This window comes from Haliotis rubra, unplaced genomic scaffold, assembly GCF_003918875.1.
Source record: "Haliotis rubra isolate DU_JTF1 unplaced genomic scaffold, ASM391887v1 Scf662, whole genome shotgun sequence".
Taxonomy (NCBI): Eukaryota; Metazoa; Mollusca; class Gastropoda; order Lepetellida; family Haliotidae; genus Haliotis; species Haliotis rubra.
Genome location: NW_025767371.1, coordinates 7879 through 79967, shown reverse-complemented (window position 1 = coordinate 79967; position 72089 = coordinate 7879). Strand labels below are relative to the sequence as shown.

General features: G+C 40.9%; 2 protein-coding genes across 2 annotated transcripts; both read left to right on the top strand.

The window, feature by feature from the left end:
* The first annotated feature begins 17769 nt into the window (after positions 1-17769).
* On the top strand, positions 17770-22635 carry LOC124257485. The gene is made up of 4 exons (XM_046691551.1): positions 17770-17839; positions 20174-20226; positions 20740-20781; positions 21533-22635. The coding sequence occupies exons 2-4, from the start codon at positions 20208-20210 to the stop codon at positions 22633-22635; spliced, it is 1164 nt and encodes a 387-aa protein (XP_046547507.1). The 5' UTR covers positions 17770-17839; positions 20174-20207.
* A 261-nt stretch (positions 22636-22896) lies between these two features.
* Positions 22897-56428, top strand: LOC124257508 (serine/threonine-protein phosphatase 6 regulatory ankyrin repeat subunit A-like; the record flags this gene model as incomplete). The annotated part of the gene is made up of 10 exons (XM_046691589.1): positions 22897-23265; positions 31360-31455; positions 38672-38715; positions 44586-44784; positions 47223-47312; positions 50901-51394; positions 51596-52474; positions 53000-53092; positions 53996-54316; positions 54437-56428. Coding segments are annotated over exons 1-10 (4356 nt in total), but the record flags the coding sequence as incomplete, so codon positions are not given.
* Positions 56429-72089: the final 15661 nt, after the last annotated feature.

Here is a 72089-nt window from a genome sequence, read left to right as displayed (position 1 = left end):
AGTGAAAAATTATCGACTAATATATATAAAGAGAGATATGGACCCGCTTGCACAAACCCGCAATTTGTTAAAGGTTCACCTAACAGTTACGAAAATATACGCTGCAAGTGCGTTAACGGGTTCTCAACAAAATTTTGGGCTTGCGAGATGACACTTACCCCAGCTGCACAGGCAGTGCGCTGTATGTACTTAGCAACTGCATACTTGGGTCACCCCGTCATGTTCATCAAGAAATCATAGACTTTGTAAATTATAGACTTTCATTTTCTCTCACTTTGTCAATCAGCAGTAATCTGACGTCACTGACCGCCTCCGTGTTGTAGTGGTTAGAGCGTCCGCCCGGAGAGGGGAAGGTCGCGGGTACCAAAATACGTTCAAATATGGTACTTGTTGGTCCCTGTCTGACGCTCGGCATTAATGGGTACCGCAAGGACTGGTCGGCTCGGAGTCAGTATAATGTGTCTGAGTGGGATATTCATGTTTCACTGCAGCATGGTATCTCAGTGGGCTAGCACTATAAAACCAGCTTAAGTCTGGGGTAGTACAAGCAGCCACACATACAACTACACACGCATGCACGACGTCATATGAGCGAAATATTCTCAAGCACGACGTTAAACCCAGGGTGCGTTGCAAGGCATGAATCGCTTAGAGTTAGCAAATTAATCGCTCATCCGGGGTTTACAACAGCTTTCAAAATGGCGGCGCGTATACCGCTTGGGGTACTCGCCCTAATGAAAAATGTCATCGAAGAGGTCATCGACGACGAACCAGTGAATTTAATGACGATGGAGGAATACTTTGATGATGCAGAGCAGGCTGAGCATAGTATGACCTTAGCAGCCTTTGCCCACTTCCCAGAGAAGCAGCACGCTCGCATGAGAGAGTATGTACAATCGACTGTCAGCAGGTACAGTCCAGACGACTTCCATATGCATTTCCGGATGTCACGTACAACGGTAGAGGTAACACAATCAGATTCGTAATTGACAACAAGATATTCACGGAAACATAACTTATTTCTATGCTATTAGTGGTCGATCGCTCCGGTACCAGTCAAATTGCCCCAGCTGCAAAATGCCCCAAACTGAAGCTGCCAAAAACATGTCCATGACACCAGGGAGTCGTGATGATTCCGAAATGTTTATGCCTAGGTCCAACACAGATTACATTATCTGCCTGCCTGTTTGTCATTACATAATAGCATTGAATGTCAATTGGTTTCTACAGCCAGTTCTTTTCCTCACCTTTGAACAAGATTAATAAAAGCTCTAGATTGTTTTGATAAGTATTATACCATACTTGTGTGTTAGTGTGATTGCACACAATTCTATTTCATTATTGTACTTCTTTGAAAAAGCATTAATACCATGCATAATATGTGGTGTTACAGTGTCTGTACAGGAATATTCCTTTTGCTCTTATGAGGTAACCAATGGAACCTTTATCAGAAATATTATGTCCTAATAACTTTTATGTAAAGAATATAACATCAAGTTTACAAAAGCGATGCATTCCTGGCATACGGTATATGTCATCATTTTAAATACATTGGGGCATTTTGACTACCCCCTGGGGCAATTTGACCCAAAATCCAGGGCATTTTGACCAAATTTGCTGGGGCATTTTGTAGCTGGGGCAATTTGATTGGTATCCTGGAATATATTTCACCTCACCTCACCTCACCTCTGACGTCACTAATGCACGTGCATCTCGCTTTTCGCGCTGTTCCTTTAGTTGCCAGTGCGCCCTTGTAACAAACTTGGAAATAGCACAAATAAATGATGACAGTTTCTTCAACAACTTATTTATTTTTGTGACAAAAATTAAGCAATTGTTTTCTACAGTACGAGTTGGTCTGTTGTTTTTATTGCATTCCGCGTTGGTTTGATTCTATTATCTCTTTTTGTGTTTGTGTTAGATTGCAATTCGTCGGTATCATTTTGTCTCAAACGGAGATATTACAGACGTTATATTTCAGAAAGAAGCGAATGTAAATCGTTGTCACTGAATTAATCTCCTGCATGAAACGTAAAACGACCACAATTTGCAATTGTGAATTGGAAATGTATTATTGTTTTATATTATATTTTATATGCAACATATACAACTTCAAGAACTACTGAAGTGAAAAAGAAGAAGCAAGACTACCGGTATGATTTAGTGTACTAAGTCCTTATGTTTCATTCAATCAATCTATTTAGCTAGATTATTATCTCAAAATAATCTTCAACATGATAAATTGCTTGTAATGAAAGAGTACATTTAAGACATTAAATCAGCAAAAAGTTTTGAGAAATCGGGTGAAGATGAGAGAAAAGTTAGAAAACCTGTCCCTCAGTCCGAACTTTAAGAGGAGTTTTTTTTAATACTGCCCTAGCCTGCCAGATTGTAACTGATGCATAGACGGGGAAACATCAAGCTCCAAACCTTACTCCTTACTTTACAACTCCCCAGAGACGGGTATATTTGAAGTTACCCAAGCAGATCCTTCGAACCTGTGAGATATCAACAAAACATTATGAAAATAGCTCACACCAAAGCCTTCACCGAGTATTCACCAGACAGCCCGCTTCCAAGTTGCGCGAACGTATTTCACTGCGCACGTGATATGAGCGCAGCCCAGCTGTTGAAACCCGTATTCCCCAGAAAAGTCTGGGGAAAATCAGTGAAACGTTTGAACTCCGATTTCGCGCGTTTTTTTTCATCGCGTTATTTTTCAACTTTATAAGTTAAATTTGCCTTTTTGACGCTTTGTTTCGGTAAGTCCACACCGAAAGGTATCAGAATCTGCAAAGTTGTGTTTTACGTTGCATGTGACCTTTAACAAATATCTATTGAACACAAATGTGATAACTGTTTAGCTCATTCATCATGGTTGTAGTTCTGATGCTCTCATGCAGCATCGGTTGGAATGAATTATGAATTCAAACAATAGACACTAATAACAAGAAGACAGAGTCATCAATATACCCCGCAATGGTAAAATACTCTTCATGAATGTGTCTACTAGTTATGACTATATCAAATGATACGTTGTTCTTCACATTGATCTACCGAAAACATTCATATGTTAACTATTCATATACAAGCATGCGTGTATCAACAACAGACTGCCTGAGTGCTTCTAAGGTTGGATATACCTCAGTAATACTGTTACTGGAAATAGTGAGGTTCTGTTCATACATTTCATTAGGTTCATTAATACCCACAATGTGGAAGGGGAATATTGAAATGTTTCAATGTTCTGCTCCGGAAAGGAGCACTACCACCAATTTCAGTCGAAGTCAAAGTTGTTGCCATTGAAAGGCAAAATATATTATATACGTATGGAAACAAATAAGGGAACACATGAAAGTACAAGTGTTGCTTTATTTATTTCCAGAATTTCACCCACAAGTGCAATACATACCTTGTAAAGAAACATGTAAAAGAATAAAGAACACTTGTACTACCATGTGTTCCCTTATTTGTTTCCATACGTATATATTCAGAAATACAAATCTAACAAAAGGCACCAGTTCCCCACCAGACATATCTATGTGCAAAGTTTAAATATTTAACGGTTTTTATGTCATGCTCCGACAAAGACGAATTTGCACGGGCACATGGACGGGTGGACGGAGTGCAAGATAATATGCCCCTCAAAACACGTTCTGGGGGATAATAATAAAAAGGTTTAGGACTTTCTTCTGAAAAAGGCGTTAACTTGCTACCTGTATGCAATTGGAAACATTCCTGGAGTTGCGCCCCTTTGGCCGCTTGGATCGCAGCGGTAGCTGCATGTTAATACCTGAGGGAATAAAGGCATGTCGGTCTAGCCTAAACTTCAGTCGACAGCAAACCTACTAGCTTTATAAATACTTATATCTTGAATTGCGGAAGCTGGAAGTTGCCCTACCTGGAGACTGCGCTCAGAGCACTAGGTACTCGCGTGTCTGGAAAGAAAACTGTATCCAACAAAACGACATTTCTTACTGAGCAATAGCTTTGTAAATTTGGCGAAGTAATTATTCTTCGTTAATATCATATTACACAGAGCAGGATGAGTGTCATCTTTGATTTAGTTTAAATTCTTATTTTGTGGCAGCGGTATTCATTGTGTAACAATGTTCTGTGAATAATATTTTGTTCCTGCTATATTCCGTGTGGTGGCTTTGTTCAAACGTATACTAGTTAAACAGAGTTCTGGAATGCACTACAACCCCTTAAGCATATTCAAATACACAGAAAAGGTTATAGACAGATGTGAAATCTTATTCTTAGGTATATAAGTGGAGTTGCTCAACCTCCATATCTCACATTGCATTTCAGGATCAGCAGGTGTGTGGAGACCATTCTTAGCCTGGGTAATCCTCTAGGTCTACTTTTTAAAACTTGACAGTTGTTGTAGTAAGGTGAATGTTACCATACCTGCTAAAAATAATGCTGTAATCAACTCTTTGGTATTATACCGCCTTTGAATTTGCACTGTTACTGTATTATTACATGTTCGGTGATTTGAATTTTACTTTCTTGCAAACTTAGTTTAGTTCAGAATACAATTGATAACATCTTTGTCCAATTTTGGAGTAAAACATTTAGACAGGAAGTACCACCAATGGTGCTCCTCTGATCGCGGATCTGTTTCTTTGTGCATATGAATCAGAATGTCTACATCCAGATGAAACTGCTAGATAAGCGAGACTGATACGTTAATGGCGTTGACGGTTTGCAAAATCAAAGCAAGGTAATTTGGCCAAGAAATTTGACTTGGGCTTCCGGTATATCAAATATCGTTTAATAGCCATCAAATAGCCAATTGCCTTCCATTGTTTAACCCACCTGAACTTGAAATTAAGGCGTGAAACCATCTCAACTGTTTCAAAGGAGTCCCCACATGGCTGCATTGTTTCAACTTACCAATAGTCAACTTTTCTGTCATGTCGAGCAATATTCCAACCGCTCCAGCCTTTGGTGTTTACATTTCACGGCTTTGTAGGTTTTTAGGTCATGCCCTTTTACCAAGATTTCAAATGTATCGCCTTTTATGACTTTGTTTAGACAGACATGTATTAATTTAGATATTCAATCTTGGTATGGGAAAGTGGAGTCATCTTCATTTCTCAAAGCGTATTCTTCTTATACAACTGTTTTTGAACAAGAAAAGTATTTAAGTGCTGATATTGATAAGGATTTGGCTAAAGCACTTGCAAAGTTTAGATGTCTGTCACATAGTCTGAAAATTCGAAAGGTGCGTTTTAATAAATACACTGCTCATTCTGATTCAGTATGTGAGCGGTGTAATTTAGGAGCTATTGTGGTATCACCACTATTTCATAGTGATTCATAAACTCAAGCTCCGTCATCGTATCGCATGGTGACAATCACTGGATTGTTTTGGTCCAGACGCGATTTGTTTACAAACAACATCGTATTGCTGTAATACAAGTACTTATACCTTACCTCACACATAATTGTCGTTTTCTCATTGGCTCATCCAATCAATGTACCCCGCTTACAAGCGAGTAACATTTTATATGTTACCCGCTCGGAATCTCGAACTGTAGGAATTTGGTACTTAGTGTTAGCAGTGTTTTGATTGTTGTCGGTAATTGTCTACTCCTTATTGTGATCCGATATCCGTGCTTCAAACAGTTCAAAATTAACATAGAGGTGTTCGGTAAGATAAATACGTTGTTCACTGGTCCCTTCCGGCCATGGCTTGATGTACCCTCTTCAGGCTCAGGGAACATACACAAACATAGAGGGTACATCAACCCATTTCTCCCTCGTGACCAGTGAACAACGTATTTATCTTACCGAACACCTCAATGTTAATTTTGAACTGTTTGAAGCACGAGTATCGGATCGTGCACTTCACCCAACCTGTGTGAATCAAACGATTCGAATCTTGCACCTTGCTGGGGTTTTTTTTCCCTCAGGTATTGTCTTGGTAATGTCGCCGCGGTGTAATTCCCCTTCTTAGTATTCACAGGGACTACATTTGAACGTTTTGTCAAAATTTCTTCATTGGAATGAAAGGCAAATCTTTTCGTAACCATCGCTAGATCTTGTAGACGTCACAAGAAAAATAGATTTAGAGTTATCTCTCTTCGGCGTGACGAGCCAACGCTTTAACCATTAGGCTACCCCACCGCCCCACCAACATCCAAGCATACACGTAGTTGTTCCAACTTCCAATCTACGAATAATGCAACATGTTTATGTGAATCCTAACGTTCTTGAATAAAGCAACTGATATTAAATTTCAATGAAAGTATCTATTACCTTTTTATTATTTCAAACAGCATGTGAAGGCAACGTAAGTGTCACTGTGACCAAGTTCTACGCGATCAATAATGTGATTAATATTCACGAGCTGGGCCGGTGATACCTTATTACGCCTGTAAATGCTGTAATATGTCCGGGAAAAGAAACCAATCAAGGTACTTCTCTCATTTCATTTGGTTTTAAGTTTGACTGCGCTTTCAAGATTATCTAATATTAATATGTCGTTGCAGTTATGACATATTAGCAACTTTTAAACATTCACATAGACGATAAGTCACATAATCAATTAACCTTAATCACGGTTAAAATGCGGCAAAACACGTGCCCTAGCTGGAGATACATAGACATAGCATTCATTGATCGACTTTAGAACTTAAAGAATATGTAAAACAGCATTGATGTTTATTTGAGACTTCTTATAGTGAAAACGGTTTGGTTTCAAACTAAAGACTAAACATTTATTGAGTAACACTACACTGTATTTCTTCTTCCGAAACTCTGCTGAACGGAGATCACGTCAATGGTATTTAGTGTGATAAAACTTTCACTATTAAGGATATAGGTCTCCAAGTGTGAATGGTATTTGAATGCGTATGTATGTTTTGATTGTTGAATATATGACACTGAGATACGCTGGATAAGAACGACTGTAGAAAACAAGTTGAACATAGGTAGTGGGCAGTGACAGTTATACAGCCGTGAGTGGCTACGCTTGTCCACGCGTCCGTAGTTAGGGCAACGGCAGGTACTGTTTTGAGTACTGATATTTTGTTCTACTTGCAAACTTCATACGACTTTGTGAGGTAGTTGTGAATTGTCGTGGTACATGGGACATGGTTATTTGGGTTCAATGGTTCACGGAAATGCCCCAACCCCCCACCCCCACCTTTAGCAAGACTTAATGGTCGTATATCCTTAACGCACATAAGCATTGCTTTTTGCGTAATACCTTCATACCATTTCCTGTCAACAGGCTTGCGACTTTTGCTATCAAAATTACCAAACTGCTCCAGCGTTGCGTGCTGAGCTGCTTTTCTGTCTACAGTGCTTATTTGCGGGTGCTTGCAGGACAAATGCTTGCTCATGGAACTTGTACTACCTGCGTAACTAATAAGGGAAACACCACAAAGACGGCATTCCGTATTTTGGCCACTAAATCAAGATCAAAATGCGTCCAGACATTGGATCTTTTTCTCACGATCATCCATCTTGATTGCGTGAGACGTTTAGAGTTATCTCCCCTGCAAGTCCTCGAGTCCCTTCAATTGGTCTCGAGTCCTGCTTTACCCGACTCGGCCCCGAGTACCCGAGTACTCGTGAGAGCCCTATTCATATTTGTTCAACATAATCTTATTTTGTGGTAGACAAGTGGAGGACCTTGACGCATTTCTTTGACGCATTTCTTACAAAAATGATGTCTGATGCAATGCCTTATTTTGACTTACCTTCCTGTAGTATATCAGATGAACAATTGACAAGCCTTTGCATTTGTGGATGATGGGTGCCACCGATTGGGGAATATGCGCTCATCGATTAATGGTCAATTACGGTCGTCACTATTTGATATACATAAGTGTAAACTCAATCTTATTTATGTTGAAATGGTTTTATTGCCTTTTACCACTTTGATCGTTTGGTAGTCTCTATGAAGTACTTACATGTGTGAATATGATGCTTTTGTGTACATGTCTGGAAATCTGTAAGGAGCGCAGTATTTAACCATTTATATTTCTTATTTTTCATAACACAATACTGAACTGAAAAGAAGGCGGGCCATAGATACTAGCTTGATATGAGTAGAATATATACTCTCCCCAAAAAGAAACGCATATAGAAATTTCAACTGTATTTATATGTTTATTTTGAAACATCTTGTAGGCTTTATGAGTCAATGAAATATAGCGAAATTGCACACTGGGAATGCAGACTTATGTGTCTTTTGCACCAACTCGAGGAAAGTCAGTTTGAGTGTCACATGGAGACGTGTGGTGGCGCTGAAGTCAATACCTCGTGTGACCATCCAGAACTGCACGGGATCGCCTCGGCATCGAACGAATAAGTCTCAGAATCTCGTGTTGCCCAATCGCAGCCCACTCTCCCTGTTGTGCCTGTGCGAGTTGTTGAAGTGTCTGGGGCTGAGGGTTACAGCGTCACACCCGTCTGTCAAGGGCATCCCACAGATATTCGATCGGGTTTAAGTCCGGTGATCTTGAGGCCAGTGGAGAACATTGATGTTGTGGTTCTGGGGGAAGTCTCTAGTGTGACGTGCTGGGTGGGGCCTGGCATTGTCCTGTTGAAACAGCTCCCTCTGGCGATCAATGATTCGAAGGAGGTGTGGGCGTAGGAATTCGTCACAGTACCGTTGCGCTGTCAGGTTGCCCTGGATCATCACCAAATCATTTCTCCTACGGCAGGTGATCGCTCCCCACATCATAACACTGTCCCGGACGAATGTGTCCACCTGGGGAACGCAAGCGTCGGCGAAACGTTCACGTTGACGTCTGTACACCCGCATTCTTCCATGGCGTCGTTCCAATAGAAATCGTGATTCATCACTGAACGAGATTCCACGCCAGTTCGGTAGGTTCCAGGCCTGAACGTTGATGCACCATTGAACTTGATGTCGACGATGTTGTTGTCGAAGCACAGGGCCAAAATAAGGTCTTCTGGCACGTAAACCAGCCTCTCTCAACCTGTTCCTGACAGTCTGTGCAGAAAGCCACCTCAATCCGGGTATTTGTCGAGCGGTTCTGGTCGCCGTAGCTGTTCGATGACGCAGGTGATATACCCGGATGTAGCGATCCTGCGCCGCAGTGGTCGCTCAAGGTCGCCCACTACGAGGGGCATCTGCTTCCGAATTCTGCCGGCGATATCTCTCCCAGAGCCGTGAAATGGTGCTTTGGTGAACATTCATGCGTCGGGCAACTGCACGTTGAGACTGGCCAGCTTCAAGCAAACCAATGGCGATATGACGGTTGGCTTCACTTAGACGTGGCATTTGGTGATCGTCAACAATATTCCAAATACAGTGATATAATCGACAGACAGCGATCAACCTTTTATACCCCTCATTTAGACTATCTGATCCCCAACTTTCACGTGCATTGCATGTGAATTGTGTATTCTGTGACACTTCACGCCGAAATTGAAACTCTTGCTGTTAAATACGGGTATTTTACGGATGGTGCGTTTTGTTGTGATGTTTCAAAACATAAACGCCATAGGACTCATAAACAGAGCGGAACCTTTTGTAAAATGAATCACGTTTTAATTCATTGCTACATGAAATTGCTATTTTCAAGATGCGTTTCTTGTTTGGGAGAGTATATTATGTTATCCTCTGCTCAAAACAAACGCGCGGGTGGTATGCTGCTAAAAGAGTAGTTCATCGACATAAAATATCATCGCTTGGATGATTGTTATTGTAATGGTTATGTTTTTTAGGCCTTGTCAGTGGGAACTTTTGCATGCCGGGTATCCAGACTTTGGCGGGGACAGAATGGGTTTATTCCAATTGTTTCCTGTTTTTCAGTTTGTGCATTCTACCAAGACAACATCCCGCACTGACGTAACCCACTCTGATGGACATTCTACAGGTTTAAGTTGGATGACAAAATTGGAAATAATGTTCCCAATGAATAAAGCATAACAACTACAGAAATCGCTAAAATCTTTATTGTCGTCTTCGTCGTATGAAATAGGTGTTATTTTGCTGACGTGACCCCTCAAGGCTGCACCCTGATGTGATAACAAATGTGTAGTGGATGGTGAGGTCTGATAATTACTAGTTAGACAGTGATGGACACATAATGTTTCCCGCGACGAGTTTGATTCAGTGATTATTATTAAGTCCCATATTGTCCAATCTGTATTCAGGTACTGGAAGCACATTACTGCTCTTAATAAATTCAGACAGGATATGTGATGATTCGTGTCAACTGACAAGTTTTCCTAAGGTTTTCATATGGCTTCCCGTCTCGATTACGATTTGTGAAACTTAAATCGGAATCTTTCATGTGCTATTCAGATTGGTTGTTTTGTTTTCTATCTTCAGAAACTGTTTTAAAATGGGAGTAATAAAACTATGTTTTTCGAAGAAAATAGAATTCTGAATGAAAGCATGTATTGAATGATCTCTGTTTACGCGTGGTTTAGAAGTGATGGTTTAGAAATGAAGGTAGTGTGTGTGCCCCTGTGTGCCCCTGTGATAGTGCTGGAATATTGATAAACGTGGCGTAAAACCATACTCACTCACTTGTTGATCACAGAGTAATAGTATGCTACGAGATTCCTCCTTATCGTTTAATCATGTATGTAAAGACAATTAGATGAGATCAGCTTTTACTGACAGTATTATAACATGCAATGTGTGTGTGTCTCTATACGGCAAAATAGTCAGGGCTGCATGAAATACATGAACAGTATGAGTTATAATGGCTGAACGTCTGTCTAGTTTAATTTATCAATACTACTATGTGCATGGCATTGTATGGGCTTAACTTATATACTCATAGAAATGAACGTCTCTCGGTATGCTTTCAGAATGCAGGTGGTCTGATCTGCGTTCTTACTGTTATAAGCATATAGTAGATTGGAGAGATTATTCGTATAGGTCAAACCATTTCTATAGTATTTAAAAAGTCATTAGTGCCACATTTACACTAGTCTTTATTGTTAGAGATAGCTGTCTTTGAAACACAAAATGTATTCCGAGCTGATTTGCTTTTCAGTCACATCGTGTCCCACGCCCAGCGATGACACTAACGTTATGTCTGCTGACAACAGAAAACTATTGGAAGTTCTTGTTCTTTTTCACTCTTTGAAATTTAACGTCTCTATAACTTAACACACGCCAAATGATAAATAATAGCGGATATAAAAGAATCTTTTCATTATTGAATTCAGCCAGTTGGCTGTTATTGCAACCGAACACTCACTGTTTACATGTTGTAACAACCAGTTCAAACACTGTCGTCGTATATCTTATAAAGCGACAGTGTTTGGTGAACGTCTGTGTTTGTGCATGCTGGTCTTTCCTTTATGGTTATATTTGAACATGACGGGAACATTTATTCGAATGAATGTCTTGTATCATGTTTATGTATGAAGTAATGTTGAGTCACTCGCCCTACTACGCCGGGAGTGTAAAACATTCTTGTTACCTTTGATCGTACTGTACATTAGGGAGATATTTAGCCAATTCATAACGCAATTCGTGTTGAGCATGTAACGTGTGTTAACTTAACACCTCACTAACGCACACTTACACGCACCACCGCCTTTACAAACCTGACAAGCACGCTCTCTATAAACGGCTCTATGTTCATGATAACTGTCTATTATCTTCCAGTAATACGTAGAGTTTCAAGTTAAGGTTTCATACTAATTTGCGTCAGATACGAACTATTCCAGCCATGAATTGTGCTGTGGAGCTAGTAGATCAATATTGCCGAGGCTGTATGTCACTGGATATATGAGATGGTTTTGTCTTGTTGAATCTTTCTTTCTGGCCCCTGTGTTGGCAGAATGCAGTAAATTGAAGCCATAAACTAGCGCGCATACCGAGTTGGTTGCGCTATATGGCACCCTAACCGACGTTTGACAATCATGGCGGAGGAAGGGAAACATCAGTCGTTTTGATTACAAAATGCCATTTAGAAAGTTGTCAAATGTAACATATGTTATAATTGGGATTAGACTTTCTTAGTAAAGTACAAATTCTAGTACTTTTTGAGTTGAGACAGACAGACAGACATATACTGCATATTTCCAACGGAGATACATTCTGAGAAACACGTTTATTGCCTCCAGTATTAACCCAACTGACTTAAATTGGCCTAAATTTGGCTTAAATCGATTGATTGACATATTCATTGATTGACTGATTTTTAACGCCGCACTCAGCAATATCCCAGCAAATCGAGTCTGGACCAGACAATCCCGTGATCAACAGCATGAGCTTGGTTCTACGCAGTTGAGATACGACGACATGTGTCAACCAAGTCAACCGAGCTTGACCACCCGATCCCGCATGGGTTACTGAAGACCAATTCTAAGCCGTATCTTCATGGGACTGGCTTAAATATAAGGGTAGTTATTATGATACTGGTTTGATTCTTTGGAAAAAAAGCTTCTATTTCTCAATAACAGGAAAAGGTTGAATTTCCCATACATATATAAATGGGTGTTTTCCAGCTTTTCCGTTTTTTGCCTAATCAATCAAAGTCCCTCTCTGTTTGAATATACACAATCTTGCAGCTCGAATATTGTGAAAACCATATCCCCCGGTGGATGTTTCTTTGTATCTGTTAACGATGTTAATCCACTGTGTACACATGTATACACAATCATCATAGAGGCTTCATGGTGGCGACCAAAGCTGTAGAAAAAGAATATCTGCTAAAAGCAGAGTTCATCTACAATTCTCTATATGCCATGAGCCTGTGTATGTGAATCCCGATCAAACAGTGGTGATACTAGATATTCCCGTCGTATACAAATAAAAATGCTAGTCAGTTGGTAACCTAGAACAACAGGAGTGAGTGAGCATGATTTTACGCCGCTTTTAGCAATTTTCCAGCAATATCACGGCGGGGGACACAAGAAAAAACAACAGGACGTACGGTAGAAGTCAAAATAGGGAATTGCATCAGACATGGGGTTTGTCACCGATACGTCAAAAAGTCTGCACACGCCTACCATAAAACGTTTACTGAGGCCTTGAATGTTGTAACCTAAATGGTCGTTTTTAGCTACGCTGTCTTCTTTTGAGATCGTTATACCGTGTTGATACACGATTAATTAATCATTAACTTCATAATTTAACAAAATGTAATATCAATGCGACTAAGTAAATCAAAGTAACACTGATTCAATGGATAAAACCCTCATTCATAATAGTATTTTCTCATTATCCATGTGTCCAGGTAGCGTGTATGGTGTGTCGTCCATGTGGCATGTATTCATGGCTTTAGCTGTAGACGCCTTGGGGAAAACATTTCGCTGCTCTTTGTAATCTACATAATAAACCCTCGATACCATACAAACACTGAATGACTTCTACATTGATCCGGTTTCAATGTTTAATCTTTCGATGAACATTTTCATGACCAAAACATTCTTGAATCATATATCCAGTCAATACGACCATGCAATCGAACGCAGTTTTCAACTATCAAGCCCAAAAAATCCCCAACCCACTCTCTCAAGATCTCATAGATCAACTGTCTCATTATTTTATTGTAGTGAGAAAGCTAAACCGGTGTTATAGGTTTAGATTTCCTGAATTTTGTGATAATCTAGTTTTTGCTTGTTTGTTTGCCACACTCAGCAAATGTCGCCACCATCAGTTCATCCATCGATCTCAAGACGGACAGGATGGACACACCAGGTATTTTGGCACATCGATGCATGATGCTTGTTGCATCTCACCAGTAAAAGTGCCAATTTGGTATGTTCAAAGGGAATCACGCCCTTTGCCACTAACAGCCATATTCAGATAATTCTTACACCATAATCCTTAATGCTATCAAGGTAGGGCTTTCTGATATTCACAGAAAGTATTCGAGACATGCGGAAGTTTTGGTTGGATGGTTTGGTTCTCGCTTTCCGCCATAAAACAGCTACAAGGCGGTGGTCTGTAAATAAGAGTCTGAGCCAGACAATCCGGTGATCAACAGCATGAGCATCGATCTACGCAATAACAAAATTAATCAAGTCAGCAAGCCTGACCACCCGATCCTGTCAATCGCCTCTTACTACAAGCACCTTCACAGGTGGATAATCTAGTACTCACAGCTGCTACCATTGCTGCTAGTTCTACTGAACTGTTCCATGAGCTCATTTATATACACTGTGGGTTTAATTAATCATAGAAATACAACACCTTGAACGTATCAGTCTCGATTATCTGGGGAAGCAGTTTTCACTGGATGTAAATGGCAGAATGGATCTCTGAAAGTCAGTGACGACACCAAGTGGACAAATAGGTCCAACATGTCGTGCTCTATCGGTGCGCATAAACTGGCGGCATTGGTACTACTTGAACATGATAATATAGATTTGACAGTGATATCTTAAAAAAAACTGACACAAGAGAAGTAATTACCTTTCATAATTATCCCGTTGGAGCAGACTCCACTGGACATAAAAAACGAAATATCTGTGAATTTGAAGCTAAACAGTGATGACATCGAATGTTCAAACGAAACGTCCTCTGGTATTATGAACATGTGTTGTCATGATTGTTTTACTTACTAATCGAGAACGAAATTCAATTCGTTATTTCAAGAATTTTATATGTTTCGGTTTCCATTTTACAGGATCACCTTCGTTAATAGATTGCCTGTCCGGAGTTACTTGTCGTTATACAAGTGATGTAATGTCAAGATGAATTATAACATGAAGTAAACCACGTTGTTATCCATAAAGCTTGTCATTCCCAGCTAAAATGCCACGACGTTAACATAAATTTCACCCTGGGTGTGTCATAAACCTGGTGCAAGCGCAGAGGGTTTCAACCTAATTGCCACAATTGCTGGCGGAACATAGACGTTTTACCAGGTGTAACTGTTAACAGTGGACAACATACTAGGGGCGTTAAATAAGTTTTGCAACTTGGGTATTTGTTTACACAAACAATGTCAACTTGTGGCATGTGTGACACTAGTCACAACATCAGGTTGACACGTGTCACAACATCAGGTTAACACGTGTCATAACATCAGGTTGACACGTGTCATAACATCAGGCTGACACGTGTCATAACATCAGGTTAACACGTGTCATAACATCAGGCTGACACGTGTCATAACATCAGGTTGACTCGTGTCACAACATCAGGTTAACACGTGTCATAACATCAGGTTGACACGTGTCATAACATCAGGTTGACACGTGTCACAACATCAGGTTAACACGTGTCATAACATCAGGCTGACACGTGTCATAACATCAGGTTGACTCGTGTCAGGACAAGTTCAAGACACAATAAGTTAGATGCGATTGCTTCATTCACCTAAGGGTGGTCACGATCATGGATTATTTCAAACATGAACAACGCGCTGTAATAAAGTTTCTGACCAAGGAGGGATACAAAGCAAAAGAATTCCATGACCGCATGTGCAAGGATGCTCCTGACTATTCCACAGTTTGCTGTTGGTCTCTACAGTTTTAAAGGGGGCGGGAGTCTATAGACGATGACCCAAGGTCAGGCAGGCCTTCAGATGCCACCCAGCCGGACACATACCTCTAGCCGCTATAGAAAGAAGAATTTTGTCTGCCGACGAATAAAAGGATCTGAACTATCAAAGGAATTCCAAATATCAATTGGAACTGTTGAAACCATTATTTATCTTGGTATGTCCAAGGTATCTGTAAAATGAGTACCTAGAAACCTCAGAGCTCCAGATCGCCATCAGAGAACTGAAAGTTGTCGAGTGCTTTATTATACTGCCTTTGAATTTGTACTGTCACTGTAATACCTTAAAAGCTTTGTAGTGATTTGTAGTGATTTGTGAACTGTGAATCAAATCACATGGCTCTGTTTTTGTTGGGATCACACCAAGTCCTTTCATGGTCTGATTCGCGGTGAACTAATATATTTGTCTCAACATTAAATTCGAACCCCTCACAGCTGTCTCTGGCATATTCAGTGAGTACCAAACAAGCTGCTTATAACTCGTACGTAAGGATAGGAGATATTTCACCGGAAAGATCTTAGTTGTGCTTTCATTCAAACGATCCAACACTTATTCTTGTGAGCCTTCCAACATGTCTTACCGAATGCATTTCGAGCAGGTCACCTCGACACAACACACCCTGGAGACATGAAAAGCTTCTTTATCATAATCGTCAAAGATATTGTCGACATGATTCATTGCATTCACAACATTGAACAAAACAGGTGTATAGCATACAGAAGTCAGGCATATTCACAGCCAGGTTTATATTTTATAACTTCAAAATGACGCTTAGATCTGGGACTGAAGGATCATGTAGATATCAGACACTCCCCAAAAGCGGCTATTGTCTTAGGAATTTAAATTTGACACACACACACACACACACACACACACACTTTTCTACTCCGTCGTATATCTGTCTAGTGATACCTCTGGAAAAGGTACTATATGAATTTATATATTTTTACTTTTTCTATACGGCTACAGCAAAACATGAAATTTTGATCACATTTTGACCTCCGACGAGTCCTTATTACATGTATTCTTTAATCAACATGATAGTTATTATCATTAATATCTACTTCGTCTGACTGTACAGACTTGTACAGACATATACTACTTGTTTGATGTGACATTATATCACATTGCCGCGTGTTCATCTCATTACAACATATCTTGTTACAAAATACAGAAAGTGTTTCTTTTATATGTAATGTTTGCTGGCGATATTGTATTCTAATACGCTCTAATGCTCATAGAGAAACATTGTTTTGCATCCTCGACTTTCACGTTAGAAACGAGTGGAAACATTTGAGAAATGAGAAACTGCACATATTTATGTTTCCAATAGCTTAAATATGCAACGTCTGCAGGTGATATTGTATTAATAATATTGTAACACGCTCGCATGGCAAAAAGGAAACATTTTATATGTGTTTGGGACTTACAATTTTGGTTACAATATTGACTTCAGGAATGCGTGAAAATCTATCTCTCAAGACCAAAAAAAACATTTGGGAAATAAGAAACTGTAGATATTTTTGTCTCAAATAGCTTTCGAAACAGATAACAAAACATATGATTAAACTAAAAGGATTTTTTATTTAATCTATGTATATGATATATGTCTGTAAATAATCTAGTCTGGACTAAACATGTCAGTTATCGCCATCCCTAAAATCTATCTACGAAATTATGCTGCAATAACACACATCAACCAACTCAGCATCCAAGTAATAATTAGTATAGTGATGCCACTGTGCGCTCACAGAATCTGTAACCATGTTCTGCCCTCCCAGTATACGTAATACACAGCCTTATGTATAATGTGTCAATGAAAACCTTCCATGGTGATGTGAGTGTGGAACAATACCTGTACAAGCTTTCACAGATTTCAGGTAATCCCCTTAATTCAATAAAATTCCCTATCAAGCCTTCGGTACATATACAAGAACTGAACAAAACGGTGTTTCTTTTTCATTTAGTGAGTGGATGATATTCACTTAAGTGTAATCATAAATTTGGGACTTACTGGAGAGAAAACGTACAGCGTGTGATACATAAAGAGGTATACTTTAGACAGTTGGAATTCTGCTACAGTGTTGTCACAGCCAACTGCATGCAGGATAGCAGGTGCACATAAAACTGCGAGAGCAACACATAGAAACAGCTCAAGAACCTATTCAAAAGGTTCAGTATAAACATTTATGAATGCAGTTATGGTCTTCTATTGTTGTTGACGATAGTCAGCACAGAGCTTACACAACTTTGCATTGAAAAAGAACCTGTAAAACTGCCTTAGCTCAGTTGTGGAATGAGGTGCGGCGTGGAACGGTGTGTTTGCGCTTTGGCTGTGTCAGAGTAGTTTCCTTTGCACGAGAAATGTAAGTATAACCCTTATGTTCAAACTTACACTGACCGATAAACTCCCCTTACCTCTCATGGGAAATACGATTGCTTCAATTACTGTAATGATCGTATCAATTATGCCAGCGTAAAGATAACATTACAGAAAACTTGAATAAACTAAACTTGCCGTATTGTTATGTATCTGAGAGAACGGGTGCATTCAAATGTGGCCAAACAAGTAATAATCATCATAATGTTTTCTCTGTCACTGGATTGTCTGGCTCAGATTCAACGCCAAAGACAGCCGACGTTTACCATGAGTATGGTCATGTCCTGCAGCAGGACGACGCCCCTTTTCCACTTTTCACCAATGACCTGGAAAACTGGGGTTAACGTTTCCGCTCACACAATCGTGTCGATGGGGTTCATAATCGATGTTCGTACTGTTTATCACTGGATTGTCTGGTCCAGACTCGATCATTTACAGACCGCCGCCACATAGCTGGGATATTGCTGAGTGCTGCGTAAAACTAAACTCACTCACTCACCCATAATCCAATCGAGCGCACGTATTCACATCTCACTAAGCAGGCAGGCACGTTTTGATTGGGTTGTGAGAGACCAGGAAAGGGCTCCAGTATTGTTCACTGATGAGTCGAGATTCCGTCTAGACTTCGCAAATACTTGTGCCAAAAAGATTTCATGATTCCCTGTGGAGGGGTCACTCCTGGTTTAGGGTGGGGGTCAGTAGATCTAGAAAACCGATCTCCATGCCCTACAGCGAGCCACAATGTTTGGTGTACCATTCTGAGATGTGTCGGTGAGACTGATGGCGGACCAGTTGGCTCATACGCCATGTTCATTGATAACGCCCTCCCTCATCGTGTTAGGGTTGTTGACAGCTTACTTAGAACTCGAGAACATTGTCCTCATGGATCAGATACCATAGGGCGGTGGGGTAGCCTAGTGGTTAAAGCGTTCGCTCGTCACGCCGAAGACCCGGGTTCGATTCCTCACATGGGTACAATGTGTGAAGCTCATTTCTGGTGTCCCCCGCCGTGATATAGCTGGAATATTGCTAAAAGCGGGGTAAAACTAAACTCACTCACTCACATACCATAGTCACTGTCAAAAACATTTGAAACTAGTTACAGTGGTGTGCCAACTCTATCAGTACTCGGCACTGCTCTTATTGGAGTAGGGAAAATTTACCTTTGGCAACATCCAGAATCTCTTGGGGGTACTCTGATAGTATCGCATAGATCACATACAAGCTGAAGATGCTTTTTCCATTCTTTTCTTCCAAATATTGCTTTTGTGTTATTTGCACGTTTCTGTTTCGGATGATGTGTCTGTGTCATGTGTATATTATCACTGTGTGTCAGTGGAAAACAACCCCTCTTTAGTGTCAGAAAACATGTATTCACATCGCCTTTGACTGTTTGAACAAACACACTTCCACAGTTTGCCAAGTCCCCATATGGCCCCTAGTATGGTTATCAATCTTCAGGGTTTTGTATATTATGTATTGTCCAAATCGTGCTATTAGTTTTTACTTTACATGCTAGTTTTATTCTAACCTTTGATGACAGGTTTTATATTATACACATATTCTTTATCAACGTCAAATTGTTCCTGACACGATATTTGAAATATTGCCGATGTGACGTTAAATATTGACTCACTCTCACTCACATTTTGACACAATGCATTATAAGTGGTGATCCTTAACATGTTCTGTGTTTAAACACACGGGATTGAATGTTTTCCAGCGCCATAGTCACTTACGTTCTATGTCAGCATATTGCCAATGTGACGTTAAATATTAACTCACTCACTCACTCCATGTCAGCATCGATCCAGGCTGACAGGCACGATGTCATGCAAGCAACAAATCAACAATCTTAGAAATACATACACATATTCTAAACCTTCAGGAGTATAGGGGTTACATGTATCCTTGGCAACATGTTTACTATTTTGCTTCCATTACCAGTAATTAAACATTGGGGGAGTGTGTGGGTTTCGTTTTACGCCGTTTTTTTAGCAATATTCCAGCAACATCACGGCGGGGGATACATTGTATGTGTTTGGGGAAGCGAACCCGGGTCTTTCGCGTGTCGAGCATACGTTTCAACCACTAGGCTACCCACTGCTCTGTTAAGAATTGAGGTATAGCATATCAATATAATTGTCAATATTTTCTAATGAATCATTTTACAATTATGCTTATCAGTATATGGCTGAATATAACCACAACAACATGTGAAATTGAGGTCTTGTTGACTTGTTGATTCCAACTTAATTTGTGTAATATCAAGTGATGTAACATGTGTCCCGTGATGTGAATGCATGAATTACATTTTCAGGATGTCGTGAGGTAAAACACCACAATGCACCAGCATGAACAGGGCGGACCAGGGTGAGTCTTAGTATTTTAGATTGGTTGGATGGTTGTTGTTTAATGCCAAACTCAGCAATATTCCAACTATATGGCCGCGGTCTGTAAATAATCGAGTCTGGACCACACAATCCAGTGATCAACAGCATGAGCATCAATCTACTCAATTGGGATTCGATGACATGTGTCAACAAAGACAGCGAGCCTGACCACCTGATCCCGTTAGACGCCTCTTACGACAAGCAGCTCATAATTAATCTCTTAGACACCGAAACACGTAAATACGTGTGTCAATGCAAGAGAATAACTCCTCATGATTACCAGACTAATTTGTCCATTCTAACTTCTTCACATCCTATGTCTTACTCAGTAGAATACTGCTGGTGAAGCATTCTATGACGGAAAGAGAAATGTTAGAAATTACGCACGGCACGCGTTTGAGCACTATGGTCGGCAGCCTGTTAATTTCGACTTCTACTCATGGAACACAACTAGAGCGTCATGACGATGTTAACATTTCTTCTTTGTTCACAGATGGCTCCTACAACGGTGAAAGTGAAACACAAGAGTGGACAGGTATGAACCCCCTACAAGCTTAGGACGTTACAGCGACGTTTGAACTGCTTCCTGATATAGCATAACCTGCCAAGCTATATTATGTGCTATATTATGTGCTAAATATGCTTCGTTGTTTATAGCTATAAAAATCTACAATAATATGAAATGATTAGTTTGAACAAATTATGGCAGCCTGAAACCAATCAAGTCTGGTTAGTTAGTTGGTTTGTTGTTTTACGCCGCACTTAGCAATATTCCAGCTATATGGCGGCGGTCTATAAACAATCGAGTCTGGACCAGACAATCCAGTGACCAACAGCATGCGCATCGATCAACGCAATTGGGATGTGTTGACATGTGTATCAACCAAGTCAGCCTGAAACCCCGATCCCGTTAGTCGCCTCTTACGACAAGCATGGGTTAAGACCCCAACTCTAACCCGGACCTTCACGGGTCAGTCAAGTCTGGATTTGAGATTAGGTTTGGAAACCATATTGTGTTAAGAAATCAATCGGGGTTGTGAGCTTTGATGAAAACAGCTGACGTTGCATTCACGACCTACTTTGAAAAGCAAACATAGAAAGAGTGAAATTGCTTGAGGTGGGCAGATTAGATGATCAGAATTCACTAATTAAGGTCAATTTGGTCATGGAACAGGCGTACGACTTCAGATCAGAAGTTCGGTGGTTCGAATTCCTGGGCTGCTACACTAAAACGATCATAGAACTTATCTTACATTGTCTATAATCATGCTTACATTCCGTTGCAGATGGATGCCCAGTGTGTAAGTTGATACGACACAGGTACGAAGAAGAATACAAGAAGGGTCCTCGAAATTCAACAATACAGCTACATGCAGAATACAACACCATCAGGGGAAAGAAAAGCAAAGAGAAGTCATCAGTCTTGGAGAAAGTAGCAAAAGCGGTGTCAGCGTTGCGTAACAGTGGTGGGGGAGTGTTGTTAGTTCACCTGAAGGGGACATCACCAGAAGATGGGTGTCTCGAGTACTTTGATGAATTTGTGGTTAGAACTTTCACAAACTTACTTGAATGTGGCGAACTGTATACTGATACATATGAAAGATATTTTCTTAGTGATCAACCGAAATTCGCGGACACGAGTGACATTCTTGTTGTTAAAGTTAACAAAACAGCAGGTGTAGCTACGGTTGATTTCAACACGAAGGCAAACAATGACAATGAGAACCTGGATATAAATTCATTGATCCTCTCAGAAGTACTGGGCAAAACTGAAATAACGGAAAAGAACCAAGCGTCTCTCAGGAATCTGCCCCCAAATGTGAACACTTTTCATGAGAATCGGCATATACAGTTGAAAGCATTCAAAGTCAAAACTGAAGAGATTAAGCGTAAACAAGCCCACGTTGAAAAACTGACTGACCATATCTGGCACAATCTTAAACTGAAAGATAACATAACGTCTATGTCAAAGCTGGTTCAAGGTGGGTCATACTACCTGGGAGTTAACGAAAAGGAAGTTGTCACACAGAGAGGTTATCAAACAAAAGTTGCAGAAATTGTTGGTTTCAAACTACATGTGAGACAGAAATCCTTGATAGAGAGTATCTATAAGAAGGTTGAAACTGATCTGTGTGTTCTGACAAGGAAGGGAGAGTTCACAGACGCTCCTAGAGACCTGATAAACATAGCATTCCACCCTGTCCTACAATCTGAGCTTTGTGTTTTGGAAGTAGCCATTCGATATTGCGATGGTGTTGTTTTCTACGATAGACAAGGGCCAAGATCATACTTACTCGATATAAGTGACGCAATTATTCGAAGAATGAGCAAATTTGAGTGGCTTCAGAAATTCTTTGACACTCGTACATTGAATGCTACATCTCTTTAAGATCAGTAACAAACAACCAGTTCCCTTGCGCTGATTTACAGAGTAACTCTTCTGAACAAGACATCCGATAGACAAGTGGACCAGCCTCATCTGCTTTATATTTCAATCTATGCACGGAGGTTCTTGGTGACGACAAATTCTCTGAATACCTGTGTGACAAGAGGGACGACTTTTCCTTTGACGGCTTGGACAGGATACTCTCTGCCTATCGGTGGCTATATGTAACAAGTATTCGTTGACACATACTCGTACGATAGCCGGAATTATGCAATCTTATGCTGCTTGAATACATATTGTGACATCTTCGTGGTATAATATGGTAACGTCTATCCTGTTGATAAACATTACAGTGGATATATCAAACCATACTTTCAGCCGTTCCCAAGCAGTACCGCCAGCTCACTTAGGCAGCAACGTCTGCTATACTCAAGCAGCACAACCAGCTGTATTCAAGTAGCATCACCAGCTATACTCCATACATCATGAGCAGCACCATGAGCAACGGTACTGACTCCACATACAGCAGCAACATGTCCGATAGCAGTACTGACACCTCAGTCGGGTCCAGTCCATACCAGTCTGACGAGGATGTCATGACGTACTTTATTGTTGGAGAAGCTGGGGATACAGGTAAGAACAGCTACTGTGTTATTCTATGTTAAATCAGTACAATAGTATAAACGCGTTCTTTTGAAACCTGAAGTATTGATACTCACAACAGATGAAATATTCCGATTGAAAGAATAACAGCCTTACGGTTGTATAATGGTATATTTTCATTATTTCTGACACATAAAGTAAGATTATTGAAAAACATTATCATGAATTTTTAACTTGTTTAAGTCAAGACGTGACTATTTATGACAGTGTTTATCAGAGTTCTTAAATTTAAGACTAGGGTCCGTCAAGGGTGAGTTCTGATCCCGTTTTGGTTTGGTATAGAGAACTAACAATGCCTTTAAACTTCACCCAGATATTGTGTCGTCTGCTGTTCGCCGTTTTCGGACTTCAGATGCGATTAATATCAATGTCTTAACGCTTGCTTCTCGATTGGTGGTTATGGATGACAACGCTAAACCTCATCACCCTCGACCTGCGACTGCATTTCTGGAGGACACGCTATTAAAATATTGCCTGCTATGAGTACAAATTTGAATAAGTTGTTTGGGACATTCCTAGACGTCTTATGCAGGCGCTATAACTGATCCACCATAGAGAATGTAGCACCCTTAGAGGGAGTGGCACCAGTACCTCTTGATCGCTTACCAGGAACAAAAGGAGGATGGTTGCCGCTGTCATCCAGTCACAAGGCGGCTACCTTTTGCTCCTGAATTTCAGGATTAGGATTACCTTTATAATATAAAAAAAAATCAGTTTTGGACAGCAATGGCTTTTCGAACCTAACCTCCAAGATCCGTAGTTTTCGTGGCTACCAACTGTGCTTAATTACTGTACTTGAGGAACAGATTTTTTAAGCAATTAAGATATTGAATGTTTGCATCGTTTTCGATGTTTTGAAGAGCCTTATTTTCCATTCAACATTTAGTTCTCCACCATTTCTATTTTCAACATAATAGTAAAACGAGAGAATTGCCTCGGACTGACCTTCCACGAGTGACGTCACGTCAGCAATCACTTTCGGCTGACCCATCTAAGGAATCGATTCCAGACTGCCAGCCTGACTGCTCGAAACATTCCCGGCTTACGAGCAATCAGTTTCAGGACTGTGCAGATTCGACTGAGGGAGCACAACATCCGGCTCCGACCTCCAGCCATATGTCCTCTTTTGCTCCACTGCCTCCTGGTGCAGACACCATCTATGGCACAGGATACAAGATTAGATTGGGATGGTAATTTGTTCACTTATGAGTCGCGATTTCATCTCGACAGCTCAGATGGCAGGGCAAGGATGTGCAGAGGGTGAGGTAAACTGTATGCTGACGCGTGCATTGCTCAACGTCCACATTTTGGTAGTGGTAGGGTTATGGTATGGGGCGCCATCACATTTCATGGTGGGACACAACTTGTGATTGTCCATGGCAATCTGACAGGTCTGCAATACAGAGATGAGATCATTGGGCCTCATGTGCAACTGTTTATTCAAGGACAGAGACGTAACTTCAGCAAGATAATACACGTCCACATCTCACTCGTGTTGTGAAATATTTCCTGAGACAGAAGAACATTCCGGTACTCCCCCGGCCGGATGTTTCTCCGGACCTGTCCGCTATCGAGCACGCATGAGATGAAATGGAGCAACGTTTGCGTCAAGCCCAGAATCAGCCATTGAAGCTGAAGTATGTAGACTTGACACTACAGTGGATACAGTTGAGGACAGTGTGAGTAGTTGTGATAAACTGTTAGAGGAGACTACAACTGCTTTCAGACACGAGCTAGACACGCATTTACAGACATGTAGAAAGTTGGAAAAACAGTTTGCAGAAGGTGCACACGGTGACATTACCCACGATACTGTGCTACATAATGTACCAGAATCAAATAATGAAAATGTTTTAATAAAGGTTAATGGTTTGCTAAATGAAGTTAAGAGAGATTCGTTTTAAACGTGCAAAAAGGAAAGTGTCCAGAAATAGCAGGTATCCCGGTGTCATCGTCACCAAATCTAGTTCTATCGACGACAAGAATGTGATTCTTTCTGAGAAGAAGAAGCTGAATGAATCAAGAAACTTCAGAAATGTGTACATTGCAGCCGATAAAAGTCGGTTTAAAATGCTGGTGGATGCTATCGTAAAGGAAGACTTGAAGTTTACTGGAGGACGTGTACAACGACAACGAAATGACCGACGCCAGGATGGAAGGAACGAAAGAAGTGACTCAGCCACAGCACGTGGATTGGACTATCAACACACAACACGCGCCAACAACTATCAACAAACATCACGTGACAACGGGCGAGCCAATCATCCGACGAGGAGCAAGGAGCGGGAACAAGGAAGAGAGCACGTGACTAGAAGAGACAGGGCTAGTTATTCAAATTAGTACAAGTCCGGGCTTTGATACTGCAATGGTTAGGCTAGTGACAGTAATTCAAATGATCATCTGTTAAGATCAACTTGTGTTTCTCATTTAGATTGTGACATTGTTGGCGTAGTTGAAACTCATCTGAAATTTAATCAATCTATATTTGTGGAAGACTATTCGTGGTTTGGACACAATAAAACTATCTGCACTGGCAAGGCAAGGGAGGATCTGGAGGCGTGGGCTTCATAATAGAAAATGACTTATTGCTTACATATAATGTGACTATTCTTGATGTTGTGAATGAAGGCATTTTGTGGTTAAAATTAGAACACAATAGTAGATGCTTATTTTGCATATGTGCATGTTCTTTGCATTCAGAATGTTCTACCTGAAACATCGATGCAGATGACTTTTATGACAAATTCCTGATTCAGATATCTGAGTACCATGAGTATAATATTAGTTATATTTGAGGTAATCTAAACGGTAGCTGAATTCTTGATAAACACAGATTTCTGTATGGTAAATGGTAGAAATAATGTACAAAATGACTTTACTTGTATTTCAGGCAAAGGGGCCTCTGTGGTTAATTATTGTTTATGTGCATATGAAGAATTTAATCGTATTTCTAATTTTAATGTTACACGTCTGTGATTTAGTTCAGTATTACTAAATTAGACCACTCCGTAATATCATGGACTTTGGACATTCTCCCGGAACGTCATATTAGCAATTCTGTGACTGTGATCAATCAAGTGTGAAATGTGTGAAACATGATGTTACGTGTGTGCCCGAAACCATATCCAAGTTGGAATGGTCACTCTGAGAACAGTGAGATGTGGATGTAGCCTTCGCTAATTTCCTGTCTACCGTTAAGCAAGAAATGGATTCAACGCTGGCAAGAAACACACGTGACTTTTACTTGGTGACCGAACAAGAGAAAGACGTTGCGGAAGAAACCTTGGTGGACTGATAAACAAACTTTGTTATGAAATGACATGTGTAAAGCTGAACGTGAATGATGTAGATATAACGACGTTACACGAAAGTTAAGAGAGTAGGTTAAGAGAGTCAAGAAAAGGACCATATTCTATAAAGAAGCGCGAAGATGCAAACAACGCTACAACCAAGAAAGTCTATATCTGAATTGGAAAGTCTCTGTGAGAAAAATATGGAGGAGTTCTGGAAAAAGATAGGAGAACGAAAAAGTTGGAGTTGGTACGTTGTCCGGTGAAAAGGGAACTGTTTAAAATACATGGAAAGAAAGTTACAGTAATTTGTTAAATAATGTGAACTCTGATGTGGATTATACGTCTACATAGGAATCAAGGGAGGTAACCGAACAATTTTTACATGGACTTGTTTATATGTGTTTCCCTAGAGGGAAAATACCAAGCGAGTGGACTAACAGTATTATCAATCCCATCCTGAAGTCATCGTGTGCTGACAAGGGTGATCCATTATCACACAGAGGGATTTCTCTCAAGAACTCGAGCTACAAACTCAAGACTGTAAAAGTATGCAGAAACCAGAGACTGTATGGTTTCAGGAGGGGCAGATCTACAGTGGAGCACATTACATCACCGACATCCATAGTTGAAACTGGGACATCACTCAAGAAATCTACGTTTTTAGCTTTCATAGACTTTTAAAAAATTTATATGACAATATTGATAGATCTATTTTGTGGACAAAACTATCTGAAATGGGATCTGTGGCAATAGGTATGAAGCTATTTTCTCTCTGTATAAGAGTGTCTAGAGTTGTGTTAGAATCAATGGAAATATGACGGAATGGTTTAACACCAGATGTGGTCAGATACAAGGGTGTCTTCTCTCCCCTCTGCTGTTCAGTGTCTTCATCTACGATGATCACTACCCTGAACAGCCTTGACATCGGTGTGAAGATTAAGGACGAAACACTTGCTGTATTAGCTTATACAGACGACCAGGTCTTGTTACTTGAAGATGAAGCGGACCTACAAGTGCTTTTATACGTTTTACATAACTGGTGTACGGATAGCCTCATGACTGTAAACCCGGATAAATTCAAAGTACTGCATTGTAGACCTGTGCATTTACTAAGAACGACTTGTACTTTTCAAAGTGGCACAACGTCCCTGGAACTAGCGGACAGTTACTGTTATTTAGACCTATTGATAACAGAACACCTGGACTGCGCACACGTTTCCAATGCTGTAGCAAGTTTGGCACATAGAGCACTGGGTTTATTATTTGACACTATGGTCTGGTCTTCTGCTGACTAAGAAGCAGCGATTTAGGGGAGTTCAAACGCTACGTACGCCGCGACTCAACAGAAAAGAGCTATGAAATTCTTTATGGGTGTTCGGAAATCTCCCCCCAACGCGGCGGTGGAAGGAAAGATTGGTTGGACCCCGACACCAGTGAGACTCCGGGGACTACACCAGACTCAACAGCCTAAACCCCGAAAGACGTAGTTTTAAGATTTTTAACTGGGCCAAACAGTTGGCATTACGAAAGAAAAATACCTGGATAAAACGTTTCATCACTAAACTTGACTGATTTCGAAGAAGTTGAAGGAAGTTATACACAAGGTTCAGAGTGCAGTACGACAGATATGTTATGAGAACTGGAAGAAGATAGATTGCCCAACTAGTCGAGATGGCAAGTGAGGTATATACGTCGACATTACAGACCCTTTAAGACGAACTATGAAGTGGAACACTACATTACTGATAATATCCCACGAGGCCACAGATAAGCGATAGCCATGTATAGATGCGGTGTTGCCCCCTTGTTACTAGAAACTGGTCGCTACAGTAGTATGCCCTCAAATGAGAGAGTGTGTTTTAACTGTTGTTGAAGATGAAATGCATGTATTTTAATACTGTCCTTTATATCAGTCTTTTACAAAACGTCTGTTGGCTGAGTGCATTGTTTTAATTGGTAATTGTATGAATATTACAAATGTGGAAAGGTTATCGTTTTTAATGTCTAGTCCTATTTTATGTAAATTAACAGCCAAGACCCGCTATGATATTTTAAAGGAACGGCGCGTTTACTATTTGTAAATAGTCTCTCATAATCACATAAGGGATGGCTCATTTTGTGCATTTTACCTTTTGACAATGTTTTGAATGTATAATGTATGAAGTGAGACTCGTAATAAACGATCTGTCTGCCTGTCTGTCTCTCTGCGTCGTTGCCAAGCCTCCATCAACACCAATGAATTTTGACACAACATCTCTTCAAGGATGTGTCACGATGCCTAGTGACAAATCATACAGATTTCGATATTATAGTGTCGATAGTTAAACAGTAATTAAGAAAAACACTGCCAATCATGTTATCGTCTTGCATTGAAAATAATGCACAGTTATTTTATTCCAGTAGTGTATCATACGATGAGCATGTGAATGTCCGTTTTGCAGTGATTTTGAAAGAGAGGGATCTATGCCAACATTTTAATTTTGACTTCCCTATATCTATACTGAGTCAAAAAAGAAACTTCACATTCTTTCTTCAGGGCACTATAAAAGAACAAGAGATGGTAAGATGGTTAAATTGTTATTATTTCATTGCTTAGATCTGTGTGATGTACTCGATACACTGACAGTGCCATAATCAGTTCCATTAGGCTACACCGCCGTTCCAAAACATGGGTATACAGAATGTCAAGTCACAAGAATAACAATGCGAAATTTCTCAGTTCAATATCGTGTATGGCCGCCCCACGCATTCACCACTGCCAAACACCGTCTCCTCATCGACTGCCTGATGCTTATGAACACGTGGTTGGGGATTCTGCGCCACTGCTCATGCAAGGCAGCGCCAAGTTCCTGCAAATTCTGAGGTTGGTTCCTAAGACCACGAAGCCTTCTCCCAAGTGCATCCCAAACGTGCTCTATTGGATTAAGGTCAGGGGACCTCGATGGCCAGTCCATGACGTTGATTCCAGCGTTTTGAAGGAAATTTCGTGTCAACATCGCGGTATTCGGCCGAGCATTATCATGCTGGAACTGTAGACCTGGGCCGTTCAGGGGTGAGCACCTGGTCGCGGTAAGCAGCAGCTGTGAGGTTTCCACGGATGACCAGAAGTCGGGAACGGTTGTTCCCACAGAAAGCACCCCACACCATGCAACTTCCGACCCCGAATCTGTCGACTTCCTGTACACAACATTGGGCATACCGTTCACGACGTCGTCTCCAGACTCTATGCCTGCCGTCCGCGAATCTGAGGGTAAACCTGGATCCATTGCTAAAGATGACTCTCTGGGTCCATCAGAGGTGACGTTGGGCCCACAGCAGACCTTGACGTTGATGAAACGGCGTCAATATTGGCCCACGATATGGACGTCGAGAATGGAGATTGGCAGCCCGCAACCGATTTCGAATGGTCTGTGAGGACAGTCGACCTCTAAACATCTCAGCCCTGGTTCGTGTTGCCAGCAGAAATCTGTCACGTAAGTGATATAGGACGATTTGACGGTCTTCTGCTCGTGACGTCACACGTGGACGACCCGACCTTGGGCGATCAGAAGTGGTGCCAGTTTGTTGTAGACGACCTCGCAAGTCATACACAGTACGACGGCTGCATCCCATTGCTCTTGCGACGTCAATAACCGATCTTCCCGCTTGCAACATGCCAACGGCACGTCCACGTTGCACATTTGACGATCGTGGCATTTCAAGTACTGTTAGAACTGTGGTTTAAAAGTGTTTTTTCAATTCTTGAGGCCAATGCAAACACGTGCATATGAAGAAATGCGAAGATCACGTGTTCGACTGCACGTGCAAAACCTGATTTGGCACTAACATCATTTGCACGACGAATGGATGGGTTTGAGTGGGTTTTGCTAACGTTTTTCTAGAGTCAAAAGATAGGGATCCCATTTCGGATACATAGATGTATCATCAGAGCAAAATTATTCATTATTTTTCAAATTACATTTTGTGAAGTTTCTTTTTTGACTCAGTATATTTATACTTATATATTATAGTGTATGTAGAATCAGTTGACCGGAAAACTAAAGTAATAATTTCATCTGGCTGCAATTCCCAACCCTAATATTTCACAAAGAGCTGTAAACATGACGTTTAATTCTTCATTCAAAGCTTCTGCATTGCTAACAGCAGTTCTAAAACTCGGATAATCAGAGGTACGAATCGAAATGTATTATGTTTCTACACATACAAATATTGTTATCCCGAGTACATCATATCCGCTTTATGCATGGCACCACACACTTAGGTTGCTAGTGTACAGGTCGTTTCCTGAATGTTGTACTTACAACTATATCGTAACTATCAATATTTTACATATACCTGGTGAGACGTGTCGCGGTTGAATGTGCGAAGAAAACGTCAGCATTTGAAATAAACTGTTTTGATATGAGAGGAATACAAAGTGACGCTCGTTCACTTGTAATATATACGTGTGAACTGTTACTGCAGTATCAACGGGAGAGAGGCCGAAGGGAGACTTGAATACTGCAGTGTACCTTATAGGTATCATCGTGTAAAATGTTGCCGCAGTATGAAGGGGAAAGGGGTCGGAGGGAGGAATACTGCAGTGTACCATATAGGTGTCATGGTGTAAAATGTTGCCGCAGTACGAAGGGAAAAGGGATCGGAGGGAGGAATACTGCAGTGTACCATATAGGTATCATGGTGTAAAATGTTGCCACGGTATGAAGGGAATGGGGATGCAAAGGAAACTGGGACTACACACGAGTTTATCTATTTTACTGTTGCATTGCAGATGACGCTGCGTGTCCTACAACCGAGCGCCATGTTGGAAATGAAGTGGAACAACAAACCTCAAGGGCTACACAGACATTGGCTGAACCAGGGCCAGGTGAGCTGCAAACAAAACAAACGATATCCACCTTAGCAAGTTGATGATTGCTGCAGTAGATACAGAGAACTGATCTGTTGGGTGCATGTGGAAACTGTGGGGTGGATAAGATGATGGTAGGCATGGAGGCTAATCCGGGGCTGAAAGTTCTGATTCCGACTTAACGATTGCTTCTTGATTTGTGGCTATGGATGACAATGCTCAAGCTGTACATCTGTGATGAATGAAATTTACATACTTTCTGACTGTAACCAGCACTGTTGCAGTGCAGGTAACAGTGAAGTCTTGAATAAGTTCATTCTTCAGTTTGACATTGCCCTGACTGATGATTGTCTAAGGTGAGCACACTGTCAGTATCTTCAATTGGTGATTAGGCAGCTACATGGGAATACCCTATCAGGTTTTGACAAAGCAGATAGATGCTATACTGAATGGGAAGGTACATTAGTTCCTTAGTACTAAAATGGGTACCCGTGAGGATGTGCTGGCAATGTGAGTGTTGATGTCATTGCGCCTAACAGGCAGCATGGCTGTATGATCCCCAGGGAGTTGAAAAAGTAACGGAAAGTACGATAGTGTCCTATGACCGAGGATAGTAATGTACGTGGATATGAGCGCCATATAAGCGGACTATTACTATTACTATATGTCCGTGGAAAACGTATAACCTCTACTTTAAATATATATAATAACAGAATCACTGTGTACAACGGTGTACACAAGTATAGTACCGGTCGGTTGCTAAAGGAACAACTAAAAAGATGTACTTCCAAAAACAAATTAGTGAATTAAATGTTTGTAATATCATTTTTGGGAGCGTCCAGAAATATCTGGTATGTCCACCATGTTTATGCGAAACATACACCACACCTTGACACACTTGCCAGCAATTCCTGCTGCAGATCTGAAGCTGGTCCATTAGCTGGATGTCTGGCGTAATCGCAATGTATCAGGTGTTGACAATGCAGATATATGCTATACTGCAGGCAAAGGTCAATGAATAGACCGATCCAGTCCCGGCCGATAAGCCCCGCCCACTTCGTTTTTGACGTTAGGGGGGACAACTACTGACTAATCACAATGGCGTCACCGCCGGCGAAACGTACGTGATTGCGAATGTTGTTGATGAATTCTGTTTGTTGTACTTTGGTATCCGTCGTTTGTGAATGATGTTTAAAAAGGAAAAGTATACGTATTTTATTTTCAATATATTTTAGTTGACAGGTTGTATAGTTGGCGAGTGAAAATGTAGTTAGATCTACATGCCCGATGAAAAATCGTCTCAGCCAGCTGCTGAGATTGGGAAGCGTATTTTCGACCAAATAATCTATCCGGCAATTCACGTTCGTGTAAGATATGAGCAGGGGAAAGGTAACTGAATTATGTTGTTTGTTGCTTTTTCTAAAATTCCCATCGTAATATTATAAAAACCGTGAACACTACCACATGTGCAAGTTGCAGATCGTTTCGGTATCTATAAAAAGATTGTCAAAACTGCGCGTGCCACCTTTATTTATTTATCCATTGTTCAAATTTAGTTAAATTAGAAGTTTGTGAAAACGTGGGTTTCTACCTTTCAAGGAACAACGCAGGAAAACAGTATCCCGTCTACTACTTCGTCCACCTTGTTTGTCTGTATATATTATCTGGAAAACGTTACTTGACCTGTTAACACAGTATGTTTCCATGGATGTTTCTGGACATACACAGAAGCAAATATTCAGCAGCTAATCTGCAGCTATTCTCAGTAAAATTTCTCTCTTCAAAATCTGTACACACCTTAAAATGACACTGGATATAAGGAAATCCATTTTTTTTAATTATCCTTTCCAATTTATTTTTCTATGTGTACTTTGTTGTGGAATCCTAATCTACAAACCTCCAATATAATGGACTTCATGAACTGCCAGCTTTTATCTACAGGTATGTCACACCACCATAAACACAAAGAATCCAAGATACACATCTTCCATAAATAGGAAACGTGTGATGCAAAATCTTTGAACAGAGGATCCACAGTTATCCGAACAGTTAACTAGTATTGAAGTAGAATGTTACACAACGTAAAAAATTACTGCTTTTTCTTCAGATATGTTTAACTGCTAACTACTAATGTAAATAGGAGGCAAAGAATGTATTCAAAATTTAAATCTTTTTGTCAATAAAATTACATATTGACATTATTGCTTCTTAAACAATGATAATCTTATTAGATCTGAGACCATATCCCTTAGGGACATAACACTAATCCTGATCTATTTCCTTTTCTGAGATAATTACTAGTGTCATCAAAATTATATTAAAGTTGCTTAAAAATTTGGTAAGTCATAACAAAAGTTTAGGAAAACATACATGAAAATGTCCTAAAGCTTTCACCTCCTGCAATTAAACCATAGTAAAATTTAATATGAAATTAAGCTTATTTTCCAAATAAGCATCAACAAACCTTGAACAATTTGTCCAAAGCCAACATCTTAATAAACACTATTTTGGCTCAATCTTCAAATATTGGTAACCTCCTCAAAAGCTGATGATTTCTAAGAAGTATTACATGAAATCGGGGTTGAATATTATATGTTTCAATATCCATTCCAGTTACATGAACAGTCAACTTAGAATTCTGCAAGTTATTTGGTTCCAAGACTGAATAATGCCTGGGTGTGAACAAAACGTAGCCTTTGTTTTTTTTCAAATTATCTGGATGTTAAAATAACTTTATAATGAGTGATGATACTAGTGATCACTCTCTGAATAATCTTATTAGTAAACATATTATTTAAAGACCAAATATATCTTAAAACAAACTAGCTATCTTAGTACCAAGTGATTGTTCAGCCATGATATGTATATAGTGTTTGTTTGCCTAGTTCTGCCTTAAATTCACATGAATCTGATATGTGAGACAATTAAGTAATTATTAATAATTGATTCGATTATTACCTATTTTATTACCTTTCCACGTTTCCTGGAGGAGGCAAGATTCTTAAAACAAACCTTGCTATCATTTCCAGTGAATTATAATTAAAATGACAGAACTATGTAATTACTCATAAAATGTACCAATGTACCCCACCCCCACCCACCCCAAATGTAAAAATGCTGTGACAAAAAATCAAAACAAATAATGTTCTCATAGTTAGGAAATAAAATTATATTTCACTCCTTCCGATATTCCAGAAAGTCACTATTCTTCTCACATAGTTTTCGTCTCCGATCAACATGGAATAAGCTAATTCAATTCAGGGTCCCATCTCTTTATAGAAATTCTGAAATATTTAAGACATGGTTTTATAGACACTCATTTGAATTAATTTTGACGTTTGGATATTGCATGATAGGCAACTGCTGACACTGACAATATTTCCGTTTGGATAAAAAAATATTACTCCTCGAATATTTTGCACTATCAACAGATACTGTACTGTTCATAGGCCTTCAGATTGTGCTTTTGAAACTTTAAAACATCCTAAAATGTGTGACAAATTTAAGAATATCTAATCGCGAATGCAACCATATCCACCACATTGTTCTTTAATGAAACAAGTTTTGCTATTTCAGTCGACCCTAACCGAAATCAGCTCGCTGTCAGATTTGTTTACATTGTGTCACGGCTTTCTCGCCTGTCTCATTTCAGGTTTAAGGTACACATCAAATCACAGTAATATGTAATAGATATGGCGAGTGTAAATGGCATAATTCAAAGCACATCGCTTCGGAGGCATCGTTTGACCCCGGAAATAAGTCTGACAAATCCACACAGCGCCCCCGGCCTGCTGATTGGCCAAAATTGACGCATGCGCCAGTTTTGATTGACAGACTGGATCGGTCTATTACTTGTATGTTCGTGCAAAAGGTTATAAGCTCTACAATAAAGAATAAAAATAACAGAATCACTGCCATTGATACAATGAAGCTAAATGTCTGTTATATCACTTTTGGGAGTGTCCAACAATATAAGTAAGTCCACCATATTAATGCAAAACATACAACCTGGACCAGCTACTGCTTGGTCTCTGTCGTACTCTCAATGTTCGTTTGCTTTCACTGCCCCAGAACCTGGTCCCACTAGCACCCGCTGACCGATCATGACCGATCATGGTCAGGAATCGTTGCCTTGGCGGTTACCCTCGCCGATACGTCGACAACAAGTTGTTCGTTGTTATCCACTATGTGAACTTACACAAGTGTTCATGCTGTTAAACGGTTTTGCCGAAGTCAACGATTACCAAAAACAAACACTATCCTACATTATATGCAAGAACACATTCCAAAACTCGCATCGACAGGGATTTATTAAGGTTACGATTTTCGGTAGTCGTTGACAAGTCATTGGCTAATTATCGTTGACATGACTCGATCCATCGATGAGGTTTAAGAAACTAAAAGAAACAAAATGATTCTTTTAACTAATGTATTAATTACGGCATTTAAATTTAACTTGTCTGAATTTTCAAATATAGGATTATATGATTATCAAATAAAGCACTTTAAAATTATTAAATAAAACGTTTGAAGATTGTCAGACAATGCATTCCAATAACGTGCTTCAATAACAGCTTTCTATCAAAATTACACAATAATAATGTCAAAATATTCCAAATGATAACGCCAACAACATACTACTCAAATGTCATGTAAAGTACACAATGTATGATTAAAAGTACTCACATTTGTGTTACCATACAGAGAGGTTTGCTGACAGCCAAGTGACCATGTGGATAGCACAGTGAATCCAACTCTGCATGAAGTTTTTGTGCAAGGGTTAGGTCATGTGATCATCAATAATGAAAGTGAGGCTATATATTTACTGATTAAATTTGCAAACGTTTTAGGCATTACGCTGGATTAGAACCCTAGCACTTTGGATCACAAGTCTAGCGCGTTAACTACTAGGCCACCGTACAAGACACTCGCACATTCCTGGTTTAACAATGCTGAACATTACTGAATACAACATAACTCGTATTTAGCATTAACACCTACAATCTCACATGTTACCATTTCAAATATATTACTGGAATAAAGTAAATGTGCATTATTTGATGTTATGCTATATTTTAATGCACAAAAGTAATAACATGATTTGTGGTGTCAATCACTGTTTAACTGTTGACAGATAATATTGAAATCTGCATGATTTGACACTAGGCATCGTGACGCGCCCTTGAAGAGATTTGGTGTCAAAAGTCAGTTTACAACTTCCGTGGCGGATTCTGGGCTTGGCAGCGTAAACTTCTTTCCATTTCATCCCAAGCGCGTTCGATAGGAGACAGGATAGGAACAACAGCTGGCCAGGGGAGTACCGGAATGTTCTTCTGCCTCAGGAAATCTTTAAGTTACGTCACTGTCCTTGAATGAACAGCTACATATAGGGCTCAATGATCTCAGTGTATCGGAGACCTGTCAGATTGCCACTGATAATGACAAGTTGTGTCCGACCATGAGATCTTATCAATAGAGAGCTTATCAACCATTCACCTCGCCGTCTGTACACCCTTGCCCCTGCCATCTGAGCTACCCAGATGAAATCTTCACTCATAAGTGAACAATCCCAATCTTGTCTCCTGGACCGTAGATGCTGTCTGCACCAGGCAAGACGTGCTTGAAGGTGAAGTTGAAGCCAAAGTCAACGTATTGCAGGCCGTCGGGACCGGGTGTTGTGCTTCCTTAGGTTGTTCCGTACCCGTCCTGATTGGACGTAAGCCAGGAATGTCCGGCAGTCAAACTGGCAGTCTGGAATCAATTCCCTAGATGGGTCAGCAGAAAGTAGTTGTCTTGTTGACGTGACGTCACGCGTGTACTGCCGATCCGAGGCAAAAAATTATGTTGTAAACGTCTCCATTGAGATGAGATCGTGTTTGGATGGACACCAAATTGTCTGACCACTTCATTTTGGGCCAAGCCAGTCTCCAGCTTACCCACCGCGCGTAGACGCTAAGTTTAGGTTGAACTTAACGTGTTTTCCACAACATTTAGAGGCTAGAGAATAATCAACGGTTTTCAATATCAGGTGTGTGAACTTCGGTTTAAAAAAGTATGCAAAACATAAGTTCATTGTGCACAAAGTGCTTCTGCCACTTGACATCAAATTTCATGCAAAATGCTTTGCTACATGTTTATTAAGGGTTATGTTTATACATTCTCAACTGACGTTTATTTTGTGCAGTTTTATGTCATGGATAACATTTACTTTTTCCTTTAGTATATATCATCTGAAAAATCAAAACAAGTTTGGCAATATTTCTATAAAATACTGATGAACAAATTAAGCGAGAGAAATTACTATTTTGTTCAATGGTAATACGACTCTTGACATACTATGAAAGAACAAGATAGAAAGAGAATCACACCTATCCCGTTTAGTTGCACGAACGTGACTACACTATAATGTTTCAAGTATCAAATCATCTTGAATCATATTTTGCCAGTGATAACTGTCTTTTCAATAAAATAGGATAGGTAGACAGTACTACGTACTATTCTAAAGAAATAGAAGATAGAAATAGAAGAAATAGAAGTATTATACATATATTTGGGAATTGCAGGAAAGTAAGCTCCATATGGCGAGACATGGAAAATGGGATATCGTAAAAAATGCATAGCCCGGTATCCAAAGAAAATATTATTCTTGGTTATTTAATAAAACATAACAGTTAACAAAGTTAACAAAATGTAATTGTAATAGAGATTACTTTTATAAGCTTTGGTCGAACTGTCATGTTTTATTTCTTGAATATATTGTTATGCAAAACTGTATAATTGCTTAAAATGAATAAATAAAGCATAAAAAAATGAATTATTTTTTCTGTCATCTGTCAATCAGAGGCAAAACTGTATAGTGTCGGTTATAGCGGTATCCGCGTTATTGTTATTGTTCTGAGTTCTCTATTGATAACGGGTGGAAAATTTAATATAAAACATAATACGGTTGCTTAATGCATTGAAACGAATTGGTCAAGGTATCGTTTCTCAGTCTTACCACACCCAAGCCTCTTTGTAACCCCACCCATATGAGGGTACTTGTCCAACTGTCCAGACTTCCTCCCTCTCTCTTCTGTATGTTTAATAAGACACTGTCTCGGGTGCATTGTTTGGCGACTGCTTATCCCAACTGCATCAGTGATTGTGGGTTTCCGTATAGATGTACAATGTTTGGCTTCTGTGTAAACGTGCAACTGGTTGATGACATACACACTATTATTATTTTATTTCCCAGGTATCATCCCCAGTCTTCAGGAAGAAAATATCCGACTGAGGAAGGTGACTATTGATCCTTAATACAATGTGTAGTGTAGTGTGGTGAAATACTGTTTGATGTAGCTTTGAAGATCATGTCAATTGGATAGGGAAATGCTCACACGGTGTGTGTGGATTCTTGTACTTACAGGCTTATAGCATCCTTTAACGTGTTTTGGTTGATCAGAAACCTTCCATTCTCCAGCTGGATGCTCTATCGACCAGGCCCCGATTTCTCGAAACAAACTTAAGTTTTTACTCAAATTACAAACTGAGTTTGACAATTTGAAACAGCTGAATTTTTAACTCAACTGCATTTTTTGAATAAAAAAAGCCCGAACAACTTAAGTAATCTATCCACCAAACTCAAATTGTCTACTAAGTTTGAGTTTAATATTGATTTCAGTTTATTCTGGGAAATGCATTTTCCTGCGTTTTCTCAAATTGGAGTAAAAACTCAGACTTAAGTTTGTTTCGAGAAATCGGGGCCAGATCACGGAGAAATCATTGAGTGAGTGAGTGAGTTCAGATTTTAAGTCACATCATTTCAGCCATATCGTTACTGAATCAAGTCTTAAATATGTTAACAATTAAAGGGAAATAATAAAATTCTGTCAACGAAGGACAGTAAAACAACTAGATTATCACAGATATAAATATAAAACAAGTATTCAATCTAAAATATTTTAACCATACATGACAATACAGTGTAAAACCAGGCTATAGATTGCCAACAACTGAAGGTAGATCACCATACTAGGGACCATGGGGACTTCCTGCATGGACCCTAGCTGGATGAGAAATCATTTAATGTTAAACAACATAAGACGTGCAGACATGTAAATCTGATTACTTTATAATGAAAACAAACAATGACCTATCAATCTTCAATCAATCCACCTTTCTTTATGCAAGAATCTAAAATATATACAATAAACTGCCCAACAAAAACGACCCGTGAAGGTCCGGGTTAGAATGAACCTTCAGTAACCCATGCTTGTCGTAAGAGGCGACTAACGGGATCGGGTGGTCAGGCTCGCTGACATAGTTGACACATGTCTTCGGTTCCCAATTGCGTAGATCGATGCTCATGCTGTTGATCACTGGATTGTCTGGTCCAGACTCGATTATTTACAGACCGCAGCTATATAGTTGGAATATTTCTGAGTGCGGCGTGAAACGAAACTCACTCACTCACTCCCAACAAACACGAGACACGGACAAAAATATGATGAAACTGAATGTATCATTGGCCACTAAACGCTGCACATTCTTAGTAAGATATAACCAAACGTTCTTCACTGATCCCAGTAAGCACAAAACTGCTCACAAAAATAGCGAATCGTTGACAGAAAGGGGACAAGACATAACTTTCGAAGGATTTGACGCTGTGGCTTAAGTAGAACTCAGTCATTTCTACTTGGCTGTCAGACCCAAAACAGGTGAACAAAACAAGACATGAGTTTTGGGGAATATTAGGCAAAGACTCAAAATATTTGAAATACCTGTTGCAGTGTTACAGACTTTGACATAATCAAAATTGCGATATTCAACGATTTAAACGAGTCTTTTAAAAGGACAATGCTCGCTCGCGTTGAAGGATGATGGCAAGTGTGAGACAAAACACAAAGAAGTGATCTTTGACTCAGTTCGGCAGAAACTATATTCGTTTATACGCTTGAACACTCAGACACCACATGGACTGGCTAACAAGGACCAGTTTGACATCAGACTTCAACTTTCTGGCAAGGTTTTGAAAACATGGAAAAGTCACAGAGATGATAAGGAATGATTTGGCGGTTGGATGATGAAGCAACCTTATTTTCTTCTTCTTTCTAATTTTCTGTCCATCTACATCTTACGTTACTTACTCAGCTTAGCTTCATCACGATTGCTATCGATTATTGTTTCTGAGACAGTGGTTCTACACGGTGCACGAACAAGCCAGTCGGGAAAAACACACAAGCTACCTTCATGTGTACTATCATCAAGTGTTGTGGTTTGGTCCAGGTTTACAGGATCACCGTATTCGTGCTACTGCCGCCACGATCCTCACTCACTTTGCGAGGGGGAGACGAGAGTTTTTCCTGCTGGTTCAACCACGCCAAGGGAAGGCAGCAAAGCTTACAGTACTCAGCGAACTTGACACTGATGACTTTTTGCAAACATGACAAACCAAATACTACATTTCCAACATTGCAACATTCAGAACGTCATTGTCATTGCTAGAAATTTACTTCCGCCTGTAACATGAGTTGGGCACATTGCCAAGTTCTGTTCTGTCAAAACATTTGATTTTTCAACGTTGTATACCACTATCCCACATGGTAAACTTAAGGGAAAAACTTCATTCCTTGATTCATGGGGCATTTGTTAACACATGTGGTGTACAAAGATACCTACATAATAATAATAATAGGTTACAAGCTCCAGAATGCCCAGCTTCAAGACAAACCTCGGGCCGAGTACAAATCTCGCTTAAAGAAAATCTGGAGCTCTGAGCTAAATGCTCGAAACAAGGTCAAAACCACCAAAACCTTTGCTGTGCCAGCCCTTTCCTATTGCTTTGGAGTAGTTGATTGGACAAAACAAGACATCCAGAGTCTTGACCGTCTGACCAGAAGTATCATGTCTGATAACAGAGCCCACCACCCTCGTTCCTCTCTTAATCGTTTATACATGCCAATCAATTCTGGTGGTCGGGGTTTGATTAATGTGGAGGCTCTTCATGATAGAATTTTAGTGTGTACTTTTGCGCATATTTATTTACCGGATGATCCTCTGGTGATGCATGTCAAGACTCATGATGAAAGCAAAGAATTCCACAGCTATTTTAAGCGTGCCAAGGTTGTTCGACAGAATCTGAAATTTGAGGTTGATTTTGTTGATGGCGATGTACTGCTGGATGGTACAGCGATGGGAGTAAACCAGGTGAAGTCCTTCACCAAGTCTGCCCAGAGTCGGTCTTTTGTGGAGAAGCTTTCTGAGAAGCCATTGCATCGTGTGTACATGCAATGTGTGGAACAGAATAGCAATCCCACCGACTCCTTTGCCTGGATGAAGTCGGCTGGTCTTAAATGTGAAACTGTGGGCTTCCTTTTTTTGCTGCTCAGGACCAGACATTTCCAACTCGTAACCCCAAAAATGTGATTCTTAAAGAAAATAGCAATATGAAATGTCGATTGTGCAATGAATTCACAGAGACTGTCCAACACCTTGTCAGTGGATGCCCTTCCTTGGCACAAACAGCATATCTTAAAAGACATGATAGCATGGCTCGCTGCTGTTATTATCGTCTCCGCCATGCCTGTGGCTTTGACTCTGAGGTCCATCCATGGTACGACCCTGAACATGTCCAGGGCCTCATGGAAAATGATGCTTTCAAACTTCTGTGGAATAGGCCCTTGTACAGCCTGAGAAATAAAGCTAATGAATTTGTTTATATCATTGAATTTTCTGTCCCTTTTGGGCAGCAATGTGATTGGCAAGATTCAGGAAAAGCATGATAAATATGCGGACCTCGCCTTTGAAACATCTCGCTTGCATCCTAAGTACACTGTTGCCAGGCTCCCCGTTGTTCTCTGTGACCTTGGTTTAGTACCTCCTGATCTCTTGGTGCAGATCAGGAGAGTGCCCGGGTTCTCCAACGAGAGCACAGCCCTTCTGACACTCTGGGTAATGCAGAAGACTGCAATGTTGGGGAGCCTTCATATTCTCCAGAAAGTTCTTGGTGGGTTCGACTAGGCAGTGTTTCCTGGGAAAAGTCCCATTCGCTGTCTGGGCTGCGTGTAGAGGGGGCGAGGGCCCTGAGCTGATGATGAGCCTTACCAGCCTGACTGTGCCAGGATCACCCGAACCCTTTCTGCTGCATTTTCATCTTTAATCTGTAAAATATATAGAGATTTATATAGCGCCAATATCCAGATGAATCCTGCTCAAAGGCGCTTTCATATGAGTCTGACAATGTAATAGTCACTCGGAACTGTAACATGATTTGAAAAAGAATGTGTTTGACATTCTCATTTATGCACAGATTTCCTCTGACACTTTTAATGCCCAATGGGATGTTGTTCCAAAGCATAGGGCCTGCTTTTGAGAAACATCTGTCTCCAAATGTCTTTGTCCTCGTACGTGGCACAACTAGTAACTGGGCACTTCTAGAACGTAGGGAACGGGATGGTTGATGGCACTGGATGAAATCGTTGATGTACGATGGGCCAATACCGTGAAAATCTTTGTATACAAGCGCAATAATCTTAAATTATATCTATCTTCAGAGGCTCAGGACAATGTGTCAAAAATTAAAGCAAATGTCAGTAGTAGTTTACCGAGAAAACAATATGTGAAATGCAGGGTTTTCGCATTGATAAAATCTTTGTCAAATGTAGGGGTATTTTGACATGAAGTAGACATCCCCATGGTCACCCAAAGTGCTACAGCCCTTTGCGGATGTGTTTCATTAGGCATATGAATCAGAATGTCTGCATATGCTGGCAAAATCAAAACAAGGTAAATTGGCCTAGAAGTTTCAGGTACATCGATGATTTAATATCGTCCAATTACCATCAAATAGCCACTTGCCTTCCATTGATTTACCCGCACGAACTTCAAACTAAAGAGGAAAGTGTGACCGCCCCGACTGATTCATATTTAGTTCCATGCATAAAAACTCTCCACAAGGCTGTGTGACAAAAGTTATTTCAACTCGCCAATAGTCGGCTAGCCTTTCATGTCGAGCAATATTCCAACAGCTCTAGCCTTTGGCTTTCTTCTTTTGTGAATACTTTTCACAACCTGTGAGGTACAATCGAGCATGCTCCTTTCACTAAGATTTCAAAGAGCGTCATAAGACAAATTGTTCGATCAACGTTACAACATCCAAGACCTCTGTAAAGATTTGAAAATGTTTTATGGTTGACATGTGGAGGACATTTCGAAATTTGATCTGTGGCAAAAATGATGTCCGGTGCAATTCCCCATTTTGAGTTATTTATATTGACTTTGACCCGAATTATTTTAGGTGAACAATTGACTAAACTTTGCATTTGTGTATGACGGGTGCCACCGGTGGGGCAGAATATGCTCACCTTTTTGCGAACACCTGGTATCATCACTATTTCATAGTGAGTCATAAACACATTCTCTGTCATCGTATTGCATGACCACAATCACTATATTGCTTGGACTCCATTTGTTTACAAACAACATCGTACAGCTGTACAATCGACAGATGTGTCTTATGGATGTGGAAAGGGTTTGCCGCTTCTTTTTGCTCCATCAGTCTTTCGATCATGTGTTTCGTCGGTCATACTGTGCAAACGTTGTGAGACATGGTTTTGTGATTTTCCTTTGCAATTAGATATTGCAATCACTTATAGTTAATGTGTTTATGTCGACGTTCTTTCAACGAGTTACTACTGAATTGAATCAATATCTTGAATTGGAACTTTCTAACTGTATTTCTTATACAACATTCTGTTTACATTAGGTTTAGTGCCTACGTTAAGATAAGGCACCCGTGAAGAGCCATTTTCCTTTGCAATTAAATATATCACCTATAGTTAATGTGTTTATGGTGGCGTTCTTTCAACGAGTTGTAGCTGAATTAAATCAATATCATGAATTGGAACTGTCTTACTGTATTTCTTATACAACATTCTGTTTACATTAGGTTTAGTGCCTACGTTCAGATAAACGAAAATGTAGCCATGACATAAGATAAATTCATTGTAGCCTCATCACTCGGGGTGAACGGTCTGAGTACCCTCTGTGTTGCATGTACATAACGTAAGCTACAAGTCAACACAGGGGGTACTCGCACCGTACACCATTCGTGATACGGCTACAGCGTACATACTACTTACTCCTTATTTTGCTCTGTTAACACCCAACAGAGAATAGAGGAGCTGGAGTCCTTCGACTGGATATCTTTTGCTACTGAGGACAGCGGGTTTTTCAGTGAGGGAAGCAGTCTGGCATCTTCAAACAGGAGTTCAGTTATCCGGAGAAGTCAGAAGGCTGAAGTTCACCGTGGTGTCAACATGAAAGAAGGTTTTAAGAGATTCTTCGCGTTTGGACAACAAAAACAGAGAGGTAAGCGGTTGTGTGAGGTTAGTTAACTGCTCTATGTGAAACTTTTCAGGATATATAAAATAAATAGTATGCTGCTCTTTAGGGTAATACGGTCTGATGTACGCCTTACAACGTACACAACGTATTTACCCTACCGCCGTGTTAAATTTACAAAATATATATATTATTAAAAAACATTTGAAGAACGATAAGATTGCTTCCGACTATATCACATGTAAACAAAATGGCGTCTGCCTCTAGACCGGATTTTTAAGATCATTGAAACATATCCTGACAGGCTTAAAACTGTTAATTATGTTTAAAGGGCCACCGATGCAGAGCGATTAATGTTTCCAACCAACAGTCTAATTACAAAACCTAGCTGCAAACTGGTCAGCACCTGCTCCCTCGACCGTGACGGACACGGGGACTTGGCTACTGTCCACCTTGGCAGAATTTCCTCAACCTAATCAGTGGGACATTAGGAAGGGCGGATGCCCATCAGATGCCGTTATTTGAAAATATCCCCGGTAGTTCTTGTTTGATTGTAATAAAGTATCCCAGCAGTGTAGGCATTTTCAGATTTTCAAATGTTTGGATGGTATAATGCCTGATCCAATTTGATCCTATTTCTGTGTTTTTTACCTCGATATTTAATCATGTAAAAGTATGATGTCTATTGCGTATGCTATGACATCAAAAACACACATTTGATATATTTGAATCCATAAACTCAACAACCCCACTTTGCCAGTGCTAGCAAAATCTGACATTGTACTTAGGTTTCTAAATAAGTACACATCAAATGCTTATATATATTTCCTATGTAACACTGAAGTTCGATCCGGTCGTGTCATCATTCACTTGATGATCAGTTAATGAATTTATAAGAGGTATAATTAGTGATAACACCACTCAGATTACCCGAAAAAGGTTCCCATTTGGCATTTCTCGTGTCTGAAGTAAATACTCATCATTATAAATTTAGGTCTGATGTGGCAAAGGTATTACGTCTTATGTAATATGCGCATGGAAGTGCAGCAAGAGGAATTATCAGCTGAGTTTCAAAACGAACATCGATTAAAGGATTAACGATAACACGCTGATTGATTAATTGCTTTTATCCTGCACAGGGAATTTGTCAAAAGGTCGCGCTTATGTATGTAGATTCACTAATCTATACTGAATACACCCTGTCGTAAAGTTACTTTGTAAAAACAACGTCCTTCCTTCAAAGAATTAACCGCCCAAACCTTGATTGGTAGCTCAATATTCTCTAACTAATGGCGGACATCATGCAATTACTTGTCAGGTGTGCTGTCTTGGGTGACCAATCGGATACACCAGTGTGAAAAACCTGAAATGATAGATCACTTTTTCGCATATTTGAGCGTTAAAAGACATGACATGGAACAGGATTCTTTGTCTGCTGCAGATGAATGGCATCTCATTACATAATTTTACAACAGCATCAGGATTATCGAGTAAAATAAATTTCATCTTTGTTGATCAGTCTATACGTTTTCTATCAATTGCGCATGGTGGTGGCGCAGCAGAGGTAACGAACCAGTCATTGATTCTGGGATATATATCCGGGTATTCACGGGAGAAAAGCAGTAACAAAAGCAACAACCAGTCCAAGGAAATTGCTCTGCATCAGTGGCCCTTTAAGTTGAGTGTGCAAAAGATTCAATGTATAAAATAGCTTAAATAATGCAGTGAAATGTGGTAAATTAAATGTGTACATAGTGAACTCAAAAACAGCTTATGGAACGGTTTTCGAACTCCGGGCACTGCATATGTCATATTATGACGTCATACGATTGTTAGTAATACAGTTTCTCGGCGGAGAGTTTGGCGGTTACCGTGGCAGAGGGTAATACTTTTTCCAGTTGTCACTCTCCTGGGAGGGGGGACACGGAAACTTGTTAAAAGGGTCACTGACCAATGAAATTAAAGTATTTTACATCAAGGTAAGATACTGGCTGGCAAATCCCAGACAGGTTCCAAACATTGTAGTCACCTGGGAAATAGAACAAGAGACCGCAGCGTGACAGAACAAAGTTTTAACAACCAGTCTACTTGCCCACAAACGACCATCAATGGAAAAATACAATGTGCTATGCCATTACTATACCGCTATACACACGGATATGCCATACGTAATATACTCGTGTTCTGGGAGTGACATCACAGTATGTCAGTCAGATCCTACTGTGCAAGCAAAGAGCAGTCCTGTGCATTTCCAACAGCTTTTGAGAGATATAGGGGAAAAGGCATATGGACCATGACATTGTAGTTCATATGAGGGAGAAACGTGATCCATTAAAGAGGCATTAATTTTGTTTATCATCATTTTGAATATTACCATTGTATGTACGGAGAACGCATGTGCGCAAGGATGACTGAGATGCTTGCACCTTATAGGGAGCTTTTCTATTTCATCCTTTGCTTTGCAGAAGAAGTTGCCCGTCCTATTGCACTACTGCGTGTGGGAAACAGTAGGGATGAGCTGAATCCTGAGGCTGCACGGAGTTTGCCTACACCAGGTATAACATTTAAATGCCGTTAATACATGATAACTTGTTTTTCATTCTTTATCACAAGTCAAGACTAGAGCTGTTTTTGTCCTCCATCAGGTGAATGCTGAGTAAGTGCGTCGAGATTTATGTTTACACAACTCTGTACAGGTAACAATAGTATGATAAAGTCAATAGGAGAGGATTAATGTACAAAAATACTGTACATTCACGAAGCCAGTGAGATAGGATTAATGTACAAGGATAACAATGTAATAACGAAGACAATCAGATTAATATGAATTGGGTTCAGTTAAGCAATAATCCAGTCAATAAGCGCTCAGTGGTAGATGATATGATCACAGTGGAGTACATACTGGGAAGGTAGATGATATGAACACAGTGGAGTACATACTGGGAAGGTTGATGATATGATCACAATGGAGTACATACTGGGAAGGTAGATGATATGATCACAGTGGAGTACACACCGGGAAGGTAGATGCCTCTGCCTAATGGCTGGCTTCTTTCTTTGGATTTCGATTCTTTCTTGATGTTTTCGCTTTTCCCTTAAAATGAAATGTTCCGAATGGGCAGATTGAGCAACAGAGGTCTTGTGTTCCTGTATTGTGTTGGCTGTGGATCACATGTATTTGTCTCCACAATTGTCTTAGGGTGAACTATGTGGATATAAAGATACTGGAATCGCTGATGTGGGATTTTCCCAATGGTGCTTGTAGTCTGACAAGGTGCTGGGCTGTTTTGCAGAAACCTAAACCCCTGAGAAATACCTGTATTCTGACTTTGGCTGGATCTTTATGGATTTGACAGTGACTCTGGCATAGGGTGGGAGTGGGCGTAGTGGCATGGGTGGGGTTGGGGTGGGAGGTTAGGGAGTTTATGGGGTTCAGGTTGTTGATTGCAGTGTCGTCTATTGCACTATCAATGTGGGTTTCTTGGAGAGTCTTTATTTAGGTGTCTTTTTAGGATATACCAAAATCTGGTTGAGAAAACCATAAGACAACCCCTTGCTATAAAGCAAAAGGGCCCCGTACCCAAACTCAACCAGTCCCATCACCCACCTTCGTCAGCATCCCATATCCCACTACCAGTCACCTGAGCCACTGACTGTTTACGAAAAAAGGCAGCACATGCACACACTGCAGAAAAATACTGAAAAACATGCCAACTGTAAAGGTTGATGAGGGAAGTTAATCTCAAGGACAAATGGATAGCAGATGACCAGCAGATCAGATCCGGCCAGACAAAATCTTCACCTGCTGTAAAATCAGTTTGGCACTCAAACTTAAACTGTTCAAGTCTCAGGAAATATGATGAAACAGGATGTTGTGTATCGAAAACATTTTCCAAAATTGTATCGTTGAACTCAATGTGGTCATCAAATTTTAAACAGGGATTCATATCATCTCAGTCTCCATCATCTGACCATTCAGCTGGGCATAAAAAGTAAAACGGCAGTGACAAGTGAACACTGGATCACTGAAAACCAGTAATGATACCAGTTTTTTGTGTCAAAGAGCAGACATGTCCTGCCTTACACATCTACACTGTCAGTTTGTTAACTGCACTGACCAGGTGGTATTGTGAACGCATGGTGCGTATAATACTGACGAGATCTGGGAGACTGGGAGACACTGGGAGATCTGTTATTTTGATTTGATTGTATCTAGACGTTGATGAGGTGAATGTGTGAAACAGTAGTATGGTTATGTGTAGGGCTGCGCAATATAACCGGTTTACCGGTATTTACCTGTTGAGACATGAAAACGATACGTATTGCGATACGCTGATCGAAAACCGCATTTGTGACCAACTCGTGTTATTCCGGGACAAGCCGAATAGCGACTCGTGCCCCCTCTGGAAGGATTTCATATTGGCGTAGGAACATCAGAACTACTTCAAACAGGAACGATAACTCTATTCCTGTTTGATTCCAATACTTACTTAATATCACCGAAGTACTGATACATTGTATTGCTGTTTTTGTTTTTGCTATTTATTCTGAAGAATTAAACCTCCTTGGTACAACTAAAAGAAAGGGAAAAAAACACATATTTGTTAAAGACAGATTCTGACGTATACCAGATATTCACTTTATATTTCCAATTATATTTCTGAAAAGAGTTTAATAATCACAAATGGGATTTGTTTTATAGAATATGCAAATAAAATTTGTAAAAAAAACCCCGCTACATTAAATCCCTAAGCAGAAACTCAAAAAATGACTTTTATAATATTTCTCAAACTGAACATACTTGTAACCTTGCTGTCAAACCACAAGTGGACTTTTAATTGACTTGAAATATATGCCCAATGTTAAAGATTAAAGTTGATTAGTTACATACAGATATAATATTATTGTTTTGAAACTTGTAGCGATTTATAATAACATTTCCTAAAATTGTCGGGAGCGCACGTACAGTCTCCATAGCAAGCCCGCAAGATCGTCAGAAACACCCTCAGTTGGACCCATGAGAGCCGTTATGTCAACAAACGCACCTGCGTGTATTTGAATCTCTCGCCATCAATCGCATGATTCTTATCAAAAACACCATAATAGGCAGTAAAATCCTGTTAGCTAAGTTCTTTGTACTTTCAATATGACGATATATAGTTTTCATGATTTTTTAAACAATGACATAATGCCATAAACGATTTAAGTACTAAGGATTATTTTTACCAAAGCACCGCAGTCATTTACGCGCGTTCTGATTGGTTTGTCGTATTTTCGCACATAACAAGCATCGAGAGGGGGACGAGTCTTCTTGCAGGTTAAGGAAAGGGGCGAGTGGTGACAAATGCCCAAACCGGTATTTTCACATGCGTTTGGAAAACTTCGTAACACTCGGAAATCTTCGGATATTTCCGTTTTTTGAATTGCTCTTTTCCCTGTTTCATTGGTGCCAAATGTTACTTACATTTTTATTTTGTCATGATTAAATTTTTTTATAAAAAGTTAATCAATCATAGTGATTTTGTTGTGTTTTTGCTTTATAATCAAGCATTAACTCGATTATAAGTACATATCGCAATACATATCGCAATACATATCGCAATACATGCTTCCGCATCGCAATATAACGCAATATGAACATTCTCCGCAATACCCATCCCTGGTTATGTGGTAAATTTATTCATCTTGGTTGTGACGGATATATTGTTGATTCGTATATGTAATCTGAGAACATTCTGGACAGTGAGATTACAACTGCTTCGTGATAGTATTACGCGATGTGTGTCAGTAGAGAGTAGACAGTATGGAAGGAATTTTGTAACTTATGAGTAATTTGAAAACATAATAATTATACCCGACTTATAAAGCGAATAGCTCCACACGTAATGTGTGCTCGAGAGACACAAATAAGGTCTTCAGTTTAGTCAATGAAGTTGGAATAGTGTCTATAATCGGCACTTAAAGATCTCAAATGTTGGAGTTCGAATGCCAGGCATATCAGTTCCATCGTCAAAGAAGGCCTTCACTTGTAACACATACACAGGATGGGAATGTGTTCAACTGAAGTAAATTAATGTAAATGAGTATTTGTTAAGGTATTTACTCTTTCTTCCGGTTGCAACATTGAAATCATTGTGTTATAGTGACACAGATGGGCCCAAGAGTGGATACAGACATCCATACTGCCTGCAAGAAGGGTGACCTGGACCGGCTTAGACGCATCCTATCTAAGGATCTGGAAGACGTCAACCGTAGAGGGAAGGACGGACTAACACCTGCAATGATAACAGCACGATTCGGACACAGAAGAATGGTAGACATACTTGTGAGTAAAGGTTCTGCATTGTGTCTTCTTGCCGATAACAAAAACAACATCCTTCATGAGGCCTGTATTGGAGGACATGTGGATATGGTGAAGTATGTCCTCTCACAGAAGGTTGCAGACATCAACAGTAGGGGGCAGTACGGGAGGACATCCGTGATGCTGGCAGCAGAGAAGGGGCACAGTGCGGTGTTTGACTCACTTGTGAGAGAAGGAGCTGATGTATCATTAGTGGATGATGACGGAGACAACATCCTTCATGTGGCCTGTATTGAAGGACATGTGGACGTAGTGAAGTATGTCCTCTCACAGAAGGTTGCAGACATCAACAGTAGGGGTCAGTACGGGAGGACACCCGTGATGATGGCAGCAGAGAAGGGGCACAGTGCGGTGTTTGACTTACTTGTGAGAGAAGGAGCTGATGTATCATTAGTGGATGATGATGGAGACAACATCCTTCATGTGGCCTGTATTGAAGGACATGTTGACATGTTGAAGTATGTCCTCCTACTGAAGGTTGCAGACATCAACAGTAGGGGTCAGTACGGGAGGAACCCCGTGATGCTGGCAGCAGAGAAGGGACATAGAGCGGTATTTGACTTACTTGTGAGAGAAGGAGCTGATGTATCGTTACTGAATGATAACAGAAACAACATCCTTCATGAGGCCTGTATTGGAGGACATGTTGACATGGTGAAGTATGTCCTCTCCCAGAAGGTTCCAGACATCAACAGTAGAGGTCAGTACGGGAGGACACCAGTGATGATGGCGGCAGAGATGGGACACAGAGAAGTGTTTGACTTACTTGTGAGAGAAGGAGCTGATGTATCGTTACTGAATGATAACAGAAACAACATCCTTCATGAGGCCTGTATTGGAGGACATGTTGACATGGTGAAGTATGTCCTCTCACAGAAGGTTGCAGACATCAACAGTAGAGGTCAGTTCGGGAGGACACCCGTGATGAAGGCAGCAAAGAGGGGACACAGAGAAGTATTTGAGTTACTTGTGAGTGAAGGAGCTAATGTATCATTAGTGGATGATGATGGAGACAACATCCTTCATGTGGCCTGTATTGAAGGACATGTTGACATGTTGAAGTATGTCCTCCTACTGAAGGTTGCAGACATCAACAGTAGGGGTCAGTACGGGAGGAACCCCGTGATGCTGGCAGCAGAGAAGGGACATAGAGCGGTATTTGACTTACTTGTGAGAGAAGGAGCTGATGTATCGTTACTGAATGATAACAGAAACAACATCCTTCATGAGGCCTGTATTGGAGGACATGTTGACATGGTGAAGTATGTCCTCTCCCAGAAGGTTCCAGACATCAACAGTAGAGGTCAGTACGAGAGGACACCAGTGATGATGGCGGCAGAGATGGGACACAGAGAAGTGTTTGACTTACTTGTGAGAGAAGGAGCTGATGTATCGTTACTGAATGATAACAGAAACAACATCCTTCATGAGGCCTGTATTGGAGGACATGTTGACATGGTGAAGTATGTCCTCTCACAGAAGGTTGCAGACATCAACAGTAGAGGTCAGTTCGGGAGGACACCCGTGATGAAGGCAGCAAAGAGGGGACACAGAGAAGTATTTGAGCTACTTGTGAGAGAAGGAGCTGATGTATCATTAGAGGATGATTACAGAAACAACATCCTTCATGTTGCCTGTATTGGAGGACATGTTGACATGGTGAAGTATGTCCTCTCACAGAAGGTTTCAAACATCAACAATAGGGGGCAGTACGGGAGGACACCCGTGGTGATGGCGGCAGAGAAGGGACACAGAGAAGTGTTTGACTTACTTGTGAAAGAAGGAGCTGATGTATCATTAGTGGATGATAACAGAAACGACATCCTTCATGTGGCCTGTATTGGAGGACATGTTGACATGGTGAAGTATGTCCTCTCCCAGAAAGTAGCAGACATCAACAGTAGGGGTCAGTACGGGAGGACACCCGTGATGCTGGCAGCAGAGAAGGGATACCGAGCGGTATTTGACTCACTTGTGAGAGAAGGAGCTGATGTATCATTAGTGAATGATAACAGAATCAACATCCTTCATGTTGCCTGTATTGGTGGACATGTTGACATAGTGAAGTATGTCCTCTCCCAGAAGGTTGCAGACATCAACAGTAGGGGTCAGTACGGGAGGACACCCGTGATGATGGCAGCAGAAAGGAGAAACACAGAAGTGTTTGAGTTATTTGTGAGAGAAGGAGCTGATGTATCATTAGTGGATGTTAACAGAAACAACATCCTTCATCTGGCCTGCATTCTCGGACATGTTGACATGGTAAAGTATGTCCTCTCACAGAAGGTTGCAGACATCAACAGTAGGGGTCAGTACGGGAGGACACCCGTGATGCTGGCAGCAGAAATGGGACACAGAGAAGTGTTTGACTTACTTGTGAGAGAAGGAGCTGATGTATCTTTAGTGGATGATGACAGAAACAACATCCTTCATGTGGCCTGTATTGGAGGACATGTTGACATGGTGAAGTATGTCCTCTCCCAGAAGGTAGCAGACGTCAACAGTAGGGGTCAGTACGGGAGGACACCCGTGATGCTGGCAGCAGAGAAGGGATACCGAGCGGTATTTGACTCACTTGTGAGAGAAGGAGCTGATGTATCATTAGTGAATGATAACAGAATCAACATTCTTCATGTGGCCTGTATTGGTGGACATGTTGACATAGTGAAGTATGTCCTCTCCCAGAAGGTTGCAGACATCAACAGTAGGGGTCAGTACGGGAGGACACCCGTGATGATGGCAGCAGAAAGGAGAAACACAGAAGTGTTTGAGTTATTTGTGAGAGAAGGAGCTGATGTATCATTAGTGGATGTTAACAGAAACAACATCCTTCATGTGGCCTGTATTCTCGGACATGTTGACATGGTAAAGTATGTCCTCTCACAGAAGGTTGCAGACATCAACAGTAGGGGGCAGTACGGGAGGACACCCGTGATGCTGGCAGCAGAGAAGGGATACCGAGCGGTATTTGACTCACTTGTGAGAGAAGGAGCTGATGTATCATTAGTGAATGATAACGGAATCAACATCCTTCATGTTGCCTGTATTGGTGGACATGTTGACATAGTGAAGTATGTCCTCTCCCAGAAGGTAGCAGACATCAACAGTAGGGGTCAGTACGGGAGGACACCCGTGATGCTGGCAGCAGAAATGGGACACAGAGAAGTGTTTGACTTACTTGTGAGAGAAGGAGCTGATGTATCTTTAGTGGATGATGACATAAACAACATCCTTCATGTGGCCTGTATTCTCGGACATGTTGACATGGTGAAGTATGTCCTCTCCCAGAAGGTTGCAGACATCAACAGTAGGGGTCAGTACGGGAGGACACCCGTGATGAAGGCAGCAGAAATGGGACACAGAGAAGTGTTTGACTTACTTGTGAAAGAAGGAGCTGATGTATCATTAGTGGATGATAACAGAAACAACATCCTTCATGTGGCCTGTATTGAAGGACATGTGGACATGGTGAAGTATGTCCTCTCACAGAAGGTTGCAGACATCAACAGTCACGGTCAGTACGGGGGGACACCCGTGATGGTGGCTGCAAAGAGGGGGCACATAGACGTTTTTGACTTACTTGTGAGAGAAGGAGCTAATGTATCATTAGTGGATGATAACAGAGACAACATCCTTCATGTGGCCTGTATTGGAGGGCATGTGGATATGGTGAAGTATGTCCTCTCACAGAACGTTGCAGACATCAACAGTCAGGGTCAGTACGGGGGGACACCCGTGATGGTAGTAGCAGAGATGGGACACAGAGAAGTTTTTGACGTACTTGTGAAAGAAGGAGCTGATGTATCATTCGTGGATGATAACAGAAACAACATCCTTCATGTGGCCTGTATTGGAGGACATGTGGACATGGTGAAGTATGTCCTCTCCCAGAAGGTTGCAGACATCAACAGTCAGGGTCAGTACGGGAGGACGCCCGTGATGATGGCAGCAAATACGGGACACAGAGAAGTGTTTGACGTACTTGTGAGAGAAGGGGCTGATGTATCATTAGTGGATGATAACAGAAACAACATCCTTCATCTGACCTGTATTGGAGGACATGAGTACATGGTGAAGAATGTCCTCTCCCAGAAGGTTGCAGACATCAACAGTCAGGGACCATACGGGAGGACACCCGTGATGGTAGCAGCCGAGATTGGACACAGAAAAGTTTTTGACGTACTTGTGAGTGAAGGAGCTGATGTATCATTAGTGGATGATAACAGAAACAACATCCTTCATGTGGCCTGTATTGGAGGGCATGTGGACATGGTGAAGTATGTCCTCTCACAGAAGGTTGCAGACATCAACAGTAGGGGTGAGTACGGGAGGACGCCCGTGATGATGGCAGCAAATACGGGACACAGAGAAGTGTTTGACGTACTTGTGAGAGAAGGGGCTGATGTATCATTAGTGGATGATAACAGAAACAACATCCTTCATGTGACCTGTATTGGAGGACATGAGTACATGGTGAAGTATGTCCTCTCACAGAAGTTTGCAGACATCAACAGTCAGGGACCATACGGGAGGACACCCGTGATGGTAGCAGCCGAGATTGGACACAGAAAAGTTTTTGACGTACTTGTGAGTGAAGGAGCTGATGTATCATTAGTGGATGATAACAGAAACAACATCCTTCATGTGGCCTGTATTGGAGGGCATGTTGACATGGTGAAGTATGTCCTCTCACTGAAGGTTGCAGACATCAACAGTCAGTGTCAGTACGGGAGGACACCCGTTATGAAGGCAGCAAATATGGGACACAGAGAAGTGTTTGACGTACTTGTGAGTGAAGGAGCTGATGTATCATTAGTGGATGATGACAGAGACAACATCCTTCATGTGGCCTGTATTGGAGGACATGTGGACATGGTGAAGTATGTCCTCTCACAGAAGGTTGCAAACATCAACAGTAGGGGTCAGTACGGGAGGACACCCGTGATGGTGGCTGCAAAGAGGGGGCACAGAGAAGTCTTTGACTTACTTGTGAAAGAAGGAGCTGATGTATCATTAGTGGATGATGACAGAGACTACCTCCTACATGTGGCCTGTATTGGAGGGCATGTGGATATGGTGAAGTATGTCCTCTCACAGAAGGTTGCAGACATCAACAGTCAGGGACCGTGCGGGAGGACGCCCGTGATGGTAGCAGCAGAGATGGGACACAGAGAAGTTTTTGACGTACTTGTGAAAGAAGGAGCTGATGTATCATTAGTGGATGATAACAGAAACAACATCCTTCATGTGGCCTGTATTGGAGGACATGTGGACATGGTGAAGTATGTCCTCTCACAGAAGGTTGCAGACATCAACAGTCAGTGTCAGTACGGGAGGACACCCGTGATGAAGGCAGCAAATATGGGACACAGAGAAGTGTTTGACGTACTTGTGAGTGAAGGAGCTGATGTATCATTAGTGGATGATGACAGAGACAACATCCTTCATGTGGCCTGTATTGGAGGACATGTGGACATGGTGGAACATGTTTGCACACTACATTTAGTTGATTTCAACGCGAAAAATGTGCATGGCCAAACATCTGAAGACCTCCTTTCTTCAAGACATTACAGCAGTGAGGCCTGATACAGAAGAAATAGAGACATTGCTGGTGTTAAGTATTGTAGTTTCACTGACATTTTTAAAAGAACGAGTTGTTAGATGATAACAGAGACAACATCCTCCATATAGACGTCTCGGAGGACATGAAGACATTGTGAAGTATGTACTCTCACAAAAGATGACAGACATCAACAGTAGGGGTTAGTACGGGAGCACAACCGTGATGAAGACAGGAGAGATGGGACAGAGTGAAGTGTTTGACTAGTGGATGATAACAGAACCAACATCCTTCTAATGGCCTGTATTGGAGGACATAAGGACATGGCGCAACATGTTCACACATGCAATCTGGTGTCCGTAAAAGACAAAAATATACAAGGCCACACAGCTAAAGACCTCCTTTCTTTAAGACAATGCAGCAGTGATGCCTGACAAAGATCAAAGAGCCACATTGCCGGTCGTAAATATTTTCGTTTCTTTTTCTTATTTGCAAATTGTCTTGTACAAAAAGAATGTTATTTTCATAGTGATGACTCTTTATTTACAATGTTTTTATTACATTGGTAATTCAGCAGTCCGGCTATGTGAAGAGGCTCAAAGTTGTTTTATAATGTTTACACTACATGGTGTTTTAACATCTCAGAGTGAATAGCTCATGCATCTCACTCTCTTTGTGTTTTGCACGTGTCGCGAAGGGGAAAGGTCCTAATCAGATTTTCCCCGTGGCCATGCATGCTGACTTAACCTCCACATGCATGCTTGTAATCAGATCTCAGGTCGCAGAACAATGTGTTTGAATGTGGTACTTATCACCCGAGTTAGTAACGGTCGGACAAACTGTGACACACAACAATAAACCTGTAATTTTATAATCAATTTCAGAGAACAGCCAACTTCATGTGTGTCATTTCAATTTTCCTTTGATATTGTAAAGCGTTTTACACATTAGCATCAATCTATAGTGACAGTCGAACACTGTGAGAAATACCGTGAGTACAAGTTACATGTCGAAAGATAAGGTCTAAATTAAACGTTTGAGGATTACCTGCTACGATGTCAGCAATTCTTTAAATAGTTTAAAATGACACATAGAAACCTCTTGATATGCTTAGTTTAGACTCGTTCACAGGGTTCGCTACGTTCAAGAACCCAATTTCAATACCCCGTGTTATGTCAGGTAGACATCGAAGCTATTTATTTGCAAACAACCATTTGCAGTTTAAAGATTAGCTGGCATACTTTCTCTATTTCATAGAATATCAGCCATTCTGAAACAACTAGCTGATATTTATTCATGTTTAACGAAAGACTCCACTTCACATGATTAATCAAAGAACCAATCATAATTTTGTTTCAAGGCAAACTAACCTACAGGTGGTGCAACTATACATACACTCACACAAGTCACATGTATGCCTTAACACTGATAAAGATCAGTAATTATTTTAAAAGTTCTTGTAGCTTCATCTGCATATCGATTTCAGCCACTCGATAATACATTGTATGTGTGTCATAAAGGCCTGCCACATTTCCCATACACTACAGCATTAAGGAATGACCTGCTTATATTTAGAATATGCGTACAACATGACCAGTGTATATTTGCTATTTTGCTTCATTTCTTTAACCCATATATACACGCACTGATACAGCTTTTATGCCTAAAGTGTGAATATTATACCTGTAGATATATCATATGTTTTTCGTTACTGGAAAAGGGCTATGTGACATGTACCATGAAGACTATAAGCTTTGATGCATTTAGATCAGGTAAGTAAGTATACGAGTAACTTACTTGATCTATACCTATCTGTAAGTATTTTCAAATGTGCACAAGTATTCCACATTTGTAAATTCTCTAGGTACACTGAGATATCGTACCATGAGCTATTTAATATATCAACCAGGGTTGATTAATGTTTCTATAATGTCACGGATGTATCTCCAACCAATATTATCTAATCAGCACGAAAGTGCGAGAAAGTATCATGATAAATAGCACCAAAGATAAATATTCCATTAGTTACACTTGTGATCAAAGAGTGAACCCATTTCAGTCCAGTAGATTTATTGTGTTCTCATTTGGTTTTGGTCGCGATAACGATAACAAACAAGCTAATTTAAAAGGTGTTACAATGATCTGAGTTTTTCTAAATGTTTAAACGTCAGTATTATCTGTTGTGAAGCCATCAACAGCATCATTTGACCTTATGTAAACATCCAGTAGCCACATGAGCATAACCTTCCTACTTCACATTTCTGTACATCACTTGCTTGTTAATTGTATGAGTGTCTACACCGAAACATCGCATTCATTGTAATAAAAAAGTTGTATGTGCATAGAACCACCTCTCTTGTCCTGTTTGAGGAAGTCAGTGAGACCAACCTTACAAATGTAGTCAGTAAATTCCAACGCTTGTTTTAATGATGGTGGAAAGCAGAGAATTGTTCTCAATAACATAGCACAGTCCTACTTGGTGAAGCCAGAGTTTACTGTCTACAATATGTGCGAGTCAATTCGACACACTCTAAAACACGTATCCTAAACACAGGTGCTCCACAAGGAAATGTGCTTTCTCCAATACTATTTACTTTATATACTAATGACTGCAGAAGTGATGTGAAACAACTGTGAAATTTGCTGATGATGTCCCATTAGCTGGATTAGGATCTTCCTAGGTCTTAATATGTAGAAAAGAAAAGAAAATACTATAGACTTTTGAATGAAGAAACCTACGTATTGACCTGTTCTGACTGATAATTGCAGCATCGAAGTTGTCCCAGAGTACAAATATTTCGGCACCATCATTGATGAAAAGCTCAGTTATACTGCGAACGCCGACAGAATATACAACAAATGTCAACAAAGTCGTACTTTTTACGGAAACTCAACTCTTTAATGTCACACTTGTTTTATAGTACAAAACGTTTATTCAAGGCATTCTTTGTTTTAACATACAAAGCTGGTTTGGGTAAAATTTAACTAAAAAATGAAAACAATCTGCGCACAATCATCAATCAAGCCTGCAAATTATCAGGAGTGTCTTTGGAAAAGAGTGTTTAAGGCACACGCCATGTTCAAAACTAGCTTACAAAATTGCATCAGGCTCAGAACATTTTCTTCACAACGAATATAAAATTCTACCTTCCGGACGCCGTTTCCAAACTCCCCTTTTCAGAACAAACGGGGCATCAAAATCACTTATTCCAACCGGCATTACGTCATTAACGTTTCATCGGTTTTATTCCGATACGTCAACCTCAAATTGTACGCCCCGGTGATTTATTATCTTCTGTATTTTAAATTAGAAGCTTAGTATTTCTAATTAGTAGCTTCTGCATCAAGAATTTACCTCAATTTATTATTTATTAACTCTTCTTTTATATCCTGTTTCAGTGCTTTTTTACATTCTAGAATGTTTCAGTTATAAATCACTTACCATAATATTCTTTTACCCAACTGTACACTTTTTTATACCAGTTACCATTGCTCTCATGTGGTTGAATGTATTACTTGTTAGGTGTGTCACGTCAGAGTCCCCTTGTGTAAAAACTGTGTTGTTATCAATACCCCGTGGTATGTCAGGTAGACATCGAAGCTATTTATTTGCAAACAACCATTTGCAGTTTAAAGATTAGCTGGCATACTTTCTCTATTTCATAAACTATCAGCCATTCTGAAACAACTAGCTGATATTTATTCATGTTTAACGAAAGACTCCACTCCACATGATTAATCAAAGAACCAATCTTTATTTTGTTTCAAGGCAAACTAACCTACAGGTGGTGCAACTATACATACACTCACACAAGTCACATGTTTGCCTTAACACTGATAAAGATCAGTAATTATTTTAAAAGTTCTTGTAGCTTCATCTGCATATCGATTTCAGCCACTCGATTATACATTTTATGTGTGTCATAAAGGCCTGCCACATTTCTCATACACTACAGCATTAAGAAATGACCTGCTTATATTTAGAATATGCGTACAAAATGACCAGTGTATATTTGCTATTTTGCTTCATTTCTTTAACCCCTATATATAAGTACTGATATAGATTTTATGGCTAAAGTGTGAATATTATGACTGTAGATATATCATATGTTTTTCGTCACTGGAAAAGGGCTATATGACATGTACCATGAAGACTATAAAGCTTTGATGCAGTTAGATCAGGTAAGTAAGTATACGAGTAACTTACTTGATCTATACCTATCTGTAAGTATATTTTCAAATGTGCACAAGTATTCCACATTTCTAAATTCTCTAGTTACACTTATCAGCACGAAAGTGCGAGAAAGTATCATGATAAACAGCACCAAAGATAAATATTCCATTAGTTACACTTGTGTTCAAAGAGTGAACCCATTTCAGTCCAGTAGATTTATTGTGTTTTCATTTGGTTTTGGTCGCGATAACGATAACAAACAAGCTAATTTAAAAGGTGTTACAATGATCTGAGTATTTCTAAATGTTTAAACGTCAGTATTATCTGTTGTGAAGCCATCAACAGCATCATTTGACCTTATGTAAACATCCAGTTGCCACATGAGCATAACCTTCCTACTTCACATTTCTGTACATCACTTGCTTGTTAATTGTATGAGTGTCTACACCGAAACATCGCATTCATTGTAATAAAAAAGTTGTATGTGCATAGAACCACCTCTCTTGTCCTGTTTGAGGAAGTCAGTGAGACCAACCTTACAAATGTAGTCAGTAAATTCCAACATTTTCTTCACAACGAATATAAAATTCTACCTTCCGGACGCCGCTTCCAAACTCCTCTTTTCAGAATTAACGGGGCATGAAAATCATTTATTCCAACCAGCATTACCACATTAACGTTTTATCGGTTTTATTCTGATACATCATCCTCAAATTCGACGCCCCGATGATTTATTATCTTCTGTATTTTACATTAGTAGCTTAGTATTTTTAATTAGTAGATTCTGCTTCAAGAATTTACCTCAATTTATTATTTATTCACTCTTCTTTTATATCCTGTTTCAGTGCTAATTTACATTCTATAAGGTTTCAGTTATAAATCACTTACCATAATATTCTTTTACCCAAATGTACATTTTTGTATACCAGTTATCATTGCTCTGATGTGGTTGAATGTATTACTTGTTAGGTGTGTCACGTCATAGTACCCTTGTGTAAATACTGTGTTGTTATGTGTGTCATGTCATAGTGCCCTTGTGTAAATACTGTGTTGTTAGTGTGTCATGTCATAGTGCCCTCGTGTAAATACTGTGTTGTTATGTGTGTCATGACCAGAGTGGACTGGTATATACAGTGAGGGAGGAAGCATCATAGTTTGGTCTGGTATATACAGTGAGGGAAGAAGCATCATAGTGTGGTCTGGTATATACAGTGAAGCAGGACGCATCAGAGTGGTCTGGTATATACAGTAAGGGGGAAGGATCATAGTCTGGTCTGGTATATACAGTGAGAGATTAAGCATCATAGTCTGGTCTGGTATACACATTGAGGGAAGAAGCATCATAGTGTGGTCTGGTATATACAGTGAGGGAAGAAGCATCATAGTGTGGACTGGTATATACAGTTGGGGAGGAATCATCATAGTGTGGTCTGGTATATACAGTAAGGGGGAAGCATCATAGTCTGGTCTGTTATATACAGTGAGGGAAGAAGCATCATAGTCTGGTCTGGTATATACAGTGAGAGAAGAAGCATCATAGTGTGGTCTGGTATATACAGTGAGAGAAGAAGCATCATAGTGTGGTCTGGTATATACAGTGAAGCAGGACGCATCAGAGTGGACTGGTATATACAGTGAGGGAGGAATCATCATAGTGTGGTCTGGTATATACAGTGAGGGAGGAAGCATCATAGTGTGGTCTGGTATTCACAGTGAGAGAGGAAGCACCATAGCGTGGACATGTATATATAGTGAAGCAGCACACATCAGAGTGGACTGGTATATACAGTGAGGGAGGAATCATCATAGTCTGGTCTGGTATATACAGTGAGGGAGGAATCATCATACTGTGGTAAGGTATATACAGTGAGGGGGGAATCATCATAGTCTGGTCTGGTATATACATTGAGGGGGAAGCATCATAGTGTGGTCTGGTATATACATTGAGGGGGAAGCATCATAGTGTGGTCTGGTATATACAGTGAAGCAGGACGCATCAGAGTGGACTGGTATATACAGTGAGGGAGGAATCATCATAGTGTGGTCTGGTATATACAGTGAGGGAGGAATCATCATAATATGGTCTGGTATATACAGTGAGGGGGAAGCATCATAGTGTGGTCTGGTATATACAGTGAGGGAGGAATCATCATAGTGTGGTCTGGTATATACAGAGAGGGAGGAATCATCATAGTCTGGTCTGGTATATACAGTGAAGCAGGACGCATCAGAGTGGACTGGTATATACAGTGAGGGAGGAATCATCATAGTGTGGTCTGGTATATACAGTGAGGGAGGAATCATCATAGTGTGGTCTGGTATATACAGTGAGGGGGAAGCATCATAGTGTGGTCTGGTATATACAGTGAGGGAGGAATCATCATAGTGTGGTCTGGTATATACAGTGAGGGAGGAATCATCATAGTCTGGTCTGGTATATACAGTGAGGGGGAAGCATCATAGTGTGGTCTGGTATATACATTGAGGGGGAAGCATCATAGTGTGGTCTGGTATATACAGTGAAGCAGGACGCATCAGAGTGGACTGGTATATACAGTGAGGGGGGAAGCTTCATAGTGTGGTCTGGTATATACAGTGAGGGAGGAATCATCATAGTGTGGTCTGGTATATACAGTGATGAGGGAGGAATCATCATAGTCTGGTCTGGTATATACATTGAGGGGGAGGCATCATAGTGTGGTCTGGTATATACAGTGAGGGAGGAATCATCATAGTGTGGTCTGGTATATACAGTGAGGGAGGAATCATCATAGTGTGGTCTGGTATATACAGTAAGGGGAAGCATCATAGTCTGGTCTGGTATATACAGTGAGGGAAGAAGCATCATAGTGTGGTCTGGTATATACAGTGAAGCGAGACGCATCAGAGTGGACTGGTATATACAGTGAGGGAGGAATCATCACAGTGTGGTCTGGTATATACAGTAAGGGGGAAGCATCATAGTCTGGTCTGGTATATACAGTGAGGGGAAAGCACCATAGTCTGGTCTGGTATATACAGTGAGAGAGGAAGCATCATAGTCTGGTTTGGTATATACAGTGAGGGAGAAAGCATCATAGTCTGGTCTGGTATATACAGTGGGGGAGGAAGCATCATAGTCTGGTCTGGTATATACAGTGAGAGAAGAAGCATCATAGTGTGGTCTGGTATATACTGTGAAGCAGGACGCATCAGAGTGGACTGGTATATACAGTGAGGGAAGAAGCATCATAGTCTGGTCTGGTATACACAGTGAGGGAAGAAGCATCATAGTCTGGTCTGGTATATACAGTGAGGGAAGAAGCATCATAGTCTGGTCTGGTATATACAGTGAGGGAGGAAGCATCATAGTCTGGTCTGGTATATACAGTGAGTGAGGAAGCATCATAGTCTGGTCTGGTATATACAGTGAGTGAGGAAGCATATACAGTGAGGTGAAGAAGAAGCATCATAGTGTGGTCTGGTATATACAGTGAGGGAAGAAGCATCATAGTGTGGACTGGTATATACAGTGGGGAGGAATCATCATAGTGTGGTCTGGTATATACAGTAAGGGGAAGCATCATAGTCTGGTCTGTTATATACAGTGAGGGAAGAAGCATCATAGTGTGGTCTGGTATATACAGTGAGGGAGGAAGCATCATAGTGTGGTCTGGTATTCACAGTGAAAGAGGAAGCACCATAGCGTGGACATGTATATATAGTGAAGCAGCACACATCAGAGTGGACTGGTATATACAGTGAGGGAGGAATCATCATAGTCTGGTCTGGTATATACAGTGAGGGAGAAATCATCATAGTGTGGTCTGGTATATACAGTGAGGGGGAAGCATCATAGTGTGGTCTGGTATATACAGTGAGGGAGGAAGCATCATAGTGTGGTCTGGTATTCACATTGAGAGAGGAAGCACCATAGTGTGGACTGGTATATACAGTGAGGGAGGAATCACCATAGTGTGGTCTGGTATATACAGTAAGGGGGTAGCATCATAGTCTGGTCTGGCATATACAGTGAGGGAGGAAGCATCATAGTGTGGTCTGGTATATACAGTGAAGCGAGACGCATCAGAGTGGACTGGTATATACAGTGAGGGAGGAATCATCATAGTGTGGTCTGGTATATACAGTAAGGGGGAAGCATCATAGTCTGGTCTGGTATATACAGTGAGGGGGAAGCACCATAGTCTGGTCTGGTATATACAGTGAGAGAGGAAGCATCATAGTCTGGTTTGGTATATACAGTGAGGGAGAAAGCATCATAGTCTGGTCTGGTATATACAGTGGGGGAGGAAGCATCATAGTCTGGTCTGGTATATACAGTGAGAGAGGAAGCATCATAGTGTGGTCTGGTATATACAGTGAAGCAGGACGCATCAGAGTGGACTGGTATATACAGTGAGGGAAGAAGCATCATAGTCTGGTCTGGTATATACAGTGAGGGAAGAAGCATCATAGTCTGGTCTGGTATATACAGTGAGGGAAGAAGCATCATAGTCTGGTCTGGTATATACAGTGGGGAGGAAGCATCATAGTCTGGTCTGGTATATACAGTGAGTGAGGAAGCATCATAGTCTGGTCTGGTATACACAGTGAGGGAAGAAGCATCATAGTGTGGTCTGGTATATACAGTGAGGGAAGAAGCATCATAGTGTGGACTGGTATATACAGTGGGGGAGGAATCATCATAGTGTGGTCTGGTATATACAGTAAGGGGGAAGCATCATAGTCTGGTCTGTTATATACAGTGAGGGAAGAAGCATCATAGTGTGGTCTGGTATATACAGTGAGGGAGGAAGCATCATAGTGTGGTCTGGTATTCACAGTGAGAGAGGAAGCACCATAGTGTGGACTGGTATATACAGTGAAGCAGCACACATCAGAGTGGACTGGTATATACAGTGAGGGAGGAATCATCATAGTCTGGTCTGGTATATACAGTGAGGGAGAAATCATCATAGTGTGGTCTGGTATATACAGTGAGGGGGAAGCATCATAGTGTGGTCTGGTATATACAGTGAGGGAGGAAGCATCATAGTGTGGTCTGGTATTCACAGTGAGAGAGGAAGCACCATAGTGTGGACTGGTATATACAGTGAAGGAGGACGCATCAGAGTGGACTGGTATATACAGTTAGGGAGGAATCATCATAGTGTGGTCTGGTATATACAGTGAGGGAGGAATCATCATAGTCTGGTCTGGTATATACATTGAGGGGGAAGCATCATAGTGTGGTCTGGTATATACAGTGAGGGAGGAATCATCATAGTCTGGTTTGGTATATACAGTGGGGGAGGAATCATCATAGTGTGGTCTGGTATATACAGTGAGAGAGGAAGCATCATAGACTGGTTTGGTATATACAGTGAGAGAAGAAGCATCATAGTCTGGTCTGGTATATACAGTGAGAGAAGAAGCATCATAGTGTGGTCTGGTATATACAGTGAGGGAGAAATCATCATAGTGTGGTCTGGTATATACAGTGAGGGAGGAATCATCATAGTGTGGTCTGGTATATACAGTGAGGGAGGAAGCATCATAGTGTGGTCTGGTATATACAGTGAGGGAGGAATCATCATAGTGTGGTCTGGTATATACAGTGAGGAGGAAGCATCATAGTGTGGTCTGGTATATACAGTGAGGGGGGAAGCATCATAGTGTGGTCTGGTATATACAGTGAGGGGAAGCATCATAGTGTGGTCTGGTATATACAGTGAGGGGAGGAAGCATCATAGTGGTCTGGTATATACAGTGAGGAGGAAGCATCATAGTGTGGTCTGGTATATACAGTGAGGGAGGAAGCATCATAGTCTGGTCTGGTATATACAGTGAGTGAGGAAGCATCATAGTCTGGTCTGGTATATACACAGTGAGGGAAGAAGCATCATAGTGTGGTCTGGTATATACAGTGAAGGAAGGCAGCATCATGTGGGGCTGGTATATACAGTGGGGAGGGAAGCATCATAGTGTGGTCTGGTATATACAGTAAGGGGGAAGCATCATAGTCTGGTCTGTTATATACAGTGAGGGAAGAAGCATCATAGTCTGGTCTGGTATATACAGTGAGAGAAGAAGCATCATAGTGTGGTCTGGTATATACAGTGAAGCAGGACGCATCAGAGTGGTCTGGTATATACAGTGAGGGAGGAATCATCATAGTGTGGTCTGGTATATACAGTGAGGGAGGAAGCATCATAGTGTGGTCTGGTATTCACAGTGAGAGAGGAAGCACCATAGCGTGGACATGTATATATAGTGAAGCAGCACACATCAGAGTGGACTGGTATATACAGTGAGGGAGGAATCATCATAGTCTGGTCTGGTATATACAGTGAGGGAGGAATCATCATACTGTGGTCTGGTATATACAGTGAGGGGGAAGCATCATAGTGTGGTCTGGTATATACAGTGAGGGAGGAAGCATCATAGTGTGGTCTGGTATTCACAGTGAGAGAGGAAGCACCATAGTGTGGACTGGTATATACAGTGAAGCAGGACGCATCAGAGTGGACTGGTATATACAGTGAGGGAGGAATCATCATAGTGTGGTCTGGTATATACAGTGAGAGAGGAAACATCATAATGTGGTCTGGTATATACAGTGAGGGGGAAGCATCATAGTGTGGTCTGGTATATACAGTGAGAGAGGAATCATCATAGTGTGGTCTGGTATATACAGTGAGGGAGGAATCATCATAGTCTGGTCTGGTATATACATTGAGGGGGAAGCATCATAGTGTGGTCTGGTATATACATTGAGGGGGAAGCATCATAGTGTGGTCTGGTATATACAGTGAAGCAGGACGGATCAGAGTGGACTGGTATATACAGTGAGGGGGGAAGCTTCATAGTGTGGTCTGGTATATACAGTGAGGGAGGAATCATCATAGTGTGGTCTGGTATATACAGTGAGGGAGGAATCATCATAGTCTGGTCTGGTATATACATTGAGGGGGAAGCATCATAGTGTGGTCTGGTATATACAGTGAGAGAGGAAGCATCATAGTCTGGTTTGGTATATACAGTGGGGGAGGAAGCATCATAGTGTGGTCTGGTATATACAGTGAGAGAGGAAGCATCATAGACTGGTTTGGTATATACAGTGAGAGAAGAAGCATCATAGTCTGGTTTGGTATATACAGTGAGAGAAGAAGCATCATAGTGTGGTCTGGTATATACAGTGAGGGAGGAATCATCATAGTGTGGTCTGGTATATACAGTGAGGGAGGAATCACCATAGTGTGGTCTGGTATATACAGTAAGGGGGTAGCATCATAGTCTGGTCTGGTATATACAGTGAGGGAAGAAGCATCATAGTGTGGTCTGGTATATACAGTGAAGCGAGACGCATCAGAGTGGACTGGTATATACAGTGAGGGAGGAATCATCACAGTGTGGTCTGGTATATACAGTAAGGGGAAGCATCATAGTCTGGTCTGGTATATACAGTGAGGGGGAAGCACCATAGTCTGGTCTGGTATATACAGTGAGACAGGAAGCATCATAGTCTGGTTTGGTATATACAGTGAGGGAGAAAGCATCATAGTCTGGTCTGGTATATACAGTGGGGAGGAAGCATCATAGTCTGGTCTGGTATATACAGTGAGAGAAGAAGCATCATAGTGTGGTCTGGTATATACTGTGAAGCAGGACGCATCAGAGTGGACTGGTATATACAGTGAGGGAAGAAGCATCATATTCTGGTCTGGTATACACAGTGAGGGAAGAAGCATCATAGTCTGGTGTGGTATACACAGTGAGGGAAGAAACATCATAGTGTGGTCTGGTATATACAGTGGGGGAGGAAGCATCATAGTCTGGACTGGTATATACAGTGAGTGAGGAAGCATCATACTGTGGTCTGGTATACACAGTGAGGGATGAAGCATCATAGTGTGGTCTGGTATATACAGTGAGGGAAGAAGCATCATAGTCTGGTCTCGTATATACAGTGGGGGAGGAAGCATCATAGTCTGGTCTGGTATATACAGTAAGGGGGAAGCATCATAGTCTGGTCTGGTATATACAGTGAGGGAAGAAGCATCATAGTCTGGTCTGGTATATACAGTGAGAGAAGAAGCATCATAGTGTGGTCTGGTATATACAGTGAAGCAGGAAGCATCAGAGTGGACTGGTATATACAGTGAGGGAGGAATCATCATAGTGTGGTCTGGTATATACAGTGAGGGAGGAATCATCATAGTGTGGTCTGGTATATACAGTGAGGGAGGAAGCATCATAGTGTGGTCTGGTATATACAGTGAGGGAGGAAGCATCATAGTGTGGTCTGGTATTCACAGTGAGAGAGGAAACACAATAGCGTGGACCTGTATATATAGTGAAGCAGCACACATCAGAGTGGACTGGTATATACAGTGAGGGAGGAATCATCATAGTCTGGTCTGGTATATACAGTGAGGGAGGAATCATCATACTGTGGTCTGGTATATACAGTGAGAAGGAAGCATCATAGTGTGGTCTGGTATATACAGTGAGGGAGGAAGCACTATAGTGTGGACTGGTATATACAGTGAAGCAGGACGCATCAGAGTGGACTGGTATATACAGTGAGGGAGGAATCATCATAGTGTGGTCTGGTATATACAGTGAGGGAGGAATCATCATAATGTGGTCTGGTATATACAGTGAGGGAGGAAGCATCATAGTGTGGTCTGGTATATACAGTGAGGGAGGAATCATCATAGTGTGGTCTGGTATATACAGTGAGGGAGGAATCATCATAGTCTGGTCTGGTATATACATTGAGGGGGAAGCATCATAGTGTGGTCTGGTATATACAGTGAGGGAGGAAGCATCATAGTGTGGTCTGGTATATACAGTGAAGCAGGACGCATCAGAGTGGACTGGTATATACAGTGAGGGGGAAAGCTTCATAGTGTGGTCTGGTATATACAGTGAGGGAGGAATCATCACAGTGTGGTCTGGTATATACAGTGAGGGAGGAAGCATCATAGTCTGGTCTGGTATATACAGTGAGGGAGGAAGCATCATAGTCTGGTTTGGTATATACAGTGAGGGAGAAAGCATCATAGTCTGGTCTGGTATATACAGTGGGGGAGGAAGCATCATAGTCTGGTCTGGTATCTACAGTGAGAGAAGAAGCATCATAGTGTGGTCTGGTATATACTGTGAAGCAGGACGCATCAGAGTGGACTGGTATATACAGTGAGGGAAGAAGCATCATATTCTGGTCTGGTATACACAGTGAGGGAAGAAGCATCATAGTCTGGTCTGGTATATACAGTGAGGGAAGAAGCATCATAGTCTGGTCTGGTATATACAGTGAGGGAAGAAGCATCATAGTGTGGTCTGGTGAGGGAGAAGCATCATAGTCTGGTCTGGTATATACAGTGAGGAGGAAGCATCATAGTCTGGTCTGGTATATACAGTGAGGAGGAAGCATCATAGTGTGGTCTGGTATATACAGTGAGAGAGGAAGCATCATAGTGTGGACTGGTATATACAGTGAAGCAGGACACATCAGAGTGGACTGGTATATACAGTGAGGGAGGAATCATCATAGTCTGGTCTGGTATATACAGTGAGGGAGGAATCATCATAGTGTGGTCTGGTATATACAGTGAGAGAGGAAGCATCATAGTGTGGTCTGGTATATACAGTGAGGGAGGAAGCACTATAGTGTGGACTGGTATATACAGTGAAGCAGGACGCATCAGAGTGGACTGGTATATACAGTGAGGGAGGAATCATCATAGTGTGGTCTGGTATATACAGTGAGGGAGGAATCATCATAGTGTGGTCTGGTATATACAGTGAGGGAGGAAGCATCATAGTGTGGTCTGGTATATACAGTGAGGGAGGAAGCATCATAGTGTGGTCTGGTATATACAGTGAGGGAGGAAGCATCATAGTGTGGTCTGGTATATACAGTGAGGGGGGAAGCATCATAGTGTGGTCTGGTATATACAGTGAGGGAAGAAGCATCATAGTGTGGTCTGGTATATACAGTGAAGCAGGACGCATCAGAGTGGACTGGTATATACAGTGAGGGAGGAAGCATCATAGTGTGGTCTGGTATATACAGTGAGGGAGGAATCATCATAGTCTGGTCTGGTATATACAGTGAGGGAAGAATCATCATAGTCTGGTCTGGTATATACAGTGAGGGGGAAGCATCATAGTCTGGTTTGGTATATACAGTGAGGGAGAAAGCATCATAGTCTGGTCTGGTATATACAGTGGGGAGGAAGCATCATAGTCTGGTCTGGTATATACAGTGAGAGAAGAAGCATCATAGTGTGGTCTGGTATATACTGTGAAGCAGGACGCATCAGAGTGGACTGGTATATACAGTGAGGGAAGAAGTATCATATTCTGGTCTGGTATACACAGTGAGGGAAGAAGCATCATAGTCTGGTGTGGTATACACAGTGAGGGAAAAAGCATCATAGTCTGGTCTGGTATATACAGTGAGGGAAGAAGCATCATAGTCTGGTCTGGTATATACAGTGGGGGAGGAAGCATCATAGTCTGGTCTGGTATATACAGTGAGTGAGGAAGCATCATAGTCTGGTCTGGTATACACAGTGAGGGAAGAAGCATCATAGTGTGGTCTGGTATATACAGTGAGGGGTAGCATCATAGTCTGGTCTGGTATATACAGTGAGGGAAGAATCATCATAGTGTGGTCTGGTATATACAGTGAAGCAGGACGCATCAGAGTGGACTGGTATATACAGTGAGGGAGGAATCATCATAGTGTGGTCTGGTATATACAGTAAGGGAGGAAGCATCATAGTCTGGTCTGGTATATACAGTGAGGGAAGAAGCACCATAGTCTGGTCTGGTATATACAGTGAGAGAGGAAGCATCATAGTCTGGTCTGGTATATACAGTGAGGAGGAAGCATCATAGTCTGGTCTGGTATATACAGTGAGGGAGGAAAAGCATCATAGTCTGGTCTGGTATATACAGTGAGAGAAGAAGCATCATAGTGTGGTCTGGTATATACAGTGAAGCAGGAAGCATCATAGTCTGGTCTGGTATATACAGTGAGGGAAGAAGCATCATAGTCTGGTCTGGTATACACAGTGAGGGAGGGAAGAAGCATCATAGTCTGGTGTGGTATATACAGTGAGGGAAGAAGCATCATAGTCTGGTCTGGTATATACAGTGAGGGGGAAGAAGCATCATAGTCTGGTCTGGTATATACAGTGGGGGGAAGAAGCATCATAGTCTGGTCTGGTATATACAGTGAG

Excerpts from the sequence above, each read along its gene's own strand:
- LOC124257485 (XM_046691551.1), top strand. Across the intron at positions 20,782-21,532 it reads TGAAACACAAGAGTGGACAG|ATGGATGCCCAGTGTGTAAG; the intron begins GTATGAACCCCC and ends ATTCCGTTGCAG.